Consider the following 72,089-nt stretch of genomic DNA (forward strand, 5'->3'; position numbering starts at 1 on the left):
TTTTCTGAAATCATCTTGTTCATTATTCCTCATGTCATAATATTATTTAATCACTATAATATATCACAATTTGTTAAGCCATTACCTAATTGACAGACATCTCTAATTTTCAATTCTTTGACACCATAAAAAGAGCAGTTATAAATATTTTTGCAGAAACAAGACCTTTCCCATTTTAAAAAATCTCTTTGGGACCTAATGGTGGTATGGTGGTACAAGTAGATAAAAGGTTATGCATTGTTTTATAGCACTTTGAAAAATAATTGCAAATTGCTCCCCAAAATGGTTAGATCAGTTCACAACTCCATCAACAATGTATTAGTGTCACAATTTTGCCACATCCTCTTCCTTTATCATTTTACTTTTCAGACATATTGGCCAATCTGATAGGTATGGGGTGGTACCTCAGAGTTGTTTTAATTTGCTTTTATTGAATCAAGAATGATGGAAAATATTTTATATGAATTTTTATTGTTCTTATCTCTTTATTTGAAACTGCATATTGTGAACCTTAAAAATTCTCAGACTCTACTTCATAAGATTTGGTTAAGACCATTCCCCACTTTAAACAATGAAGGGACTTAGATCAGGAATGTGAGACCTCTACTCCACCCCTACTTACGCCTGCTTTAGGGGAAGAAACTCCTTGCTGAACAATGAAAAATACTTAAACCCATACTTATAGTAAGGCAAAAGTTCTTAAGCTCTGCCTATTTTTAGATCTAATACAAAGGGGTGCTAAGTACCTAAAAAGGTCAGGCAACTTGTAAATTTACAAGGAGCAAAGAGTTGGGAACTTATTCAGAGGTTTTTTTTTTCAGGTGTGAACTTAATCAAAAGTTTAAAGTCTACTCAGGAGTGAATTAAGAATGGTCTGTCTTTTGGAAAAACATCTACTGTGATTGGTAGATGTGAGAACTTAGGGGAAGTGACATAGGAGAAAATTCCCTTTAAAATGAGGCCTCAGGAGAGATAGAGAGATTCAGCTGGTGGAGTCTCAGAGGAACTCTCTCTGGAGATGGCAGCTGGCCAAAGCTGAACTGGTGTCTCTCTCTGAACACTAGAATCCTTGCTTGGAAAATCTTGTGGTGAGTGGATAAAAGACTGACTGATCTCTCTCTTAGGGCTTGAGCCTGGGCTGGCCAGGGCTGTCCTGGGCCAGCCTATCTTTTTCTCATTATTTCCTTTTTCTCTGTCTCTCCTTTTCTTTAATTCCTCATTTATACTGATTAAAATCTCTATAAAACCCAGTCGAGTTGGGTATATTTCATATTTGGGAATTTTTCCCTGGTGACCATCTTATATTTGATTTAAAAACAAGACACTGTCTTGAAAACATATTTTCTGTGGTCACAATTTAAGCCAACCACTCTTTTATCTGCCACAGTTTATGTCTTCCACTATTTTAACTACTACAATATTCATATTCTATGACCAATTATCAATTGGTGAATGACTTTGATTTTTATAAATTTGAGTTAGGTTTTTTTTTAATATTTGAGAAATTAGATCTCTATCAGAGATGTTTGTTTTAAAATTTTCTTCCCAGTTTGTTGTTCCCTTCTAATCATGGTTGCATTGACTTTGTACAAATTCCTTTAAATTTAATATAATCAAAATTATTCATTTTAAATCTTATAAGATTCTCTGTCTCTTGGCTGGTCATAAATTCTTACCTTCTTCATAGATTTGACAAGTAAATTATTTCATATTCCTCTAATTTACTGATTACATCACTCTTTACATGTAAAGCATATACCCATTTTGACCATATCTTGGTGTTGGGTTTGAGATACTAATCTAGCCCTAATTTTTGCCATGCTTTTTTGCAAATTTCCCACTATTTTTGTCAAATAGTGACAAAAAGCTTATCTCCAAAGCTGGGATCATTGGTTTATCAAGCAAATTACTGAGGTCATCTACCTCTTGTCTATTCCATTGATACAACCCTCTATTTCTTAGCCATTACCAGATTGTTTGGAAGATTACTGCTTTATAGAATAGTTTAAGATCTGGTATCACTAAGCCACTAACATTCACTTTTTTCCATTAGATACCTTTATATTCTTGATCTTTTGTTCTTCTAGATGAATTTTGTTATTTTTTTCAGGGTCTATAAAATAGATGTTTGATAGTATGATTGATATAGAACTGAATAAGTAAATTAATTTAGGTGGGATTGTCATTTTATTATATTAACTCATGCTAATCATGAGCAATTAATATTCTTCCGATTTTGTTTAGATCTAACTTTATTTGTAGGAAAAGTGTTTTGTAATTGTGTTCATATAATTCTTGCATTTGTCTTGGCAATTAGATTTCCAATTATTTTATATTATCTAAAGTGATTTTAAATGGAGTTTCTCTAACTCTTGCTGCTAGGTTTTCTTGGAAATAAATAGAAATGCTGATGATTTATGTGTGTTTATTTTGAATCCTACAACTTTGCTAAAATTATTAATTATTTCAACTAGGTTTTAGTTGTTTTTATAAATTCTCTAAGTATACCATAGTATCATGTACAAAGAGTGATAGAGTTTAGATTTATCATTGTCTAATTTCTTCAATTTTTTTTCTATAATGAAGTTAGCATTTCTAGTCATTTCCTGGGTTTTTTGAAGGGGCATGTATGGAAGGAAGACTCAAGGTTTAGATGAATGTAGTGGAATAAGCAAAAATGGTAGTGGAAAAAGCCAGGAGGAGTTAATGTAGAATGACTAGCATATGTGGAGGAGGAGTGGGTGGAAGGATTGTCTCAGAAAAGGGAGGAAGGATTGGTGGAGAGGTAGTACTAGAAGCCTACTCTCATTATACTTGGGAGAAAGGGAAAAAATGTACATAATTAGAAAAGTAAAATATTTCTTAATATACTGAGAAATAAGATAGAAGGGGAATGGGATAAGGGATAGACTGGGTGTGTATTAAGATAAAAGAGCATAAGGGGATAAGAAATGGGAGGAAAGAGAGGAATAAACATCAAGAGGTTTGGAAGTAAGGTGAGGGCATAAGGGCATCAAGAATTAAGAGAGCATGGTAGCAAAAGATAAGAAAGGGATTTTGGAAAAGTAGGTATAATAAGGAGAGGGAGATGGAATAAAGGAGTAGCCCTTGGAAAAGAAGGCCAATTTGAAACTAAGAGGGCATGGGGAGAAGTTGAGGGAGGATTTTTGTGAAGGTCTCTGAATTGGAGAAATATCACTTAAAGGAAATTGGAATTTAAGGAGGATATGGTAGAAAGAAAGGGGGAGACAAACAGGGAAGAGGAGCAAAAAAAGATGGAAATTCACAGTTAGTAAGTATGGCATTGAGTATAATGAAATGAATTAACCATTGGGAAGAAGATATATAACAGAAAAGATGAAAAATCATGACCTAATAATATGTGGTTTACAAGAAATACATCAAAAAAGAGAGATACACATAGAATAAAGATGAAGGGATGGACCAAAATATACTATGCCTTAGCTGATTCTTAGAAGACAGAGGTAGCTGTCATGATATCTCTCAGAGTTAATGCTAAAATGGAAAAAAATGGAAGGGAAGTACATAGTAACTATATTATGTTGGGGAAGTACTTTGAATAATGAAATATAATCTGTAATGAACCTATATGTATCAAGTGTTTATATCCAGATATTTAAAGGGAAAAGTAAATGAAATACAGAAGGAACTAGATAGTATAATAATAATAGTGGAGGACTTTAATTTCTCCCTCTCAGAACTAGGAAAATATAACCAAAAAAAGAGAAAGCAGTTAAAGATATGAGTAGAATCTTAGCTAAATTAAATATGATAGATATCTGGAGAGCCTACACACATTTGCAGAAGCTTAGTAGTAGTTTGAAGCCTAAGCATACACATAATGCAAATGTACATTCTAGTGAGATAATAATTATTTGGAAAGCATAAATATTCTACAAAAGTCTTACTTTAACACTCATCAAAGAATGGTGGTAAGTCTGCATTCTTTTTATTACCAATTAAGTTTATTTTTTAATTTTTCCTTATTTTGTTCAAGTACAAATACACACATAAGTTTTCCAAGATTGCATGACACATGTTGTCTCCTTCCTCTCTTACTTCCCCACTCCTGGAGTTAACAAGCAAATCCCCTGGGTTATACATGGATTATCACTCAAAACCTGTTTCCATATTATTCATTTTTGTAAGAGATTAATCTTATAAAACAAAAAACCAGATCATATAACCAATAAACAAGGGATAGATGTTATGTTTCCTTGGACCTTTCTACTCCAACAGTTTTTTCTCTATATGTGAATAGCATTCTTTTTCATGAGTTCCTCAGAATTGTCCTGAATCATTTGATTTCTATAAGTAGAAAAGTCTATTATATTTTATCATCCCCCTATGTTTCAGTTACTGTGTATAATATTCTCCTGGTTCTACTTAGTTCATTACACATCAGTTAATGGAGGTCTTTCTAGTTCTTATAGAAATCAAGTAGTTCATCATTCCTTCAAGCATAATAGTATTTCATCTCTATCAAATTGACCAGTCTCCTAGATGTAAGGTGGTACCTCAGCGTTGTTTTGATTTGCTCTTCTCTAATTGGGAGTGATTTAGAACATTTTTTTTTCATATGATCATTGATAGCTTTGATTTTTTCATCTAAAAACTACCTATTCATATTCCTTGACCATTTATCTTATGGAGATTGATTTGGTTTCTTATAAATTTAAATTCTTTATATATTTGAGAAATTAGATTTTACCAGAGAAATTTGTGGTAAAAATTTTCCCCCAGTTAGTTGTTTCCCTTCTGATCTTGGTAGTATTGGTTTGGTTTGTACAAACATTTTTAAATTTTAATATATATTCTTCATCTCACCTATTTTGAACTTATTTTGGTATATGGTATGCAATATTGATCTAAACCTAGATTTTGCCATATTGTTTTATAATTTTCCAAGCAAATTTTGTCAAATAGTGAGTTCTTAGTCCAAAGATTGGATCTTTGGTGTTATCAGCCACTGAATTGCTGAATCATTTACCCCTGGTGTATTCCATTGATACACCTTTCTATCTCAGTACCAGGTTGTTTTGAGGATCACTGCTTTATAGTACAGTTTAAGATCTGCTACTACTAGGCCACTATTCATCACATTTTTTTTTCATTAGTTACCTTGATGTTCTTGATCTTTTCTTCTTCTAGATGAATATTATTATTATTTTTTCTAGTTCTATAAAATAGTGTTTTGGTAGTTTGATTGGTATGGCACTGAATCAATAAATTAATTTAAGAGGATTATCATTATTTTTTATTATTTTAGCTCATCCTATCCATGAGCAATTAATGTTTTTCCAATTGTTTAAATGTAACTTTATTTCTGTCTAAAGGGTTCTGTGATTGTATTCATATAGTTCCTGTGTTTGTCTTAGCAGATAGGTTCCCAAATATTTTATATTGTTCAAAATGATTTTAAATGGAGTTTCTCTTTCTAAATCTTAGGTCTGATTTTTGTTTGAATATATAAAGAAATATTGATGATTTATGTGAGTTTATTTTTTACCCTGCAACTTTGCCAAAGTTGTTAATTATTTCCAAAACCCATCTGGAAAAATAATTAAGTCTTATGGAACCATAATCAAGATAAAATAAGATATGGCAAATTCTAAATTAAAAGAACAGAGGACTTAGAATATGGTATTCTTGAGGGCAAAGGGGAGAGAATTATAATCAAGAATCCCTTATTCAGAAAAACTCAATATCGTTCTTTGGGGGAAACAAGGATATTTGATGAAATAGAGGGATTTCAAGCATTCATGATGAAAAAAACTAGGGCTGATGAGAAAATTTGACTTCCAAATACAAATCTCAAGAGAAGTTATAAAGGTGGGCTTGAAATCAGGTCTTCCAATCTAAGTCTACCACAACCCACAATGCTATCTAGATCTCTTCAAGTAATAATGCCATTTATAAAGTTATTGATTCTCAAAGTGCTTTATATATAACTTATTTGTTTCTCAAAACAACTTTGTGAGGTACACAAAGATTTTAAATTTCCTGTTTTTCAGAGGAGGGAACAGACACAAGGACATGTTAAATGACTTGGACTGGGTCACACAGCAGCTAAGTTTCTAAGGTAATGTTGAACTCAAAATAGTTCTGTCATGAAATATACATTTTCTTCCATTAAATTGCTGATCTGCTTAGGTGATACAATAGAAAGAAATCCATTCATCTGCTAAAGGTGGAGTCAGATCAGCTCTGAAGTAATTTCAATTCTAGAGTCTAAGGGCTTAGAAATTAAAGTGACAGAATATGTATCAGAACAACATTTTAACAGAGATAAATAAGAGAGACATTGCTTAGGGGTAGGCAGAGCATGGGATAATAGATGACTTTGCTCTGGGAGAAGGGCACAGTAAAGATCATGAATGTTACAAAAAAAAAAAGGAACCTTACTATCTTGTTCAACTCTTATTATATAGATAAAAATACACAAACCAGACAAGTAAATTGACTTCTGTAAGGTAACATACACATGTTGTCATTATCTATGAAATGATTTATTATTTTGAGGCTAGATCTAGAGATTTTTTCCCTGTTTTTTGTTTAATGGGGAATAAAAACAGAATAAAGAAATTGTATTATCTCTGATTAAAAAGACCATAATATATTAAATGGAACCATTTTAAAAGGAAGGTCCTGGACATGATGACTATCAATTATTCCTCCACGATCTGTTGTTTTCACTCAATTCTTTAAAAATAAATGAACTTTTGGCAGAGTTGTGCAAAGATTACCCATCAACGAGACACAAAAATCTTTTAGCAGTTGAATGGAACTGTTCCACTGACTGCTCATCAGATAGCTTCTGCATGGTTGTTCTCTGGGACAACTGAGTAGCACTCAGGACAGAAGTGACAGTCACCTGCTGAGTTTGCTGGCATATGAGAGAGAATGTCAGAGACTGAGAAAACCTCCTCTTGACTACAATGTGTTACGAAAGGTATTTGCTTAGCTGAGTAACATTTCTCACACTGATGGAAATGTCTTTCCCTTTACCCCAGTGGGCATCAGTAGATGAAAACACCTTTGAAATTCTTTGGTTGATTTCCTCTTTTCTGCTAATGAAAAGACAAAATGTATCTGTCCTACCTTGCAAAAATTAATCAGCCTTTCTAGAAACAAGAGGTTATATTTCGCAAGTGGTTGGTTTAGCACTGCATTATGCCAATGGATTTTTCAAATGACAATAATTTTGTGAACCTTCTTTTAGGGTCAAGAAAAATTTTCACATGTAGTAAATATTTAATTATAATTACTAAGACCATAGGAGGTTGAGGGTGATTGGAAGCAGTTTATGTTTTAATCTCTGGCTTTTGGTTATTATTGTATTCATTTTCATATATCATATTCATTTCTGAACATATTCCTTTGTAGCCCCATCTGTATTTTCTTGCTTAACCTCATTGTTATTTTTAGGTATGTGATGTTGTATGTTAATACCTTTGCCACATTGTTTCTCCTCAGTCTTGCTTAATCATTTGCTTTAGTTGCATCATCTCCTCCCTCATGGCTAACAGCATCACAGTCATTTCAATGTCTTTTGCTTTTTTTCCATAAATTAGATGCACAGTTTTTTTTTAGGGCATAGTATAATTGGATCAAGAAGAATAATGTTCCAGCATATGTGGGAATGAATGAAATCAATCAATATATACTTATATTCACCCATTGCAAACTTTCATATATCCTAAGCAGAAAATAAATATAATCTGGAATTGTGACAAAAAATAAGTTGTAAAACATATAAAAATATATTCAATCCAGGCTAGATAACCCATGGCAAGTAATAATTTCTTTGCCATCTTGTATCTTGAAAAGCCTTTTGCAACAGAAAAAATGTTTTTAAGTCTAGCCCTTTAAGAGTTGCCTCTTCCCTTCAGGAGGAGTGGTTTCTTTTGGGTGTGGTATTACTAGGCAGATTAATTGCACTCAACACTGCTCTCAAAATGGTTACCCTCCACAGTAAAGTAGGCTTTTGAAATGCATGCAGGCCAGATTTTTCTGAAATTTCTCTGACAACTCCAATTGCCTTCTTTTTCCCAAATTCTTGACAAAATAGTTTGGAAAACCTAGATGGCTCTGCCAAAAACTGTAATATTTATTGAGGAAGATGAGAGGAGTGAAAGAACAGGGGATAATGGGAAGTTTGTTGCATGGTATGGAGGAGTCGAGGGGAGAGAGGGAATATTGCTTGGTGAGGCAAAGGAGAGAGATGCCCCCTGCTGAGAGAAAGCAGCAGGGGTCCCATAAGGACTGTTTGTTGATGAATGACTGAACTGATGTTCAGCACCCTCTATGCACAAAAAAAGATAATCCACTTATCTAACTGCAAATTCAAATAATAGAAAGTTTAATAACCAGTTGGGATTGGAGGTATATCAGGAAAGAGGGGCAAGGGAGGTCTCTAAATAAGGTTGGAGTCTTTCTCAGCTTTTAGAGCTGAGGCCAGGTCCCACAGGCAGGCAGAGGGTTTCTCCCACTCCTGTCTTCTGTGCCAGTTTTGTCAATTTCAGAATCTTAGCAGTAGACAGAAAGCAAACAAGAACAGTCTAACCTTCAGAGCTGTTTGGGCCTGTGACTTTGGGCTTAAGCAAGTAGAGGAACTCCACTCCAGACTGGGCTGAATAAGCTCTTCCCTTCTCCAACACCAGGAAGGACAAAAAGCCTGGAAGGAAGTGCTAGTCACAAGACCCAACTGCCACTCCCAGTTGCCCTTCCCCCACCAACTTTTAGTCTTATTTCCTTTCCACATTAGGTTACCTATGTAGTTACTTAATACCTTTTTTGATTAGTTCACCTTTTGTAGTTACTTAACACCTTTTTGTGGTTAAAATGAAATGGGTAGTTGTACTTCAAATACTGAGTTAACAACCTTTTTGTAGATTAAAATCTAAGAATAGATTGTAGATTACAATTCAATCTTCCCAATAAAGGAAGAGCTAAGTACCTTCATTGTTACAATCAGAGAATTACAATTTAATCTTCATTATATATATATATATATATATATATATATATAGAGAGAGAGAGAGAGAGAGAGAGAGAGAGAGAGCTATCATTTTACTTAAGAAATTCCAAACTTTTTTTTTGACATGGATCATTGTGCCACTCTAGTAAAACCTAAAGAAGATAAAGGAAAATATTTTATTGAACTAGTTTTCAAAAGTTAATAGATACCAGATTTTGAATCCCTGCTAGAAATGTCATATAGACCCTATGATCAATAGATGATCAATTTATTTTTTGAGCTTTAAATTCTAAAGTTCAGGCATTTAGACAGAGAGGAAAAAGAAAATTTGGGTTACAAAGTTCTGGGTTAAAAGTATAATAATAAAAATATTAATACATGGGTTGGAACTGCTTCAACAAAGCAAAACAGATGTCATGTATTTCTGCTGATTTTCAAATTTAATATGATATTAAAATATCTGTTTCATCTATTGGTGACAAAGTAGTATTTTATTACTGATTCTATATTCAAAACTGAAGGGAATGTTAAATTTCTGGTAGAGGATCATATTTTTTTTTTTTTTGCATCCAAGTTCATACATTCCCCAATTATAAACCATCGACCCCAGGCTAAGAAACTCTGGACTAGATGGTCTCTTCCAATTCTTTACCTATGATATTATGATCTTACTTAGCATAAGTGAAGCAATATGCTCAAATTGCAAGAGAACTGCCTGTTTTCATAAGTCAGTCTTAAAAGTTATACAGAAAAATTGTACTTACTGAGAGACTATAAATTGTATCTTCACAAAAGATTCTGAACATAAGAAGTCATTATAAGTAAGGCTGGGGCTCTTATCCTTGGTAATAAAGTTAACTATGTATTACTTTCTAAATCTGCATATTGACTAAAGCTATATGTACTAGCTCTGCTTTGTTAATGATGAAATGTTTTACGTATATATGTATATGTTTATACATATATCTAATATAATTATCTTCCATCTTTTAATTGTTTATCATTTTATTTTTAGTCACATCCTCAAACATTGTAGTGTTCAATTCTTTGCTATGTATTTTATCAAAATTTCTTTAAATTGGTCTTTCTTTCCAAGGTGTCTCTCTTTTTAAAGATGTATTGATTATAATTTTCCCCTATCTTCCTCCTTTATATTTGACAATATAGTTTATATTCTAATCCATTGTTGCCCCTTGGTTTTCAAATATCTCTATTTGGAAACTAAGGCAAGTGTCTGCATATTAAAATACCTTTTAAAGTCTTATGTGTTCTGATATTACTATCAGTTTCCTTTCATTGAGCCTCTGTATGCAATTATTGTCATTGATAAGTATTGGATTCATTCTCCTTACTCATAATCATTTTTAATGATTAATAACTTGTTTAGAAAGGTCAGGTTGGAGTAGTTTTACAGAGTTAGGTGATAAAATGAAAGGAATTTGGACTTTTAGTCTCATGATCTGGGTTCAAATTCTCTCTCAGAATCTTACTGGCTCTGTGATCCTGGGGAAAAAAAAAAAAACACTTAAGCTTTATGTTCCTTTACTGTTCTGTCAAAATGGAATAATAATAATACCTAGGACTGCTTCTTGGTACAGTGGATATAGTGGCAGCCCTAGAATCAAGGAGACTCACCTTCCTGAGATCGAATCTGACTTCAGATATTTACTAACTTGGTGACCCTGGGCAAGTCATTTAATTCTGTTTCCCTCAGTTTCCTCTTCAATAAAGTGAACTGGAAAAGGAAATTTCAAACCATTCTAGCATCTTTGATAACAAGTTCACAAACAGGTCACAAAGAGTCAAATATACCAAAAACACACAGATATACTTAATAACAACAGTCAATAACATCTACCTCACAACATTGTTTTGAGGATAAAGGGATTAAGAAAATATTTGTAAAAGTGCTTTGAGAATAGTTAAGCACTATATAACAGGTAACTGTAGTAATTATTATTGTTTAATCACATTTAATGTATGTTTTCATTTAATTTTTTTTCTTCTATTGTTTCCTCTAAGATTTAGATTTTTCTCTAAGACTTGGTGATCTTTAAGCAGATAGTTACTTTAAGAATGACTCACATTAATACCATTTCCTGTCTATTTAAATATAACTATCATTTTTGTTACTCAATTAGTTATAACTTTGTTATTTTATATATATGTATTTATATATTTTATTTTAGTTTGTTTATATTTCACATTTTTATTTAAGAAAAAATAAATAATAAAAAATATTTTATTTAAAGCATTAGATTTTATTTATTATTATTAATAAATAATGTTATTTATATAATTTATATAATAGAAATTATTATTTATATTTACATATTTATATGGATATTATTATTGTGTTAATTAATCGCCAGATATTTATCAAGTTCCTTTTGTGTACCAAACATTATGTTAAACATTAAGGATCCAAATACAAGAATGAAAGTTACTGCCCTCATAGACCTTAGAATGTATTGGAGTAAAACAGTGGAGTAATGAAACACATGTATTTTCTTAAGTACAAAATATACCAATCAAATAACCAGGTATTCCAATAGGAAGTCAATAGTGGCTGCTTGGCTTATGTAATTCCTCATAGTAAAAATGGTACTTCAGATGAGTTCCAAAAGAAGGTAGAGATTATAAACTATTTTCCATGTCCAGTTCCTTCTAATTATTTTCTCAAAGAAAATATCCCTAAACCATAAGTTTGATTCTTCAACAATGAAATATCCAAAACTTTGGCCTCTCTCATTTTTTTCTTCTGATCGATCTATTCAGACTTTTTGCTGTCCTTTCACATTTCTAACAGCACTGAAGTAACACAAACTTAAAATAATCTATTGTATTAATTGGAAGTTATTATCAAATTCTCCATAGAATATCTCTACCATTTGTGATAGATTTTGACTATACTTGACTTGTTGTCCTTAGGGAAAAAAAAAGGGTTTCACTTTCAAATGAAACATATAAGAATAAATGCAGAATCTTGGTCAATCATATCATGCTTTTTTACAGATGAAACATACTTTAAGATTATAAGAAATATTAAGTATGTTTCATCAGTTTGAATAAAGTACTCACTAATAAAAAGGGCACTTAGGACATTATAATATGGCCTCTTCTTTTAGCTGAATGACATAAAATGTGGAAGGCAGTCTTACATTTACGGTATTTTTAAAAACTGAAAAAAGGATTTTGGAATGAGAAAAAAAAAACTTACAGTGATAAAGGTATTAGCTCCAAGTCTTTTGACAATGAAAACATAACATATTGAAGATAATTTATCTTTGAAAGAATTGTTTTCAGTCAAGTCCAACTCTTCATAACTTTTCTTAGCCTCAAAGATTACTGCAGGCAATGACTGCAACCATAATATTAGAAGATGCTTGCTCTCTGGAAGAAAAGTATAGCAAATCTGGACAGCATCATCTTGCTAACAAAATTTTAAACAGTCATCTCCAGAAGCAATGATTTTTCCCATAGCAATGTATGTATAAGACTATAAGGAAAGTTAAGCATTGAGTAAGGGACATATTGGAATTGTGGTGCTGCAGAAGACTTTTGAGAGTTCTTTGGAGGCCAAGGAGATCAAATCAGTCAATACTTTAAAAATTAAATTTGACATTCACTAGAAAGTCAAAGACTGAGGCTGAAGTTTAAATACTTTGAGAAGACAGGAACATTGGGAAAAACCCTGATGCTGGGAAAGAATGAAAGATAAAAGCAAACTGGATGGCAGAGGATGAGATGGGAAAATAGTGTCATGGAAACACTGAATATGAACTTTGTCAGACTTCAAAAGGCAGGGGAGTATAAGAGGACCTGGCCTGCTGTGGACCATGGGGACAGGAATAATTATATACAATTGAACAATTGAACATTATCTCTACTAATACATCATACTCCATCCATAGAAAATTATTTCCTATAATAATCCAAAATGCAGTTAAAGTAAAAAAAATATCCAATCCACAAATTTATAGCAATGCTAACTAAACTCTCTCTCTAGATCTTTGAAATTTCTGTCATGTCATTCTCTTTCAAGAGCTAACCATCATTTAAAGTTTTTAGTGTGTACACATAAATTCCCTAAATTCACCTGTTTAAATGCTGAGGATGACTTTCAGGCTCATCTAGCAACCAACAGCCCTGACTTCAGTAGAAACTTGGCTTCTTTTCTTAAGAAGAAAGCTGAAGCAAGAGTATAACCTCTTTTTCACCCAGGGAGGACATACTCTCAGGGGTGTAATTTATTTCATGCCCCTGCCACGGAAGTGCTTTCTGGGGCTGAATTCAGTAGCACCATCAGACCATGTGTAGTCATATTCATCAAGTCTGTTTTACAACATGAACTTGAACTAAAGTGTTCCAAGGCTTTAAAACAACAAAAGGCCCATGTTTTCTCACTAATGAAAGCTACCTATCCCCCTTCCAATCTACATAATACCCATAATTACATGCAAATTATGTGATTTTCAACTGTTTGGATAATCTGTTCCTATAATTAAGAGCAGTACAACAATGTTTTAAACAGCCATGGAATTGTCACCATGAATCATATGCATCCTGTAGAGCACCATTATCACAAACAGAACTCCCAGGACAAAACAATATTGCACTAATCTTTTGGGGGGTTACACTCAACAGATCATGCATAAATAATTCAAAGAACCATGGGAAGGACCTTGATGACTGTTTTTCTTAAAATTACAAAGAAAAATGTTAACCCAGGGCTTTTTATTATCAAGTGTCTTAAGTCTCTGGAGAGGCAGCATTTAATATAGTTGTCAGGGATTGGCATTAGTCTAGTGAGAGCTCTCAACTTAAAACTACCACAATTAAGTTGCTTAATGAGAGTCATGTTAGCACCAAGTATTTCTGGTTTTGTCAAGAAAGGATCTCTATATTCCCATTTAATGGAAGTTAAGAAAAAAATTTAAAAGGGGATGAAGGGGGACAAATTAATCCAATTACAGTACAATGTGGTTTTTTTTCCCCATTTTTTCCAGGGGAAAAAGACCATTTCTTCATGATCAACATTCCACACATTTCCCTAATTAATGCAATTTGATCAAATGAAACAAATTCATGATGTCATTAACTGAGTTGTGCTTAATGAAGTTGGGCTATATGAAACATTAACTGCAGTGCAAAATCCATTCTGGTGGCCTGGGAAATGCACATTTATCATCTCAGTACATTTACTCTGGAAGTACCAATCATGGAGCCTTATCACTATAATCATCATGTCTTGATAAATCAACATAAATTAACATTTTGATCAATGTTTTCATTAAACCCAGTCTGCAGAAAAAAAAATGGTCTTTTTGCCTGGCAGCATCAAACACTTAAGCATAGTCTCCCTGAAGTCAAAATGAGAAGAGTCTGTCCAATATACAACTGTCAGCTTCCAATTTGCATGTATATTTGTCTTATCAAGTCCTTACAAGGCTACAGAATACCTTGTCATGCAGAGGAGAATTGCCAAGAATTTTGATTTTTTTCATAAGAAATTGTATAGACCAATGAACTGGTTTAAGTTTTTTGCAAAGTAATACACCAGGAAAGGCTAGAATCTGTTGTATATATAAGTTCCTTCACTTTAAGGATAAAAATATTCAGAGGTAGGATCTTAGAGCTAAAGTTGTCTTACCTCCTTATTTTGCAAAGGAAAACAATAGAAATGACTTGCCAAAAGTTACAGGTGCTCTTGCATTAGTGAAAGACTAGATACTTCTCCAAACACTATCATATACAGTACATTGATTATCCTCATAGTTTTTGTTTTTTTTAATGTAGCTATATGCTTTAAGTTTTACAAAACACCTTTAAACACCTCTTCATGAGTCAGGCTATGCAAGACAATGAAAGAATAATGAAAAGGAACTGAAGTCTGGAAATCTAGGTTCAAATCTAAGTCTGTCACTTACAGTCTTTCTGGGCTTTTAGTTGTTTCATTTCATTAAATGAGTGGCTTGTACTAGATTACTTCCAAGGTCCTTATATAGCAACTAGAGGTCATAGTGGAAGAGTCAGGCCTAAAGTCAGGAAGATTCATTTGCATGAGGTCAAATCTGGCCTCAGACACTTAACAGCTATGTGACCCTGACTTTGGGCAAGTCACTTAAGCGTGTTTATCTCACTTCCTCATCTGTAAAATGAGCTCAAGAAGGAAATGGCAACCCACTCCTGTATCTTTGCCAGGAAAAAAATTAACTGGGGTCATGAAAACTTGGTCATTACAGAAGATGATTGAACAGTAGCAAAAGTTCTATTTCAGCTCAAAACAGTATAATATGAAATTTGATTTTATAGTTGAGAAGTTGAGGCTCAAAGAGATGAGCTTACTGATTGATAATAACATGTTTACAACATGCTACAACTGGAATTCAAAACTATATCTTGACTTCAAGATTAATAATTTGTCACCATTCCAAGTACTAAGAATTTTTTTTACTACTAAACATATTAGCATTTAATAGCATTCAATTATTAACATAGCAATTTCTTATAAATCCAACAGACATTAGTTGTTATCCTTTGCAATTCATTTATCCTTTCTCTTTACATTCTATTTATTCTTTCTATTAAAATAATTTTAAAATAGATTTATATTCATGTTGTGCCTTAATTTTTTCAAAGTACTCTAGATTTGATTACCAGAAGTTTCTTTATTTTATATGAGAGAAATTTGTTCAAAGAGAGGTCGTGCAATATTGTCTTTATTCTTTCTCCTGACATTGAATTTTTGTTGTCCTGAGATAGCTGAAGTGCCACAGGTATCATGATCCTTATATCACATTTGATAACAACTCAGTAAACTGTCATCCCAATTTTGCATGATAGTCTGGGTCATATGTTTTCTTCGTTGCCTTAATATTTTTCCTGTATATGTTATTATTAGGCAATTTCATTTTAGTGGGCACACTTCTAATTTAGTTTAATTAGCACAATGCCATCAAGAAACAAAAAAAATCCAAGTGACTATTTCATCTATTGTGTCCCTATCTTCCACATGTACTCTGCACATAATATTCATCAGTGTTAGTGTCTTCTCTTCTAGTGTCTTCTCTTCTAAGGATACTAAACATACATGTCCTTAGGTATGCCTCTTATGTACCTATATGTGTGATGCTATTTAACTCTTTAAATATAAATTTCTTTTACACACATAATAATTTTTCTCTCTCTAATAGATAGCATCACCATAACTACCAAACAATTGGTGTTTAATAAATAATTATTGATTAATTGAATAAATGACTTTGGAAAGTATCCTCTGTTTTAAAATACTGAATATTCAAAATGCAGAGTCAACAAAATGTTGGACAAAATCTATCTGTCAGAACCTAAATCAAGGGTAAAATTAGATTTGGAGCTGGATTGGACCTCAAAACTGAATTTTAAAAGTACTCCACCCTACTCAGACCATCTCAGAAGATCTGATTTAGATATTTCCTGATTAGTAACAATGGAGATACTTGGTCTAACAGAATCAAGTCTTGAGAACTCTACATTTCTCTACCCTACTTAGTTTAACAACATCAGGAATGTCAGCACCATACACAAGGATTAAATATCTGAGAAAATGGCCTTCCACAGACACGTGCAGAAACAGTGGACAGACCCCTGGGCTGTCCTATGTCAAGCTAAGCTATCATTGATGCAGATGAGATGCAGGAAAGTGACATAAAACCGTCTATATAAATCACTTCACTTCCTCTCTTCACCTTCTTTTCCCAGAGAGGCGTCTCTGGCTGTCAGCGTGCTAAGCTTTCCGACATTTTGGCATGGTGGCACCTATTTGTCTGGGTTTTGGCTGTGAGTTTGCCCTTGAGCTAATTCAGGTTCAGGCATCTTGGCTGAGCCAACTTGGAGTTCAGGCTGGTTCCTTTTTCTTTTTCTCTCCAAAACCTTACCTTCTAGAGTCTCTAATCTTCCCACCCGGCACAAGCCAGGCAGGAGAAATTCTACACCCTTTCCTTCTCCCTTCTTAAATTTCTTTCCACTATATTAATTAAATCACCATAAATTTCCAGATTGACATGGATATTTTTTTGTTATTTGGGATATCCATGGAGGCCAATAATTAATATAGTTTAGGTCACAATGCTAAAATTATGCTTTACAAAACCTAACTCATCTGAGAGCCAGGGAGATCAAATGATTTGCCCATGGTAACACATTTGGTGTCAAATTTGTCTGATTGCATCAAATAAATAGAGGACATTTAAATGAAGAAAATTTTAGATCATTTTTCATGATAAGAATCAATAAGTTATTATCATGTACCAATCTGCATTAAGATTTGGGAATAAGATTTATGAGTAAAGAATAACAAATAACTATCTGCTGTCCTTTACACCTTTCATTTGGCTGTGTCACTGGGAGAATGTAGCCCATTGTAGATAATAATTTTGTGATTGTACACACTAAGGCATTAAAGTGTGTAAAGAGACTAAGAGTGCACCTGTCAAAAATGTGTAAAATTCAATCAGTAAAAAGAGAATAAAGGAAGATTATCAGCAATACTACCTCAAACAACAATTAAAAACAGTAGATGATAACAAAAGCTGACAACAGTTTGGTTTAAGATCAAATAAAGCCTCATTAAAATATGATTAAGTGAACAGAACAGGTGAAATTCAGTGGCCTGAAAAATTCAAGAAAGAGATCACTTCTAGCTAGAGGAAATTCATTAAGTTTTCAAACAAGATGGGACATGTAAGCATAGCTTGGAAGTATAACAGGGGACTTGAACAAGGGGCCCAACCACTCTGCGGGATAGACTTGGTCCTGCTTCTGAAAATGTATGTTTCCTTGTGATAGAGGGGTCTTGACCCGATACAGAATATTTTATGATTATTTACTGTGTGGTTGAAAAGCCCTTTAATTAACTGGCAATTGTGAACTGAGATGACGTACACAAATTCCAAAACAGAAAGCAAGCTTTCTCTCTCTAGTGATAATCAAGGGAAGAAATAATATTAAGTGCCTATGTGGAGAGATGTACATCATGACCTTATTTCATTACCTGACAATCCATGTGGTATATGAATGCATGACTTTCTTTTCTTTTTTCTGTCTTTTTTGGGTTTATTTATTCTAAACTTAGGGGATATATTATTGGACAATGAATGACCTTTTAACAAAAGGGTCAGAAAAACCACCAATTGTTAAATAACTATGCTCAAAAAGTTGTAGACACTGAAGAGAAACCTAAAAAAAATGAGGCCGAATAGTGAAGTAAACTGCTAGATAAAACATTTTCTCCTGAAAACAAGGGAGACACTTGTCTATTGAATATGCTGTACCCTCATCCAGTGCCATATTTCCCAATAAAATTTGACTTCTGCAAAACTTACCTATTACTGTTGAGGGTACCAATATTCTCTCAGGTTTTCAGGCTCTCAAGCTGTCTGTGATTTTTATTCCTCATTCTCATATCTAATATATTGGCCATATCTAATATATTGCCAAAGCCTGAGAATTTCACAGGAAAACTGATTTCCAAGGAGGTAAAATAGCTTGTTTCAAGTCCCAAAGGTCCCAACTAACAAAATTCAGATAAAACCTCAATCAATTTTACTTCAAATTAAGTATACTATAGCATGTAAAAGTTCATCTCACTTTATTGTGCTAAATGGCTACTCAGTTGTAGCAGCATGACCAGTGGGAGATTAAAGGAGGAGGGGAAAAGGAATCCCCAAAGCTGGATCTGACAGAGTAAATGTTCTCAATCTTACTCTAATCATCATACTTCCTATCTTCTCCCTTATCCTTCTGCTCTTCTCAAGAAATTCTCAGGATAACCTACCTTTATTTGATAGAGGAAGATCATTGAGAAAACGCTTACTTCCACCCTTTTAATTTTTGGGTATGACTAAACATCTCCATTTCAACCTATACACAACTTTGTCATTCACTTCATTGTCTGACAGGAAAAAAGGAAGGTTCAATAACAAAATGTCAGCTACTTGATCCACACACCACTGGTATAAGTTGTGCTGGGACTGCATAGGACTATTTTTACCAGGCTTCAAGTATATTATTGGTTAAATGGACATTTTGTCTAGAAAGTAAAAACATTTATTTATTTTTTTTAATCATTATGGCCATGGGACTGCTTTGCATCTGATAGCTGCTCCATCATCCCCAGCCTTGGTGTTTATTTTTATGCCCATTTTCTTGGCACACAGATACATTACCCAACACACATGTCCAAAGAGAGAGTAAAAACATTTATTAAAGTATCACTTAAACTGAAAAACATGTGGAATATTAAATCAGTTGGAAATTGTTAATTCTGGCTGAAATTTCTAAAGTTTTGAAAGGCTGACCACAAGGATGATTTCCCTTGGGTGATTTTTTCTCCAGAATGATTCAAGAGGACTATTTAAGTCTTAGAGGGTACACACACACACACACACACACACACACGCACACACACACACACACAGGCAGAGAGAACTCCTATTCAGAGTATCACTGATTTTTGAAGTATTGCAATGTTGTGCCACTTTGGATATGTTTTGATTGCTTTGGGTTTTAGTTTTGGATCAAAGGATGCCATACCCAAGACTGGCTTTGGACACAAAGATGAGATAATAGATTTAAAGTTGGTCAGGACCTTAGAGGTCATTTAATCCAACCCTCTCATTTTACTAATATGGAAACCAAAGACTAAAGAGGTTTTGAAGCTTGCCCAAGGTCTCATAATTATTATATGTTAAACAGGCATTTGAACTCAGGCCATCTGACTCAAAATCGTTTCACTCTATAATGTATTCTGATGAATTAATTGCCTTTCTTACTCTGAGAAAGGATTATTTACTTTAAAATTATAAAAACCATTTGATTCCAAAGAAGCAGCTTGCATGTTGTCAGCAGAGATGACATTCAGTTCTATGTTCCATACTTTGGTGAAGAATTTGAAAAAAAAAAATCTAGGAGCTAAGGATTTTTGGTTGTTAGGGAGCTATTTTAAATACTCAAAATGTGTCAAATTAAAAATATGACCTTCCTTATCTTCTATTATTACTAAATATATACTAGTCATATCATGTAAGTTTTATTTTAAAAGTTAAGAATAATAGATAATGGTTAAAATTCACATAATAAGTGATGTTTGATCCAATGTTTTGTTTTAAGTTCGAGGGCATATTTATGTCAGGAAAAGTGATATCACCATGTGAAAAGAATAGGAGGTGATAAAAATCAACAAGAGAGATAGCATAATGTAGTCAAAATAATTATCTACTTGGATTCACAGAATCATAGAATTTAGTCCAACCCATAACATATAGCAATCTCTACTATAATATACATAGCAAGTGGTTATCCAATTTCCACTTGAAGACTTCTAGGAAGAGGGAATCCATTATTTCGAGGTAGGCAATATCACATTGAGACATTTGAAATTGTTTGTAAGACTTTTGTTTGTTTAAACTTTTTTATATAAATTATGAATTTACCTCTTTGAAACTTCCAATTACTTTCCTGGTTCTGCCTTCTGAGGCCAAACAGAATAAGTCTATGCTTCCTTCACATTGTAGTTTCATATTATATTCTTTATTGTATATAATTATATATATAATATAATTATTATATTCTTTATTCTATATAATATTCATATTATATTCTTTAAGACAGTGGTTCTAAACCTCTCAATTTGTAGCAATGAGAATACATGATGCATATCAGGTATTTACATTCTGAATCATAACTGTAACAAAATTACAGTTTTGAAGTAGCCACCAAAATAATTTTTTGGTTTGGGGTCACCGCAACATGAGGAACTGTATTGCGGGGTCACGGCATTAGAAAGGTTGAGAACCACTGCTTTAAGGCCTTGAAGACACCTATGACATCATCATTGAATCTTCTATTCCACAGACTAATTGTCCCCCAATTCTTCCAACTGTTACTCCCCTGACATTCATTCAAATTTTTTTATATCTTAGTGGCCTTCCACTATATTCACTCTAGACTATCATTGTCCTCATTAAATCATGATTTCCTACAAGATTTCAAATGAGATTTGATGATGGCAGAATACTGTGAAACTATGACCTCCACATTGCTATAAGATAGCTCCTTTAGAATGGATCATATTGTTTTTTACAGTCATGCTACTAACCCATATTGGGTTTGCAGTTCATTAAATTTATCCCCTAGTAATTTATCTGATAGTATTATAATAAAATGTCTCTCTTTTCATCTCCTCCATAAGAACTGAATGTGACACTTCATCAAAATCTTTGATTCAATTTAACTAAAGTACTTTCACAATTCCTTTATCTACTAGTTTAATAATCCTGTCAAATAATGGAAATGAAGATAGCCTGCGATAATGTATTATTTTTTAATTTTTAAAAGCTGTAAAAATTACATATGAAATAATTTTTGATAATTATATGATTTTTTTGCAATTCATATTCTCTCCTTCTTTCCCTTCCACATCCCTAAGGGTGGTAAATTGTGTGAGGTAAGTTATATCAGTGCTGTCATGCCAAGCATATTTCCATATTCCACTTGCCATGAAAAAAGACACACATCAAATTTACAATACAAAGCTCATGAAGGAAATAAAGTGAAAATATCATACTCTGATCAGTAATTAGACTCTACATGCTCTTTGGTGGTAAATATCATTCTTGAGGAATTCTTGATGAAATCAAACTAAGAGTGCAAAATCAATGTATTGAAATCTTCAAGAGACATCTTTGGTTAAAACTTATCTCTGATACTAGCTGGGAGACTATGTAAAATTCATTTAAGCTCTCTGAGTTACCATTTTCTCACTTTTAAACTAGGGATGATTAACATCTGTAATCTATACTGTACATGGATGCTGAGGGTACACATAAAACAATGTTGATAATACTGATAGTAAAGGCTTTTTACCCATTTTAAAGATGAAAAAATACAAGTGAAGGTGATATTCTATTTATAAATTATAAGGTTCCATATAAAGATTATATCTTTTTTAACCATTCTCTGCCTAAGTTTCTTCATATGGAAAATATGGGAATTAATCTGGAAGATCTCCACTGATTATATGTCAACAATCTTACAATGACTATCCATCTTATTGTCCAAAATAAGGTGCCAACAAAAGGTAAGAGTTTTTCAGTTATATATATCATTCCCTGAAATGTCCCTTGCCATTGTTATTATCAATACTAACTTATTTGGGGTTGTATAACCAATTTACAATATTCTACATCAGAAATAAAGGAATAAAATAACAAAATCTTTATTATTGCTGAGGTTAAAAGGGGCCAAATATTTCTTTGATAATTTCATTGTTATACATTAAAGTATACATTAAATTTGGTATTTTGTCATTTTTCATAATGGAATAATTTAGAAATGAAGAAAAAACAGAACTCCAAGAGCTCAATTGACATCGGTTTCTTTAAGAATTATGTTGTCATTGATTCTATGCAAGTTTTTTTTTTATTTTTTATACTTTGATAGATCAAAGCCCAAATACTTTGTCCATTCTTGATTTATTTGGAAAATTAACCACATTTTATTCTAGTATTACCTCATGAAATTTTTATAATCATAAAAATATGTTGAAATTTTAGGATTCATTTTATAGTTTGTAACTTACTTGATGCTAACATTTCAATTAGCATTTTCACTGATTCCCTAGGATTTTCTAAGTAAACCAGCTTGTCATTAACACAGGAATAGATTTATTTCTACTATGAAATTTATGCCTTCAATATCTTTCTCTTGACTTACTGATTTTGCTAGGGTTTTTTTGAAAAATAATAAATAATAGCAGAGAGAATAGAAATTCTTTACTAACTCCTTTATTTATTGGCAAAACTAATATATTACAATGCGTGTGATAATTGCTTAAGATTTTGAATAAACACACTAAATTCTCTCTAAACCCATATTTTTACATAGTCATTTATAAATTTATATTGTGCTTAATCATATTTTGAGATAATAAATCATCAGCCAGTCAATCACATTTATTAATTACTTACTATATGGCAGACACTGTTTTTAAGTGCTGAGGATATAAAGTCAAATATCAGTCTGTGGCCTCAAGGAACTCAAAATTTAATGAGGGAAATAACATGAAAATAAGTAAGTACAAACAAAATACATACAGGACAAATTAAAGAAAATCAACAGAATAAAGGCATTTGTATTAAAGAGATTGGAAAAGGCTTTTTGTAGATGTATTTTTCACTTGGAAAATGAAGAAAGCCAAGGAACCCATTGGATAGAAATGAAAAGAGAATTCTAGGTATGTGTTATAGCCAATAAAAATGCCTTGAGATGGGGGACTGTATCTTTTGTGTGAGGAATAGCAGAGGCAAATTTTCTGAAAAAAACAAAACAGAATATGGGGGTGCATAAAAAAGGATGTATGTGTTTTGTGTGTGCATGTGTGCACATGTGTATGTGTGTGTGTGTGTGTTTGTGTGTGTGAAAGATGGAGGGTGTAAATCTTAAAATTTCTTAGACTTATAAATGTTGGAAATTTCACCATTGGGAAATTTCATACTTGAAAAATTTCCTATTGATAGTGGGAACTCTATTGGAATGTGAACCCCATTGGCATGGGAGGTTCCTCCTCCTCCCTTCTTAAGATTACTTTAGGACAGAAACCTTTTGTTGAACAATGGAAAGGGATTTGACCTATGCTTATGCATGGAACAGGAATTTCTTTGAGTCATGATTGATTTTAGAATTTATACAATAGAGATACTTGGAATGACAGAACCAGGTCTTGGAAAATACAATTTCCACCCCACTCAGTCCTAACAGGATTTAGGAAGGGCTGCAGCAAAGGATCAAGATTTAATTATTTGAGAATAAGACCTTCAACAGACATGTGCAAAGCCACAGACCTCTGGGCGGTCCTAGGTTAAGCTAGAGCCACCATTGGCACAGGGAAGACATGGACAGTGATTGGTAGATGTAAGAACTGAGGGGAGGGAACTTGGATGGTTTCCTTAAAGATAGAGGGGTCTGAGGACTGAGGGGTGGTTGGTTGGAGAGGTTTTTGCTCTGAGAGGTGGTGCTTTGAGAGTTGACTCTGAAGGAAGCTGGAGGTGGAGGCCCCTGAGACTGTTTCTCTGTTTCGGTCACGTGAGTGATAGGGACTGATCTCTTTTCTTTGCCTCAGCTATCTAAGGGCTTGGGCCTTTTGGCCCAGCCTAAACAGAAGGGGTATTTAAGCCCTATTCCCTTCTCTCCCCCTTTCTCTCTCTCTCTCTCTCTCTCTCTCTCTCTCTCTCTCTCTCTCTCTCTCTCTCTCTCTCTCTCTCTCTCTCTCTCTCTCTCTCTCTCTCTCTCTCTCTCCCTCTCTCTAATTCCTTTCTTCCTCCTGTTTGTAATTAAATTCTATAAAAGGTTGACTGCTGACTTGGGTTTTCATTTAGGAATTACATAGCTGAATTCCTTGGCGACCTTAAATTAATATATATCAGTCTTTTAAAGTGATTTCCTTGTCACAAGGGGAGGAGAGACAGAGACAGAAAACCATTGGGTTTTATTGAGTGGGAAAGGGGGTAATATGCTTGAATCTATTCACTAGAAAGATGCCTTTTACATATTAATGAAAGATGGACTAAAAGAGGGAGAGATGTTAGGGAGACTGACAAAGAAGCTGTTGTAATAGTCCCAGCATGAAGAAGTAGGAACCTGTACCAGAGTGGTATCAGTGTCCAAGAAGAGAAGGGGCTATATATATATATATATATACATAGGAGAGATATCATGAAGATAACATTTAAAAGCCTTTGATAACAGACTGGATGCAAAGTGTGAGAGAGTGTAAACAGTTGAACATGATCTTTGAGCTGCCTTGATGGATGCATGGTTTGTGATATGAACAAAACTTTTAACGAAATGGGAAGGTTTGGAGACAAATGGCTAATGAGTCCAGTTTTAAGCATGTTGAGATCAAGCTGTCTTTTGGACATCTAGTTTGAGATGTCCACTAGGCAGTTGGAGACATGAGATTGGATGTGATGATAGAGGTTATGAATGGATTAGTCCATTTGAGAATGTAGAGGTATCAAATGAGTCCATGGGAGGTATGGAGGTCACCAAGGAAAATAACACTAATAGAGAAGAGAGCTTGAAATAGAACCCAGTTAAATTCCTTTGGTTATAATGTGTTAAGTACATGAAAATACAATAAAAGAGATTTAAAAGGAGTAGTGAGATAGGTAGAAGAACTAGAAGATTATGGAGTTATGAAAACCTAGAAAAAGTAGAGATTCAAGGGGAATATGGTCATCAACAGTTTGAAGGGATGGAAAAAAAGTCAAGAAGATTTGGAATTGAGGGAGAAAAGGCAATATATTGGTAACTAAGAGACCACTGATAGTTTTAGAAGCAACAATTTTGGCTGAATTGTGAGATCAGAACTTAAACTTTAAAAAAGAGAATTAGAAGAAAGGAATCAGGGGGCATCTGGGTAGCTCAGTGGATTGAGAGCCAGGCCTAGAGATGGGAGGTCCTAGGTTCAAACATGTCCTCAGACACTTCCCAGCTGTGTGACCCTGGGCAAGTCACTTGATCCCTATTGCCTATCCCTTGCCACTTGTCTGCCTTGGAGCCAATTCACAGTATTGACTCCAAGACAGAAGGTAAGGGAAGAAGAAGAAGAAGAAGAAGAAGAAGAAGAAGAAGAAGAAGAAGAAGAAGAAGAAGAAGAAGAAGAAGAAGAAGAAGAAGAAGAAGAAGAAGAAGAAGAAGAAGAACAACAACAACAACAACAACAACAACAACAACAACAACAACAACAACAACAACAACAACGACGACGACGACAACAACAACGACAACAACAACAACAACAACAACAACAACAACAACAAGAAAAGAACAAGAAAAGAAGAACAAGAACAAGAAAAGAAGAAGAAGAAGGAGAAGGAGAAGAAGAAGAAAGAAAGAAAGAAGAAAGGAATCAAGGAGAGTTATTTTAGGTGGTTATTTTGAGAAATTTAGCTCTGAAAAAGAAATTTGGAATGATAATGATTAGGGATGAATTACTCAAGTATGGGAATTTTTATGATGGGGAGAGAAATGAAAGTAGCAAAGCATCTAATACACAGGAAGAGATTGAAAATAAGTGAGAAATTAAGGTTGTTAAAGGAGGAAATATGTTGTTGACAGGATGTAATGTGATCTCTTGTTCTTATAGATAGTTTTTTTCTTGAAAGGTGAAGATTATTCTTGTCATGTGAGAAATATGTTAGGAGTAGAGAAGGTAGCATAATGAATTTGGTAGATATGTTTGTGGGGATGGAGGAGGGGAAAAGAGGTAACAACAAATAGTCATTTTTTTTCAGCGAAATATGCAGCAAAGTTCAGAGTTAAGAGTGGAATGGGAAGGGGAGATATGAGAAGTTAGAAGGATGACAAAGTTTCAAAAACTGTAATAAGGATGATGATTGATTGAATATGGAGTGGTAAGTGGATTGTCTTTCTGCAGCGAGTATCCATTTGAAATTACATGACATATATTGATAGTGAATCCAGTCATCACAGCTTTATCATTTTTCTTGGCTGTCTCAGTTGCACATGATAAGGATGATAAGATAGCAGGCAGGAAGAATAACAGGGCTAAGGCTTGATAATGCAATATCAGAAATAGGAGGGAGTACGGAAGCTAAAAGAAACCTAAAAGCTTTTGACAATTTAGAGCTATGGTCAGCTTATAGGAAGGAGTAAAATGTAACCAGTGAATTCTCGTGACCTAGAGAAAAATTAAGGGTTCAAGTTACTGGATATAATGATTTGGGTAAATAATAGGGTTTGAGATTTCAAGGCAGAGTGAGAAGTGACATGATAATCGATGTTGGTCAGATAAGGCAAGTTCAAAATGAATTAATGTGGAGGTTGTGCAATTGTTGGTAATAGAAAGTACATGATTGTCTTTGTTTTGTTAAGATTAAATTTTCTAGAGATTATTTTAATTCACAGTCATTTATTCAATAATTTAAAAATCAGGTAAGAAAAAGAAAAATCCTTTAGCCACATGTGGGTGGCAGTTCCCCTACCAAGCCTCTTCCCAGCCAGGTCCTTGACCCACAAACACCTTCTAGCTTGCAGTTCTCAACCAAAAGCCCTCTCTTTTTCTCTCAAATCAAATTTATGATTTTAGTGATATTCCTTTCTGATTAAAGAACTCTCACCTCATTCTGGGCAAGAGGCAGGTCTTCCAGATTCTAGGGAGTCAGGAGGGACAGAGGACAAAGGTCTCCTCAATGGCAGGATTCATGAGACAGCTGGTGTGGCCTCCATAGCATACCTGTTTGCTCCTCTCTTCCCATTATCTTTTCTCTATCCACTACTTGATTTGATGGGGGGTGCGGGAAGTTGCAACTTAATCCAATCAGGGAGTGACTTCAAACTTAATACCAAATTCACCTTTTGAAAAAATCCAAAGTTAATATTTTGGTCTTAGGATGCCAAAGAGAAGGATATGGGCTAGTGTTAAATTTTCAGTTTGTAGCTGAGGTAGGGTAGAGCAGTAGGTCCTGGAAAATGTTTATGTAGAGGAATTGGAAGCTGTTAGGGAATTTGAATAAGTCCCCTAATGTGAGTGTAGAAGTTAGAGAGGAAACAAAGACTGAAGTCTGGAATTAAACTCCTTGAGAGAAGGGGAGTGTAGTGAAGATTGGTAGACAAAAGCTTTAGTATTTGAATGATTAATAGATATGGATTGAGTGAACCTTAAAGGAACAGGAGTTAATGATTAATGGTGTTAGAAGGAGATCTTGATAGAGGCAAGTGGGGGAAAAGAATATTCCAATTCTTACAGCTTGACCAGTGAGTTAGGAGGGGACTGTACAACAAGTACCTGAAAGGGTGACCATAGAAGAACACCTTCAAAAGAGAGCTAGCCTCAATGAGAGTTAGAAGATTGAAGGATTATGAAAGGACAAGATTTAAGATAAAAACAAATTTGTGAACTTCAAAGCAAGTCTTCCAGAGACTTAAGTTGAAGGACTGGGTAGCTTAAGAGTGTGACATTGGGTTGTAAGATTTTCAATAACTTGACTGGTAGAAGAATAAGGGCACAGGCATTGAGGAAGGACTTCAAAATCACTTGGATAAGGAGTATATCATCTTGTAGGTATTTACTAATCACTTATAAATGAGTTCAGGGAAGTTAATAACATCTCTAAGCATTTGAACTCAGGGTCAGTGTGTCTCAAAGGGGTAGGCAGCTCAGGTGGGAGGATCAATTCAAGAGAGTTGATGAAATGATATTTCTCTTCTATTCCTACAGGCAGGCAAAGCTAAGAGACAAGTAGGATGAAAAAGATGAAATTAAATTTATTTAATGCCCTGTATATAGGAAATTGCCACCATAGAATACTAACATACTCTGTTCTATCTAAGAACAAATCAGCATTCTAGAGGACCAGAAATTTCTCTGTCTCTGTCTCTGTCTCTGTCTCTGTCTCTGTCTCTGTCTCTGTCTCTGTCTCTCTCTGTCTCTCTCTCTCTCTCTCTCTCTCTCTGTCTCTCTCTCTCTCTCTGTCTCTCTCTCTCTCTTGGCAGGAAAAAGGCCATTCTAGAGAACAGGCATTTCTCTGATTGCCTATTAGTGGGAAAAGAATATAAAATGATACCAGGAGATGCCAGTCCAAGAGATGAAATATAATGGAAAAGAATTTCTCCAATCATTTGCAAAAAAAGAAGTGACTGAGATTTAAGATACATGACATTGATTGTTTTCCTAATGCTCAAATTAAATTCACCTTGGTTCTAAGGAATTCTTTCTTGTATGAAATATTTTGTCTATTTGACAGAACTTTATTTTAAACTTTAAAATTGATATACACCAGTGATATTAGTCCATACATTTATGTATGTATATATATATATATATGTATATATATGCATTTATTTATTTAATTTTTGCCCTGTCCTTCCCTGGTTTAAATATTAGTATCTTACAGGTTTTCATTATTAAAACTAATTGTTCTTTAAAAATTTGAAATTAAAAGAATTCTCCTGGGTTTCTATCAAGACCAGGGCTTCCCCTCTTCCCCAAATACATTCTTTGCTTGGTCTTTCCAGTAAGTTCTATTTTTTTTTCCCTGAAATTAGATTATATAACAAATTGCAGATCTTTCTTTGGTCAAGAGTCAACAAATATTTATTAAGTACCTATTTTGTGTCAGTTACTGTGTATATTACTGGAGATACACAAAAAGAAGTCTATGCCGCCCCCCCCCAAAAAGATTGCAATGTAAGGGAAAAATAAACACACAAAAGAAAGGTGAAAATGTGTAGGAAGATGTTTCCAGGATAGGAAGCATGGTTAAAAAGTTGAAGAAATTCAAAATAAATACAGCCAAAGAAGTTAAGGTAGTCTAAAATTACTGTAATTAGGTGAGAAATGAGATCTTCTATTAGTTTGGATATGTTTTTAAAGGTATTTTCTTATTATTTTTGTGCTCTCCATTTTGTTAGCTTATAACTAATTAGTAGGTTCTGATCAGTGCTTTTTAAAAAAGTATTTCTGATTTTGTTGTGATTTTACCTTGACTATTTGCTGTTTTGTTAAATGGAAGAGCCAAGATGTGTCTCTTATATTTAGAGGAATATGGAAATATGAAATATGGAAATCAAGGCCAACCTTTTGCATAGAAGTACATAACGACCTATAAGTAACACATTTTGTAAACTCTTCATGGAATTAAATCACTTGTGTTATCATAATATCAAGTCATATCCTGATCCTGTATAAGTTCCTTTTCTTGGGAGAAAGTACAAGGGAGAAAAATTAATAAGTACATATTATTTATTAGGCACTATGCAAGTTCCTTTACAAATATTATTTTATTTGGAAGTAATTTATTCCCTTCAAAAGTTGCTTTCATTTCAGTACTGATCCCTGCTTCTGATGTGAACACTACCATCTTTTTCTCCCTAACTTAAGAACCCATCCTTTGTTTTTATAGTTATAAATCAACGTGTCTACCTCCTATTTAGTCTGATCCTCTGAAATTTATCTCATCTCCTGATATAGTTGATATTCTGGACGATTTCTAACACAGGACATTCTGGCAGTTTTGGGTAAAGATTGTCATATAATGAGACACTCATAAAATACATATTTAATGAAATATTAAGTCAAATCCATAGCCCCCCCACCCCCATTGCTGTAGCTGTGATTTTTGTAGCCATTCCAGGCTCTTTGCATGTCCCAAAAGTCTCTGGATTTCCTCCTCTCACACAAACCTAAGTCTTTCTTACTCTTAAGTCAGTGATTTTATTCAATTTATCAGACTGCTTGCCCTGACTGAGAGAATGTAAGTCCATAATAGCTTGTACTTTCAATTTTTATCTTTGAATCCCATTTAGTTTGGTGCATATATTAGAGTAGCTCTCTTTGGTGTAGTAAAGAACTGGACTAACTAAGAAGTCATATATGATTAGGATGATATACTACTGCACTATAAGAAGTAACAAGAAGGCTCATTAAAAATAAAACATGGAGATACCTACATAAAATTACAAATAGTTAATTGAGCAGAATCAAGAGAACATTATATAAAGCAACAGAAATATGGTTTGAAGAATGATTTGTGTGTGTCTACCTGCAAAGAAATACCTGATGAATAGAATCAAGAAAGATATATATATATATATATATTTTATATATGCATATATCATTTTTGTCAAATGAAGCCTTCTCCTCTTTGGGGAGGGGAGGAAGGGAGGAAGATATTAGGATTTTAATGTAACAAACAAACAAATTTAAATATGAATAAATTCTTCATGATTTATTTTTTCTTTACCACATTCTGACTTATGTTGTTATCTATATGTGTATGGACCTTTGTCTACCTTAGCAGACAAGTTTCCTGAGGAAAATGACCATATCTTATTACTCTTTTCATCATGAATAGAACTTAGGGCAGGTCCTCATACTTAATAGTTCCTCAATACATATTTGTTGAATTAAATTGAATTGAAATTGGGAGAAGGGAATAAAAAAATGCTGAAAACCAGATGGAAATGCTCAAGAGGAAATCTCAAATTAGAATTTCCAACATTCTTTTCCATATGGATTATGTGTCTCAACTGATATGCCACAATCTAACTTTTAAAAAATCTACTAAATCCAATAAAGTTATATGCAAGAAATGTGAAACAACTTCTTTAGTACATGTGTGATTATTTGAATGGCTTTGTTTTTCCAGTCTCTCTTTCCTTAACTTTCTTAAAAGAGGAAGGGAATAGTCATGGGACATAAAGTGTTAATAAAAAGAAGCTTCCCAAGAATGTTGCAAAATTGGTTGTTTTCCTCTTCACACATGATAGAACTGCCATTAACAGTGTGACAGGAGCTCTGTTTTGTCTTAGGAAACACAGCGTACTTGTGAACCGACCACTTTCATATTGATAATTACATCAAGTTGGACTGATATCTTTCTGAGCATGTGAGCCAGAGGGTTCAGTCTCAGATTCCTATTTCTCAGGACTAAGAAATTGAATGTATGCCAGAACATGCATATGAATACTATTCTGCCTCTTCTTTTTGCAATGTAAAAATCATGGTAAAACTTGACTCTGAGCTTTTAACTTTTCAAAAGACTTTCAGATGTATGCTGTCATTTAAGTCACACATTATAGTACTTGTAATGCTACCAATATTTTACAAACAGAAGAAACAAACACAGAGAGCCTAAAAGTCTTTCCCAAAGCTTCAAAGCAAATTGAATTTCTATCTAGGCTTATAACATGAATATTCTGAATAATAGCCCAGGAACAGTTCCAAAAGATTCTCTATAATCAACAAAATAGGTAAATTCTCAGAATGAATGAAACTGGAAAGTCTTATCACTGAAATTACCTTATATTTTGCAGAGAATAATATAAGTTAATATGTTGCCAGTGTCTCGGTCATTTATGGTTTAGCATCAACAAAGAACATGGTACCTATAGAGGTGCTTCCAGAAAAATAATGGTTCATTCTCTCTTTCATCTGGTTCTCCTAGTCCACTCAGCATTTTTAAGGACACATTATTTAACTTCATACATGTCACATCTTAGAATCTTAAAGTTAAATGTGACATCTGAGGTGATCTGCTCTGACCCATTCTTGAAACAGGAATATATTCTCCAATATCCTTAATATGGGACCTGCCAGAAGAAGAAAGTCACTATTTCTCTGAAGAGGTCCATTTCACTTTTGGATATATTGAGCTGGAATCTTTTTCTCTGACATAGCTGCCCTCTGGGACCATGTAGGAGAAATGCAGACTTTCAAAATTTTGAATTGTGTAATCATGTTTCTCATGAGTCTTCTCTTCTCCAGGATAATCACATGTAAACCTTAAAATTTCTTAGACTTATGAATGTTGGAAAATTCCCCAATGGGAAATTTCATACTTGAAATTATTTCCTACTGATAGTAAGAACTCTATTGGAATATGAAACTCCTTTGCATGGGAGGATCCTTCTCCTCCCTACTTAAGAATACTTTAGGACAGAAACCTTTTGCTAAACAGTGGAAAGGGCTTTGACCTATGCTTAAGCATAGAACAGGAAGTTCTTTGAGTCATGATTGATTTTAGAATTGATACAATAGAGATACTTGGAATGACAGAACCAGGTCTTGGAAACTACAATCTCCACCCTACTCAGAGTAACAGGATTTAGGAAGGACTGCAGCAAAGATCAAGATTTAATTATTTGAGAATATGACCTTCTACAGACATGTGCAAAGGGAACAGACCTCTTGGCGGTCCTGGGTTAAGCTAGAGCCACCATTGGCACAGGGGAGACATGGACAGTGATTGGTAGATGTGAGAACTGAGGGCAGGGGACTTAGATGGTTTGCTTAAAGATAGTGGGAGTTTGATGCTCTGGAGGAGGTCTGAGAAGAGAGAGGTCCTGGAGGGAGAGCTCCTGGAGAGGTCTTGAAGGAGGTTGTGGAAGGAGAACTCAGGAGGAGTCAGGAGGAGAATTGTCTGAAAACATTTCTTGAAAGGAGGCTCTCTTGAAGGTGGAGCCTGAGGTTGGCATGAGAAGCCTTACCTAGAGAGATCTTGGGTGAGTGATATAACCAACTGACTGATTTATCTCTTAGGACTGAGGTCTAGGCCTTATTGGCTTGAGGCCCTTCATTCTTATTCCTTTCTTACTTTCCCTCTTTTACTATTGATTAATCAGTTTATTATAAATTAAATTTCTCTATAAAACCCAGTTGGCTTGGGCATATTCATAAATTGGGAATATATTCCCTGGTGACCATTTTATATTTATATAAAACCAAGACACAGTAGAAAACATATTTCAGAGGTCATAATTCTTATATATTTCCCTTGCTCCAAAACATTTTAATTATCACAGTTTATGGCTCCCACTCTCTTATCTACAACTATTTAACCCTCAAAACTAATTTAAATCTAACACACACACAAACTTACTTCAATGAAGCCTCTTATGACATATATTCTACACATTGTTTATAGTTCTCTGAACAATGCTCCAATGTTTTTCCTAAAGTTCCAAGAAATGAACTTTCAATTTCAGATTTAGCATAATGAGTGCAAGATACGACAGAATCATCAACTCTTTTATTCTAGATATTATATTGGCACAAGATCAAATCACTTATTTTTGGAAAATTTTATTTAATTAGTTAATTTAGAATATTTTTCCATGGCTACAAGATTTATGTTCTTTCCCTCCTCACCTTCCAGCCCCCTCCCATAATCAATGCGCAATTCCACTAGGTTTTACATGTGTCATTGAGCAAGACCTACTTCCATGTTATTGATATTTGCACTAGGGTGATAATTTAGAGTCTACATCCCCTTTGTGACAGAGACTGGCACTAAAGAAAAGTGCCAGGCTGAAGAGTGTGTGGAACTGATCACTCAATGGGGTAGGGGCCCCAGAAGATTGGATTCTGGAGGAGGAGAAGATTCTGGCTGGTAGAAGAGTTGGTCTCTCAGTCAGTAGAAGCCAAAGAGAGAAGGTTGAATAAGACTTTCTCCTGATGGTTACCCACTTTTCCCCCTTGTGGCTGGAAATCCTTTCCCCCAACATTTCCCAATTGAAAAAGACTATTGAATTTGAATCTCTGTCAGACTTTACCTCAGTTCCTGTTGCCCTGGGTCTAATCTGTGGCCAAAGGACCAAACCCAGGGTCAGCCAACCTGACTTTCTATCAGGGGGCTCAGGCTTAAAAAGCCTGAGTTCCCCCAAAACTCGAGGAGGGGGGAAAAAGGGTTTTATATAGAGACAGTAGAGACAGGACCCCCTTTTTCCATTTTACTTTCCCATTCTTTTCCCTGTCAGTTATTACTTATTATCCTGAGTGAATTAATTTGGCATTAAATAGTTATCTTTCCCCTAAGCTGTGAATCAACTATGAGTGAACAGATTAAGGGGAGACCCTTTGGTCTCGAGTAGTAGAGGGGGGACAAGAGGGATAAGAGCAAATCTGGGAGAGCAGCCATAGCAAAGGATGGAAGCCAGAAGAGGGAAAATCTTCAAACACCCTCTCCTCTCTCTGATCCAGCCCAAATATAAACTGTCTTCCCTGAATCCTGCTTTGAGAAAGGAGGTCTCCTCTTTTTCTCTCTATTCTGAAAAACTGTACCCCTTGACTTCAACTAACTCCTCTACCATCTAGAATCTCTTCCTCCTCCAGAATCCAATCTCCTGGGGCCCCTCCCCCATTGAGGTGATCAGTTCCACACACTGTTCAGCCTGGCATTTTCCCTTAGTGCCAGCCTCTGTTACACCAATCATATCCCCAGTGACCCATGTGATTAAGCAATTGTTTTTCTTCTGTGTTTCTACTCCCACAGTTCTTCCTCTGTATGTGGATAGCGTTCTTTCTCATAAGTCCCTCAGAATTGTCCTGGATCATTGCATTGCTACTACTAGAGAAGTCCATTACATTCAGTTGTACTATGGTGTATCAGTCTCTGTGTATAAAGTTCTCCTGGTTTTGCTCCTTTCACTCTTCATGAATTCCTGGAGGTCATTCCAGATCACATGGAATTTCTCCAGTTCATTATGTAAAATTTATTGGGAGAGATGGAGGATATGAAGAACAGGGGATATGGAAGGTTTGTAGCAGGGAATGGAGGAGTTGAGGAGAGAGAGGGAATATTGCTCAGTGAGGCAAAGGAGAGAGAGCACAATAGTATTCCATCACCAACAGATACCACAATTTGTTCAGCCATTCCCCAATTGGAGGGCATACCCTTATTTTCTAGTTTTTTGTCACCACAAAGAATGTGGCTATGAATATTCTTGTACAAGAATATTATTTCCTTTTTTCCTTATTATCTCTTTGGGGTACAAACCAAGCAGTGCTATGGCTGGATGGAAGGGTAGACAGTCTTTTAGCACCCTTTGGGCATAGTTCCAAATGCCCTCCAGAATGGTTGGATCAATTCACAACTCCACCAGCAATGCATTAATGTCCCAATTTTGCCACGCCCCCTCCAGCATTCATTACTTTCCTTTGCTATCATGATAGCCAATCTGCTAGGTGTGAGGTACAAATTACTCTTTTTCATTAGTCATGGATAATGATGGGATAATTTAGAGGAATAAGTACTAGATGTAGGAGTCCCCAAACATGCATTTGATTCCCAATTGTACTATTTAATACCTGTGGCAACTCTGGCAGGTCACTTAACTTCTTTGGACTTCTTTTAATTCTTCTTTAAAATAACAGAATGGAAATAGATAACTCTGGACCTGTGGGACATAAAAACAATCTTAATCATCCCCTCCCTGAAATACACAAAAACATTTATTTCTTGCCTCATCACTCACACCTTCAGGCTAATACAAGTACCATGCAGGCTTTCATTGAGTGTTCCTATCAATGTGTTTATATGAATCACTTCCCCACCCCAAGTGGCAGAAAATTAGGATCAACCAGCTTTTTCCATATTATGTGCTGCTGCTGAACACCACTTTTCATAGCCTAGATTTTTTTCTCATAGTCTGATGAGTTATTTAACTTTCCAAAAGCAGTAATAAACCAAATAAGACACCCAAGAAAATTCAGGAATTTATGTCCAGTTCTGAAATGACATGTATTTGATGAGTAATGGGGGTGGTTCACCCACGAGTAGACATTCTGGGCATGTAAGATGCCTGTTTGTGCCAAGGATTAATGACTCATACTCTGAAAATATGACTTTTTTTTTTATCCACAGAGAACACAATTCCTCAAATGGATTGGAGATTAAGGGATAACTAGGTAGAGGCTGACATATAATGGATTATAATCAAGTAGAGCTTTGAATCAGCCTAAGGTAGGTCCAGACTATCTATAACCTCATTAATAGAGGTATCATTACACATGATAGAGTAGACTGAAATAATAGTTGTCTCCAAAAGGATTTCACAAATGTACCTTTATACAAGGGAAATCACCACTGACTCCTTTTCTAAACAGCTAATTCAGGTGATTTGCAAAGTCAGTTCCTTTAGTGTGAATGTGTCCTTGTTAGATTGCAGCTTTTTTAAAACCATCTGTATAAATTCTCAAATGATAAGTTGAGATTTATAAGACTGAATACAATAATTCAAGTTTTTTCTTTAAGGGTACAAATTGGATGCCTGAAGTCTGTACTACTTCAAACTTGGCTTAGAGATTCTGACTCACATGAAGATCCACTTCCTGAGAGGGAGCCAGGAGAATGGAAACTACTGCAATTATTGAGGAGAAAGAATCATGATTTGCTTGGAAAATTATTAAGCAGTTAGAAAAAAGGGAGAATGAAGTGATCTCAATCCAGCAGTAGATTATGATTCAATTAACACTGATAATTTTTTAAAGCAAGATGCCCAGAGAAAATGAAAGTTCCCTTAAAATATTTCAAATTTTCTTCACCAACAATATAATGGGAATAATAATTGTAATACATGTTATATATTATTGTTCATCAAATGCAGAAAAAAGACTAAATGCTTCAAATAGCCACATTCATATCTACCATACTCATTGACTTTCAAAATATAATATTTATAGATGTTGTTATGAGTATGTGTGGATTTAACATGTCTATGTTTGAAGAAATAATCTCAAAAAACATAAAGATTGAACCTGGAAAAAAAACTTGTGTCCATATGTGTGTGTGTGTGTGTTCAGGGGAGAAACAATTGATTTCTTAATGGACCATCTAAGAATTTTGACAGTTGTATTTTATTTCCAAGAAAATTATAACATCCAAGAAGAAAAGGGCCAAATAACTTAACACAATGCAACTGTTTCTTCGACATGAAAAATTTTTTCCATAAAATGAACTATATTAACAGGTTTATATATGTTAATTAATATGTAGATCCAGTCCTGACAGGGACTTGTTCTATCTATCAGTCTTTCTTTTATGGTAAGATCTCATACATCAACACTGATATAAAGACAAATTAAAAGAGGCAGAGTCAAGATAGTGGCTTAGAAGCAGCAAAAGTTCAGACCTCTGAAAACCCTTCCTTACCAATCACAAACTGAATGCTCCTGGAAACTGAAATTCAAACTTAAGAACAGGACAGAGACGGGGAACCCTCCTTCTGGACTCAAATCAAAAGGTATGCCCCCCCACAAAACCAGAATCTGAGAACGCTCGGGTCTAAGGGGAAGGCAGAGGGAAGGACCCCCCTTACCCCCAACCCAGAGGGCTGAGCCCCCAGTGGCAGTGGGAACTCTGGGCGGGAAAAGGTGCTGGTTTGGAGGGTCTACCTTGTGAGCAGTGGGGTGCCGGGCTCAGAGCTTCCAGCGTGGAGAGTGGGGAAGAAGCCAGGGAGAGACCATGTCTGTGGCTGGGTCCTTCAATCTGGCTGCAGTCTCACAGGTGCCTCAGGGCACATCCAGACCAATCCAGTTGAACCTAATACCATCAGGACTCCTCAGAGCTCATGGAGGCTGGGACCCCTCCACCCCCTAGAGTGCAAGGCCTCCATCAAGGACAGGAGCCTCAGGGTGGGCAAAGGTACTGGGGAACCTTGTGGACAGTGGAGAAGCAGCTGGAGAAAACTGGAGAGAGCCTGGGCAGCACAGCCTTCCAGGAGTCTTCCACCTCAGAGCACATACAGCCCAACAAAGTTGAACTTAATCCAATCAAAAGCCTCCAGAGGACAGGAAAGCTAACATTCCTCTCCTAGAGACTGTACCAAGAGATCTGACAAAGTTCCAAGAGGGGAGACTGACAGCCCCAAAACCAAAAAAAAAAAATGAGAGGAGCAAGAGCACAACAAATATGGGGAGCAAAGAAGGGGTAAACTCGAGCAAAGAATAGAAAAAGAAGAAAGAAATTACAATAGACAGCTTCTGCACAGGTAATGAGCAAAGAGCAAACAAATCAGAGGGGGAGGGACCAGCAAAGGAAAAATCAGAAATACCAGCGAATTGGAAATAGGCTTTGGAAGAACTCAAAATGCAATTCAAAATGCAATTAAGAGAGGCTGAAGATAATTGGGAAAAGAACTTAAAAACTAAGATAAGATATCTGGAAACAGAGGCACTTGAACTAAAACAAGAAAATAGTGTCTTGAAAGTCAAAATCAACCAGCTGGAAATGAGGCAAAGGAGATGAAAGATGAGGCAAAGCAGATAAAAGATGAGGTGAAGAAGATGAAAGATGAGAAAAAAGGAGATGAAAGACGAGGTAAAGAGGATGAAAGATGACCTCCAAAGAAAATCCGACCAAAAGGAAAAGGATGACCAAAAAGCTAAGGATGAAATCCAGTCTTTAAGAACCAGAATACAACAACTAGAATCAAGTGACCTCACAAGGCAGCAGGACACTATTAAACAAAACCAAAAGAATGAAAAAATTGAGGAAAATATGAAGCTTTCATTAAAAAAACAGAGGATTTAGAAAATTGTTCAAGGAGAGACAATTTCAGAATTATTGATCTACCAGAAGACCATGACAAAAGAAAAAGCCTGGACATTATATTACAGGAAATTATTCATGAAAACTGCACCTATATCCTAGAACAAGAGAGAAAAGTGGAGATTGAAAGAATCCACAGATCACCTCCTATACTTAATCCCCAACTGACAACACCCAGGAATGTTATAGCCAAATTCAAGAACTAGCAGATCAAAGAAAAAATATTACAAGCTGCCAAGAAGAAGTCATTCAGATACTAAGGAACCACAGTGAGGATAACTCAGGATCTGGCTGTATCCACACTGAAAAAAAGAAAGGCATGGAATATGATATTCTGGAAAGCAAGGGACCTAGATCTACAACCAAGAATCAACTACCCAGCAAAATTGACTATATTCTTAAAAGGGAAAGTATGGTCATTCAACAAAATAGAAGAATTTCAAGAACTCGTAAAGGCCAGACATGAACAGAAAATTTGATGTCCAAGCACAGAACTCAAGAGAATCTTCAAAAGGTAATTAAAAAGAGGGAAAAAAGAAAAACAAAACAAAACAAAAAAACAAATTTTTTAAGAGACTCAATAAATTAAAATGATATGTATCCCTATAAAAAAAGAGGTCATTGGTAACTCTTAAAAACTGTTGTTATTACCTGGGCAGCAAAAAGAAGTACACTTAGAGGGAACAGTGACAAATTGTATAGGATGAAAGAACAAGACATAAATAGGTATATAGATATATGCATGCACAAATACATACACATGAGTATGCATATATACATACATATATATAACTAGAACTTAAAAATAGGTTAACATTAAAAGAAATGGGAAGAGAAACAAATGGGGGTAAATTTATGTGTCACAAAGAAGCTCATGGTGGTAGGGGGAAGAAAATCAATACACTGAAAGGGTAAAGAGGTCAGAGACAGGAAATACTCAACTTTTAAGTGCTTTGAAATTGACTCAAAGAAGGAAAAACAATCCAATCCATTGGGGGCAGAGAAAAGATTTGTGCCCTACACGGAAGTCGAAGGGTAACAAATGGTCTGGTGGGGAGGGAAGCAGTATAAGCGAGGGAGGGGTCAGGGAGTTAATTTTAGAAAGACTACAGGGAAAATAAGGGGGGAATTAGAAGGGAGAGGGTAGAAAGGGAAGTAAAATAAGGGTGGTACAAGGGGGACTGTTTAAAAGCAAACATTGGTGTAGAAGGAAATAGTGAAAGAAGAAAAGTCAGGAAAAGGAGCAGAAATCAAAATGCTGGGAAATACACAGCTAGTAATCATAACTCTGAATGTGAAAGGAATAAACTCACCCATAAAACGAAAGCAAATAGCAGAGTGGATTAGAATCCAAAACCCTACCATATGCTGTCTACAAGAAATACATATAAGAAAGGTAGATACACATAGGGTGAAAGTAAGAGGATGGAATCAAATCTATTGGGCATCAACTGACAAAAAGAAGTCAGGAGTCGCAATCGTGATATCCGACAAATCCAAAGTAAAAATAAATCTAGTTAAAAGAGATAGGGAAGTTAATTACATCCTGATAAAAGGCAGTATAGGCAGTGAGGAAATATCTGTACTCAACCTGTATGCACCAAATGGCATAGCATCCAAATTTCTAAAGGAGAAACTAGAGGAACTCAAGGACGAAATAGATAGAAAAATTATACTAGTGGGAGACATGAACCTTCCTCTATCCAAACTAGATAAATCAAATCAAAAAATGAATAAGAAATAGTTAAGAGAAGTGAATGAAATCTAAAAAAAATTAGAGTTAGTAGACATGTGGAGAAAAATAAATAGGGACAAAAGAATATACCTTCATTTCTGCAGCCCATGGTACATTCACAAAAATTTACCATGTATTAGGGCATAAAAACACTGCCAAAAGGTGCAAAAGAGCAGAAATAATAAATGCAACTTTCTTAGATCATAATTCAATGAAAATAATAATTAGTAAGGGAACATGGAGAGGTAAATTCAAAATTAATTGGAAATTAAACAATATGATTCTCCAAAACCAGTTAGTTAAAGAACAAATCATAGAAACAATTACTAACTTCATTGAAGAAAATGACCATGATGAGAAATCCTTCCAAAACTTGTGGGATGCAGCCAAAGCACTACTCAGGGGTATATTTATATCCTTGAGTTCATATATTAACAAATGAAGAAGGGCAGAGGTCAATGAATTGGGCATGCACATTAAAAAATTAGAAAGCGAACAAATTAAAAATCCTCAGATGAAGACTAAATTAAAGATCCTAAAACTCAAAGGAGAAATTAATAAAATTAAAAATCAAAGAACTATTGATTTAATAAATAAGATCAGAAGGTGGTACTTTGAAAAAACAAATAAAATTGACAAAGTACTAGTCAGTCTAATTAAAAAAAGAAAAGAAAAACACCAAATTGACAGTATCCAAGATGAAAAGGGAGACTTCACCTCTAATGAAGAGGAAGTCAAGGCAATCATTAAAAATTACTATGCCCAAGTATATGGCAAAAAACATGGTAATCTAAGTGATATGTATGAATACCTACAAAAATATAAATTGCCTAGACTAAAAGAAGAAGAAATAAAGCCATCAAAGAACTCCCTAAGAAAAAATCCCCAGGTCCAGATGGATTCACAAATGAATTCTATCAAACATTCAAAGAACAACTAATCCCAATATTAAACAAACTATTTGACAGAATAAGCCAAGAAGGAATTCTACCAAATTCATTTTATGACACAAACATGGTACTGATCCCAAAGGCAGGCAGGTCAAAAACAGCAAAAGAAAGTTATAGACCAAACTCCCTAATGAATATAGATGCAAAAATCTTAAATAGGCTATTAGCAAAGAGATTCCAGCAAGTCATCACAAGGGTCATCCACTATGACCAGGTAGGATTCATACCAGCAATGCAAGGATGGTTCAATATTAGGAAAACCATCCACATAATTGACCATAATAACAAGCAAACTGACAAAAATCACATGATTATCTCAATAGATGCAGAAAAAGCCTTTGATAAAATACAACACCCATTCCTATTGAAAACACTAGAAAGTTAGGAATAGAAATGCCTTTCCTAAAAATAATAAACAGTATATCTCTAAAACCATCAGCAACCATCATCTGCAATGGGGATAAACTAGAAGCCTTCCCAATAAGATCAGGAGTAAAACAAGGATGCCCATTATCACCTCTATTATTTAACATTGTACTAGAAACACTAGCAGTAGCAATTAGAGAAGAAAAAGAAGTTGAAGGTATTAAAATTGGCAATGATGAGACCAAGCTATCACTCTTTGCGGATGATATGATGGTTTACTTAAGGAATCCTAGAGAATCAACCAAAAAGCTAATTGAAATAATCAGCAACTTTAGCAAAGTTGCAGGATATAAAATAAACCCGCATAAGTCATCAGCATTTCTATATATCTCTAACCCATTTCAGCAGCAAGAATTAGAAAGAGAAATTCCATTTAAAATCCCCCTAGACAAAATAAAATACTTAGGAATCTATCTCCTGAGACAAACACAGGATCTATATGAACACAAATATAAAACACTTTCCACACAGTTAAAACCAGATCTGAACAATTGGAAAAACATTTATTACTCATGGGTGGAATGACCTAACATAATAAAAATGACAATCCTACGCAAATCAATTACTTATTTAGTGACATACCCATTGAACTACCAAAAAAGTTCTTTACTGAATTAGAAAAAAAAAAAACATAACTAAGTTCATTTGGAAAAACAAAAGACCAAGGATATCCAGGGAAATCATGAAAAAAATGCAAAGGAAGGAGGACTTACAGTCCCAGATCTCAAACTATACTATAAAGCAGTGTTTATTAAAACCATTTGGTACTGGCTAAGAGACAGAAACTAGGATCAGTGGAATAGACTTGGCATAAATGATCTCAGCAAGACAGTTTATGACAAACCCAAAGACCCCAGCTTTTGGGACAAAAATTCATTATTTGATAAAACCTGCTGGGAAAATTGGAAAACAGTGTGGGAGAGAATAGATTTGGATCAACACCTCACACCCTTCACCAAGATAAATTCAGAATGGGTGAATGACTTGAACATAAAGAAGGAAACTATAAGTAAATTAGGTGAACACAGAATAGTATAAATGTCAGACCTTTGGGAAGGGAAAGATTTTAAAACCAAGCAAGACTTAGAAAGAGTCACAAAATGTAAAATCAATAATTTTGACTACATCAAAATAAAAAGCTTTTGTACAAACAAAACCAATGTAACTAAAATCAGAATGGAAACAACAAATTGGAAAACAATCTTCATAAAAACCTCTGACAAAGGTTTAATTACTCAAATTTACAAAGAACTAAATCAATTGTACAAAAAATCAAGCCATTCTCCAATTGATAAATGGACAAGGGACATGAACAGGCAGTGTTCAGTCAAAGAAATCAAAACTATTAATAAACACATGAAAAAGTGCTCTACATCTCTTATAATCAGAGAGATGCAAATCAAAACAACTCTGAGGTATCACCTCACACCTAGCAGATTGGCTAACATAACAGCAAAGGAAAGTAATGAATGCTGGAGGGGATGTGGCAAAGTGGGGACACTAATTCACTGCTGGTGGAGTTGTGAACTGATCCAACCATTCTGGAGGGCAATTTGGAACTATGCCCAAAGGGCGATAAAAGACTGTCTGCCCTTTGATCCAGCCATAGTACTGCTGGGTTTGTACCCCAAAGAGATAATAAGGAAAAAGACTTGTACAAGAATATTCATAGCTGCACTCTTTGTGGTGGCCAAAAATTGGAAAATGAGGGGATGCCCTTTAATTGGGGAATGACTGAACAAATTGTGGTATATGTTGGTGATGGAATACTATTGTGCTAAAAGGAATAATAAAGTAGAGGAATTCCATGGAGACTGGAACAACCTCCAGGAAGTGATGCAGAGTGAAAGGAGTAGAACCAGGAGATCATTGTATACGGAGATTGATACATTGTGGTACAATCGAACGTAATGGAATTCAACATTAGTGTCAATACAATGTCCCTGAACAATCTGCAGGGATCTAAAAAACACTATCCACAAACAGAGGATAAACTGTGGGAGTAAAAACACCGATGAAAAGCAACTGCTTGACTACAGGGGTGGAGGGGATATGACTGAGGAGAGACTCTAAATGAACACTCTAATGCAAATACCAACAACATGGAAATGGGTTCGAATCAAGGACACATGTGATTCCCAGTGAAATCGTGTGTCGGCTGTGGGAGAGGTGGGGGTGGGAGAAAAGAAAATTATCTTTGTTTCCAATGAATAATGTTTGGAAATGACCAAATAAAATAATTTTTAAAAAAATAAAGACAAATTAAAAACACTTGTACAAACACATACACATATACGTATGTAATCCTCCCCTAAATTCTGTTTTAATACCCTATTTTTGCATGAGGATGTTACAGTGTTCTCAAAAGCTATGCCACTAGAACCAATAGAATATAAATAGGTCCTACCCAATTTGAACTATATATCAACAATCCAATTTAGCTAAATATAAAGATTCATTAATGATTGATAAAAATATTTTCATGAGCTTCACTTTTGCCCAAGTTATCTAGTCTCATAGTTGTGTTATTTCATGTTCAGTCAAGCCTGACTCTGACTGACAATATGGTCCATGGGTTTTTCTTGCCAAATATACCAGAGTGATTTGCAATTTCCTTTTCCAATGGAATAAGGTAAAGAAAGGCTAAGTGAAGGTCATACAGCTAATAAATGACTGGTCCTGGATTCCAGGTCTTCCTGATTCCAGGTCCAGTAATCTATTTACTTTGTCTCCTAGCGTCCTCAAATAGAAGTTAAGTGACTTGAACAAAGTCATACAGCCAGTAAGGGACTAAGGTCTAATTTTAAGTCAAGTATTCCTGTTTAAAGGACCATTGTTCTTATCCACTGAGCCGTCTTGCTACCTTATCCCCATAGAAGCACCCTACAATACAAAATTCTAATTAGGCATAAAAACCTAGAGTCATTACAACAAAATCCTCTTCATGTTCCGCTGATTCTCATTCTTACTTAAAATATAAAGAGAATTCCTAAAATTCTTTTGTCTCATTTTCACCTCAAGAATGTAGAAGGTTCCAATACAATGAGGGATTATAGTAATTCCAGATGAAAAGTGAATTTGTGTTCACTAGAAGGTCAGTATCTTGTAAGACCTTTATTGGGCTGATATATGATGATAATAACTTGTCTCCTAAGGCTCTCCAGTCAACATCATGGTTTATTCTCTTTCTATTCCTCCAGCCTATGAAGCATACTGATGAGACTATTTTTATAAAGCAGACACAACATAGCAATTTTCCTTCTTTCTATGGGTACAAGAAGTCTTTAGGAATTTAAGGATTTCCAAAAAATCTAACTTCTTTAATTCAAGAGAATTTTGTTCAGGAAATTGTAACAACTGCCTCTCTCCTATCTTTACGTCTAGACTTCTGTAACTTTCATCACTTGCCCATGTGGTTACTCTCTTCCCAGCTGCTACCCTCAAGTAAGAATTTGCTTCACTGCTTCTAAATGACTGGAGTCAGAAACTTCAATTTCAGGAAGTTTTTTCTTTGGCCATTCAGCTGGGAGACTACTTAAATGTTAATCCCAAGGTAGCTATTATTCTCTATGTTAGGTATAAGGTAATGTTGTGTGCACAGATAGATCAAGTGGGCAAAAAAATATGAAAAAAGAGGAAATGAGAAAAATAAACATAAATATAAATTCACACATATTGTTTCAGATTTAGATCAGAAATTGGATTTTATATGTATAAAATAGAAAGTTGAATACCAAAAAATTTGGTTATAATAAAAACATTTGAAACTTAAAGATTCACAAAAGGTTAAAATGAGGATCAATAGTGGAAGTCATTATCACCTTTAATTTTGTTTTAAAAATTAAGAAAATAATCATGATATCAGAAAAAATAAAATATATGTGATCAGAAATAAGCAAGAAAAAACTTTTTTTCTTTGCATGATTATATGCTATATATAATATAAAATTAAAATGGTTGCAGCAAATGATATAACATCTATGAATTTATAACAAAACCTAACAAAATTGCAGAGAAAATAGACAGTAAAATAATAGTTTTAGAAATGAACGAATGCTCTTTCATATCTAAACATATATAAAAAAGCAAAGTAGAGTACAAATACTGAAATGAATTTTAGATATATTAGATAATATATTAATAATAATATTATCTAATAGGGTTATTATAGATAGAGTTTTTCTGAATGGTAATTTTAAAAAGTACTTATATTTTTCTTCCACACATGTTATCTATACAAAAGTAATACCACATAATATAGAATAAAAAATCATGAACAAGTTTAGAAAGGTAGATATATTAAACTTATCCTTATTTATTACAATATAATCAAAATTATAGCCTATGATATTCAGAGGTTGTTATTCAAACTAAAATAGAGAATAAGTATTTGAATTAAATAATGAGTCAAAGAACACATAATTACAAAAGTAGTTATTTTTGTTCATGAAAATGGCATCAATAAATGATATGGCAAAATATAAAAGTATCAAACCAATCCTTAAAGGAAATTTATTATTTATGAACATATTTGTCAAGAAAAGGAAATTCAAATTAATTAATTAGAGATGCAACTTAAATTCAATTTAAAAACTCAGAACTTTAAAAATCCATCTAAAATAGTATGTTAGAAAAAATGAAGAAAATTTCTGTTTATTTTTTATTTTATTTTATTTTTTTAGTGTGGAGAGAGACCTCAAGCCTTTATTACTTCACCATATTGTGGTCTGTGAGTACACATCCCTGCTGCTGCTTCTGTTGCCATTGGATCTCTTCTTCCTGTTTTTAAAAGGAGACTGGAGATGACAGTGACTTTAAAATTTTTTTTTAATTTTAATTTTTAATTTTATACATTGTTCATTGGTTACAAAAATAATTTTATTTATTTTTTTTAATATAAAATAAATATTAAAAAAATAAATATTTTTTATTTCTCTCCCTCCCTCTCCCTCCCTCCCTTAGCCCATGCACAGTTTGACTGGGTATCCCCTGTTTTCTTGATCAGAACCTCTTTCTATGTTGTTGGTATTTGCAAAAGGGTGTTCATTTGGAGTCTATTTCCCCATTCATATCTCCTTCGACCCATGTCATTAAGCTATAGTTTTTCTTTCTTTTTTTTTTTAATATATTTTATTTGATCATTTCCAAGCATTATTCGTTAAAGACATATATCATTTTCTTTTCCTCCCCCCACCCCCCATAGCCGACGCGCAAGTCCACTGGGCATTAGATGTTTTCTTGATTTGAACCCATTGCTTTGTTGTTAGTATTTGCATTAGAGTGTTCATTTAAAGTCTATCCTCTGTCATGTCCCCTCAACCTCTGTATTCAGGCAGTTGCTTTTTCTCGGTGTTTCCACTCCCATAGTTTATCCTTTGCTTATGAATGGTGTTTTTTTTTTCTCCTGGATCCCTGAAAGTTGTTCAGGGACATTACACCGCCCCTAATGTAGAAGTCCATTACGTTCGATTATACCACAGTGTATTAGTCTCTGTGTACAATGTTCTCCTGGTTCTGCTCCTCTCGCTCTGCATCACTTCCTGGAGGTTGTTCCAGTCTCCATGGAACTTCTCCACTTTATTATTCCTTTGAGAACAATAGTATTCCATCACCAACATATACCACAGTTTGTTCAGCCATTCCCCAATTGATGGGCATCCCCTCGTTTTCCAGTTTTGGGCCACCACAAAGAGCGCAGCTATGAATATTTTTGTACAAGTCTTTGTGTCCATTATCTCTTTGGGGTACAGACCCAGCAGTGCTATGGCTGGGTCAAAGGGTAGATATTCTTTTGTCGCCCTTTGGGCATAGTTCCAAATTGCCCTCCAGAATGGTTGGATCAGTTCACAGCTCCACCAGCAATGAATTAATGTCCCTACTTTGCCACATCCCCTCCAGAATTCATTACTTTCCTTTGCTGTTATGTTAGCCAATCTGCTAGGTGTGAGGTGATACCTCAGAGTTGTTTTGATTTGCATCTCTCTGATTATAAGAGATGTAGAACACTTCTTCATGTGCTTGTTAATAGTTTTGATTTCTTTATCTGAGAACTGCCTATCCATTTCCCTTGCCCATTTATCAATTGGAGAATGGCTTGATTTTTTGTACAATTGATTTAGCTCATTATAAATATGAGTAATTAAACCTTTGTCAGAGGTTTCTATGAAGATTTTTTCGCAATTTGTTGTTTTCCTTCTGATTTTAGTTATATTGGTTTTGTTTGTACAAAAGCTTTTTAGTTTGATGTAGTCAAAATTATTTATTTTACATTTTGTGATTCTTTCTATATCTTGCTTGGTTTTAAAGCCTTTCCCCTCCCAAAGGTCTGACATGTATACTATTCTGTGTTTACCCAATTTACTTATGGTTTCCTTCTTTATGTTTAAGTCACTCACCCATTTTGAATTTATCTTGGTGTAGGGTGTGAGGTGTTGATCTATTCCTAGTCTCTCCCACACTGTCTTCCAATTTTCCCAGCAGTTTTTATCGAATAGTGGATTTTTGTCCCAAAAGCTGGGATCTTTGGGTTTATCGTATACTGTCTTGCTGAGGTCGTTTTCCCCCAGTCTATTCCACTGATCTTCCTTTCTGTTTCTTAGCCAGTACCAAATTGTTTTGATGACTGCTGCTTTGTAATATAGTTTGAGGTCTGGGACTGCAAGGCCCCCATCATATGTGTTTTTTTTCATTATTTCCCTGGATATCCTTGATCTTTGTTCTTCCAAATGAACTTTGTTATGGTTTTTTCTAAATCAGTGAAGAAGTATTTTGGTAGTTCAATGGGTATGGCACTAAATAGATAAATAAGTTTGGGTAGGATGGTCATTTTTATTATATTGGCTCGTCCTATCCATGAGCAGTTAATGTTTTTCCAATTGTTCAAGTCTAGTTTTAGTTGTGTGGCGAGTGTTTTGTAGTTGTGTTCATATAGTTCCTGTGTTTGTCTTGCGAGATAGATTCCTAGGTATTTTATTTTGTCTAAGGTGATTTTGAATGGGATTTCTCTTTCTAGTTCTTGCTGCTGAGCTGTGTTGGAGATATATAGAAAAGCTGATGATTTATGTGGGTTTATTTTGTATCCTGCAACTTTGCTAAAGTTGTTGATTATTTCAATTAGCTTTTTGGTTGAATCTCTAGGATTCTTTAAGTAGACCATCATGTCATCCGCAAAGAGTGATAACTTGGTCTCCTCCTTGCCTATTCTGATGCCTTTAATTTCTTTATCTTCTCTAATTGCTACTGCTAGTGTTTCTAGTACAATGTCAAATAGTAGAGGTGATAATGGGCATCCTTGTTTCACTCCTGATCTTATTGGGAATGCATCTAGTTTATCCCCATTGCAGATGATATTAGCTGATGGTTTTAGATATATACTGTTTTTTTATTTTTAGGAATGACCCTTCTATTCCTATGCTTTCTAGTGTTTTTAATAGGAATGGGTGTTGTATTTTATCAAAGGCTTTTTCTGCATCTATTGAGATAATCATGTGGTTCTTGCTAGTTTGCTTGTTGATGTGGTCAATTATGTGGATGGTTTTCCTAATGTTGAACCAGCCCTGCATCCCTGGTATGAATCCTACTTGATCATGGTGAATGATCCTTCTGATCACTTGCTGGAGTCTTTTTGCTAGTATCCTATTTAAAATTTTTGCATCTATATTCATTAGGGAGATTGGTCTATAGTTTTCTTTCTCTGTTTTTGACCTGCCTGGTTTTGGAATCAGTACCATGTTTGTGTCGTAAAAGGAGTTTGGTAGAACTCCCTCTTTGCTTATTATGTCAAATAGTTTGTATAGTATTGGGGTTAACTGTTCTCTGAATGTTTGATAGAATTCACAGGTGAATCCATCAGGCCCTGGGGATTTTTTCTTAGGAAGTTCTTTGATGGCTTGATGGATTTCAATTTCTGATATGGGATTATTTAAGAATTCTATTTCCTCTTCTGTTAGTCTAGGCAGTTTGTATTTTTGTATATATTCATCCATTTCTCCTAAATTGGTGTATTTATTGCCATATAATTGGGCAAAGTAATTTCTAATGATTGCCTTAATTTCCTCCTCATTGGAGGTGCTGTCCCCCTTTTCATCTTTAATGCTGTGAATTTGCTTTTCTTCCTTCCTTTTTTTAATTAGATTGACCAGTACTTTGTCTATTTTGTTTGTTTTTTCAAAGTACCAGCTTCTTGTCTTATTTATTAAATCAATAGTTCTATCACTTTCGATTTTATTAATTTCTCCCTTAATTTTTAGGATTTCTAATTTGGTTTTCTGCTGGGGGTTTTTAATTTGATCGCTTTCGAGTTTTTTCAATTGCATTTCCAATTGATTGATCTCTGCTCTCCCTTGTTTGTTAATATGAGCTTTCAGGGATATGAATTTGCCTCTGATTACCGCTTTGGCTGCATCCCAAAAGGTTTGAAAGGATGTTTCGCCATTGTCATTTTCCTTGATGAAATTATTAATTGTTTCTATGATTTCTTCTTTAGCTAAACGGTTTTGGAGTATCATATTGTTTAATTTCCAATTGGTTTTAGATTTGGTTTTCCATGTACCATTACTAATCATTATTTTTATTGCCTTGTGATCTGAGAAGGCTGCATTCATTATTTCTGCTTTTTTGCATTTGTGTGCTATGTTTCTGTGACCTAATGTATGGTCAATTTTTGTGAATGTGCCATGTGGTGCTGAGAAGAAGGTGTATTCCTTTTTATCCCTATTTATTTTTCTCCATATGTCTATTAATTCTAATTTTTCTAAGATTTCATTCACTTCTTTTACCTCTTTCTTATTTATTTTTTGATTTGATTTATCTAAATTTGATAATGGTTGGTTTACGTCTCCCACTAGTATGGTTTTATTGTCTATTTCTTCCTTCAATTCTCCTAGTTTCTCCATTAGAAATTTGGGTGCTATATTATTTGGTGCATACATGTTGATTAATGATATTTCCTCATTGTCTAGAGTCCCTTTTAACAAAATATAATTACCTTCCCTATCCCTTTTGATCAGGTCTATTTTTGCATTGGCTTTATCAGATATCATGATTACCACTCCTGCCTTCTTTCTATCAGTTGAGGCCCAGAAGGTCTTACTCCATCCTTTAATTCTGACCTTGTGGTGTCAACCCGCCTCATGTGTGTTTCTTGAAGACAACATATGGTAGGGTTTTGGATTCTAATCCATTCAGCTATTTGTCTACGTTTTATGGGTGAGTTCATCCCATTCACGTTCAAAGTTATGATTGTCATTTGTGGACTCCCTGGCATTTTGATTGCCTTCCCTAATTCTAACCTTTTCTTCTTCGGCTCTACCTTTTAGTCCAGTGATTTACTTTGAATCAGTCCCCCTTGTCCCCTCCCTTGATGTTTCCCTTTTTAGTCCCTCCCTTTTTGTTCCCTCCCCCTCCCCCCTCTCTTTCCCTCCCTTTTTGTTCTCCCTCTCCCCCTCCCCCCCTTGGTTTTCCCTTCTCCTTACCCTTGTTGGGTAAGATAGAATTCAAGATCCCAATGGATCTGGATGTTTTTCCCTCTCAGAGTTGATTTCCCTGAGATTGAGGTTTAAGTAACCCCCCCCCCTCTCTTCCTCTCCTTCTTATAGGAGTTTTCTTCCCCTCCCCTTCCCCTGTGAATCTTTGTGTGAGAACCATTATTCTATTTGGTCTTTCTTTACCCCCTATTTATACATTACATTTTCCCCACATATTAGTATACATAGGTTGATATAAATGTAGTCCTTATAGAAGAGAGTTTGAGTAAAAGAAGATAACATTTTTCCCCTTTCCTTAATATTTACCTTTTCAGGTATTCCTTGCTCTTTGATTTTCGGTATCAAACTTTCCACAGAGCTCTGGTCTTTTCTTTGCAAAAAGTTGGAAGTCTTCTATTTTGTTGAATGCCCATACTTTCCCTTGGAAGTATATAGTCAGTTTTGCTGGGTAGCTGATTCTTGGTTGGAGACCCAGCTCTCTTGCCTTTCTGAAGATCATGTTCCATGCCTTACGATCATTCAGCGTAGAACTTGCAAGGTCTTGTGTGACCCTGATTGGCATTCCTTTATATCTAAATTGTCTTTTTCTGGCTTCCTGTAGGATTTTTTCTTTTGTTTGATAGCTTTGGGATTTGGCAATTACATTCCTGGGAGTTGTCTTTTGGGGGTTTAGTGTAGAAGGTGTTCTGTGAGCTCTGTCAGTGGCTGTATTGCCCCCTTGTTCTAGAATCTCTGGGCAATTTTCTTTGATTATATCTTGTATCACCATGTCCAGTTTGGTGTTTATTTCTGGCTTTTCTGGGAGTCCAATTATTCTTAAATTTTCTCTTCTCCCCCTGTTTTCCAGATCTATCACCTTGTCGGTGAGATATTTTATGTTCTCTTCTAATTTCTTGGTGTTTTGGCTTTGCTTTATTAGTTCTTGCTTTAAAGCCTGGTTTTCTTTTACAGTTTGGTCAAACTGGTTTTGTAGATGCGTGAATTTCTTTTGCATCTTTTCCCACTTTTCCTCCCAGAGGGCTTCCATCTTTTTGGTCCTTTCTGATTCAAATTCTTCATGGGTTTGTGGAGAGTTTCTATTTCCTTTGGAAGATTTTGGAGAATTTTCTTGTATATCTTCTTCTATCTGCTCTGTATTTTGTATTTTGGCTCCATAGAATGTGTCCAGAGTCGCCCCTTTCTTCTTATTTTTCTTGGTATTTTGGGGCTTCTGTGCTTCTGTGGAGTTTGTCATCTCTGAACGTGGAGGATTGGCTTTTCTTGTCTTTGTCTGGTGATCAGAGGCTTTGGTCCTGGGCAGATGTTGGTTCTATGAGCGTTCCCTGGGTTAAACTGAATATGCCTCACTGGAACTGGAATGGAAGGGTCGGACCACGAGGCCACACTCTCCCCCTGGCTCGATTTCCGGAAGTTGCCTTCAGAATCCCTGGCCGTGAGGCTGTTTCCTTGGCCTGCGGGGGGATGGGCTGCCGCTTCCCCAAGCTCTGAGAGCACAGACTTTCACTGAGACTTGGATAGCAGGATCCAGCCCGTGAGGCTGTCTTGCCCGCCCTGAGGGTTGCTGTTGTTTTGACCAGCTCTCTGCAGCGGAGGCCCCAGGCAGTAACTTTCACCCGGACCCAGCGGCTCTTTGCAGTGGAGGCCCCAGGCAGTAACTTTCACCCGGACCAACCGGCTCTTTGACCAACCGGCTCTTTGCAGCGGAAGCCCCAGGCAGTAACTTTCACCCGGACTGGGACTTGGGTAGAAGACCCTGAGGGTTGTTGTTCCTCAGACCCTGCTCTCTGAGCCCTGCGCGGCTGCCGCTTCCGGGAGCCTTGGACTCTGCGCTCCTACCCCTGAGGTCCGAGGGATCTCGGGTTCTGGCTTTTAAGGGGAGCCGTACCTTTTGAACCGGGTCCAGGTCCAGGAGGAGGGTTCCCAGGGTCTGTGCTGTTGATCGTTTTGAATTTCGGTGCCTTAGGAGCTTCTAGTTTGAGATCGGTCGGGAAGGGTTTTCCGGAGATCTGAACTTCAGCTTTCTCTAAGCCGCCATCTTAACCGGAAGTCCTATAGTTTTTCTTTAGTGTTTTTACTCCCACAGTTTTTTATCTGGATGTGGATAGTATTTTTTCTCCTGTACCCCTCTAGGTTGTTCAGGGTCATTGTGTTGCCACCAGTGGAGGAGTCCATTACCTTTGATTGTACCATAGGGTATCAGTCTCTGTGTACAATGTTCCCCTGGTTCTGCTCCTCTCACTCTGCATCATGAGGAAATTTTTTTAAAATTTAAAACCTAGTAATAAAATAAAGAGTTTAAAAAATAAATCAGATTATAATGATAAAAACAAATTCACAAGATAGGGAAAAATTAAATAAATTGAGTACTTTTGTCCTTTTATATGGTAACAATACTGATCAGTTGAATGAAATGAATTAGTATATACAGCTTAACAAAAATAGAGAATTTGAATAATCTAATTTATGAATTAATACTCCCAAAATTAAAACCAGATTCAGTTGATTTTATGTAATTGTTGGGTGGATGTTAAATAGCTCCATTAAATGAAATTTTCTTTAATATTATATAAAATGCAGAAATAGATAACAAAAGGAACCAACTCGACATTGTTGCTATTTAACATTATATATAGTCTTTATCTAAAATTAAAATATAGTCTCAAACTAGGAAATGTTAGAAGATTTTTCAATAAAATCAAGGGTAAATTAATCATGTCTATTAGCAGCACTATCACTTGATATAGTTCTAAAAGTGTAAGCTATAATATTAGAAAAAAATTAAAAATTCATATAAAAAGGAAAAATATTGGTTTGGAATAACCAAAAGAACCCTAGAAATTTCAATGAAAAAGTAATTAAAATTAAAACACCAATAAATATGGCATACATTTTTATAAAATAATTTTCAAAAATATTTATCAGAAAGAGCTAAAAAAATAATACCACTAAGAATTATAAAATATAGAATATCAGTGAGTTCCCTTAGTAAGAAACACAAATAAATTACTTCAATATAACTTCATGTGTCTCATTACCAAAATAAAGGAAGAACTAAATAAATGAAAAGATAAATTTTCTTCATGGCTGGGCTATGATGATAATATCACTAAAAGGCAATAGTTCCTAAGTAAATATACATATCTGATGTCATATCAATCAAACTATAGTTTCAAAAAAATTAAAAAGTCTGAGGAGGAAATGTCAATAATTTCCAGTGAAATAATGATAAAAGTGGGAAGAAGGAGAATGTGTAGTACTATATTTCAAACTATAATCAAAGTCATCATCAAAATTATTTTTTATTTTGAAAAACTAGAAAAATTTACTGATATAGTAGGTACGAAAAACACTTAATCAATTTAACAAAGTATTATAATTTCATATAAACTCATGAAAAAAATTACTTGCCTATAAACTCAACATGTAATTAAATACTGCTAAGAAAACTGTAGACTGCTCTTATATCACAATATTTGAAGACCAAGATAACATCACTATGCCAGGTTATTGCTGTACAGTATATCTGACTATGGTTGATTGATGAGACCAAGGAAAGCTCAAAATGTTCTACCACAGATCAGGCAAAGTAACAATGAATATTTGGAGACATCTATACATATGAGAAATAGTAATCTGGGAGTTGTAAAATGGTGTAAGTGATATATTTTGACTTGCATATAAATTAGACTTAGGTGAGAAAGAGTTGTGAGGTTGTTGGCCTCACTCTCTTTTTCAGTATCTTCAAAGTCCTGTAGCAGGACAAAAGTTAAGATGCCTGGCAATGGCTCAAGATGCAATCTATGACCTTTATGTCTTCTATGTTTAATCAAACAGTGCCACACAGTACTTGCTTCTGTTATCTTCATGACCTATTGGAACAAATTATTCACATTCACTTATTTCACCAGAGGAGTCTTCACATGCTTGGAATAGTCACAACCCAACTCCCAATTGGGATTTGAGGCCTGTCAGTTACCCCCCAATTTTTTAGTCCATCTGCTGAGATGGTTTTACCAAGGTATGACTGCTATACATGCTGTAACTTCTTAGAAAGCAGCCCTAAGTAAATAGCTCTTTAGCTTTCACATGAGAAGTACTTATCTTCTGTAAATATCCTATATACCCCATATGAAATGATATGTTTCTAACAAATAAATAACCTAATTAAATAAGATCATTTGTTAGAAAAATTAGGGAAAGCAAAGAGACATCTTTTGAAGTTATTGATAGAAAAGAGGTCTTAATAAAGAATAAAAAGAAAGTCTTAAAAAAAGAATAAACATCTCACTTAAGATTAATTGAACAATTTAATTATGTCAAAACTATATAAAGAAAAAATATATGAAAGAATTAGAAAGGAAAGAGTAATAGAGGAGAAAAAATTACAACAAAATTATATGATAAATGATTTGTGTCCAAAAATATATAGAGAACTGATAAAAAGCATGTTATTGCCCCATAAATAAATGGGAAGAGGGCCTGAATAATATTTGTAACTATCCTGTATTCAATGCTTTAGTGTTTACAAACTTTTATAAATATTATGTCATTCTAGCCTTAGCAATTATAGGAGGTAGATGTTATATTTATTTTGTAGATAAGGAAACTGAAGCAGAGAATTAGTTATTTCCTCAGGGCAAGAGAGCAAGTAAGTTTCTGAAGAAGGATTAGAATTCATACTTTTCTGATCTTATGTTTAGCCCTCTATCCAATTGTGCCATCTAGATGCCTCTTATTTTAAAGAGTAGTGTTTGAAAGAAGAAATTAAAACTATCAATAACTATGTGAAAAATACTGCTGAAAACTACAAATAATAAGTAAATTAAAATTAAGCAATTCTGTTTTTTTATTTCATAACCATCAGATTGCCAACAATTTCATAAATGTACATTTCAATTGATAGTATTTTCTAGGAAAGAAAGGTATATCATTTATGAAATTAAAAATTGGTCTAGTCATTAAGGAAGGAATTTTTGATCTATAATAAAAATATCATTAAGCACTGAATACCCTTTGACCAAACATTGCAAGATATATACCACAAAGTTTTAAAAGGAGAGCAAAAAATATATGTATGAAATGTGTATCTATCAAATGGAACATGGCTAAGCAAATTATGGTATGTCAATGTAATAGAATATAATGCATTACAAACGATTTTAAAAGGGTTCATACCATTTTTTGAATGAATTCATACAAAGGAGAGGCAGCAAAATGAGCAAAATAATTTCCACAGTAATGACAGTAGTTCAAAAGAAAATAAATTTGAACAGAAAAATTTTTTTCAATGCAACTACTATTACAACTCCAGAAGAAAAATAATGTATCATCTCCTTTTGCAGAGAAAAATGGACTAAAGATGAAGAATTAAAATACGTTCTCAATCAAATGACAAAAATAATAATTCCAAGAACTAGAAGATTAATTTAGAGTTACAAAAGATCAAAAATATCAAGAGATTAAGATATAAAATAAGGAAAGAGGAGTAGAAGTGTTATATCCCATATTATAATACAAAGCTATAATCATTGAAAGTTAACACTGGTTAAATAAATAGAAAGTTTAATCAGTGGAACAGATTACAGTGGAACATACATATATATATGTATATATATATATACATATATATATGCATACTAAAACAGTACCCTAATCTTTGACAAACTCAAAACTTTCACTCATTGGATCAAGAATTCACTATTTGACAGAAACACCTGGGGATAGATAGTGAAAGGCATCTGGCAACAACTAGTTATAGACCAACATCTCACCAAAATAACAACATAATCTTGAAATGGATCCACAATTTAGAAATATAAACTGATGGCATATTTAAGCAATTTAAAATAACATGAAAAAAATCCCCATCAGATCTATAGCTAGATGTGTATATAATATTGATATATTTGATAAAAATAATATAATGAGATTAATTATTTAAAGTTTTTGTAAGGAGAGTGTTATATCATAGATGTGATATGGATTTAGAGTTGGAGATCTAGAATAGAACAGAAAAAATAAACATTAGATTGACTAGAATAATATAGCTGACATTTGAAGGAACATCATAAAGCATATTACACAAGTTTCTGAGTTTACACATGAAGAAACTGAGGTACAAAATACTTAAATGACATGTAATAAAGCCATAAAAGTTGGTAAGTAGCAGTGGCATTCCTTCACTTTTTAAATTTTTTCTCCTAGAAGTTTCTGACTGCCTTTACTCCTGATTTCTTCCTTATGTTGTAGTCACTTTCTCTGGTAACTCTTCTAGGAGTTATACAGAAACAGCCTTATTTTCTCTTAATCCCCTTTCTTTTTCAGGATAAATCCTAACATCTAGATTCTTAACACTCCCATAGTGTTTCTATGAGAGATAAGTATTTGTTATACATGCAGATTCTTACATGGCAGCATATGTGCACACCAAATACTAAAATGCATATATACTAAAAGTTGACTTCTGGTTGAGGATGTAAGTAACAAACACTTGGCACCTACCAAAGACCATCCAAATAGCCACAAAAGAAGAAAAACACCTAAAAATAAATCCTGGGATAGGTAAACCAAAGTAGAAGGAGGAAAACAGTGCTCCAGGCTGGAACAACATGGACAAACAGCAAGGAATACTCACTGAACAAACTCCTAAGAACCAAGTGGAAGGAGAAAGAGCATGCTCAGCTCTGTCCAGCTTTGGCAGGGGAAGAACAGAAACCAACACAATACAGAATAGGCAGCTGTGGGAGGAAAGTTTTCTACATACTCCAGCTGGTTTAGAGGTGAGATGTGATCCAGCATGGGCAGCAGCGTGAGGAATTTAGCCCAACAAGATCCAACTTTGGCAGGATTAGTCAGAACCTCACTTACCCCAGCTGAATTAAATAGCTGCAGACTCCAACAAAGCAGGCCAATCAAGACACCTCTGCAGAGTGCTCAATCTGGGATTGAGACAGTGAAATTGACCACAGGCATAAGGCAGTATTCCCTCATTCACAAAAATGAAGGTTAGCTACAGTATAGACATAATTAAGGGAAAAAAATAACTCCAAAATGAGAAAAAGACGGGGGGGGGTGGATTTCCAAAGATAGAAGAACATTTTAACCAAAAAGATAGCAATGAAAAAAAGAAAATATGTGAAGTCTCAAGTAAAATGTGAAAGGATATCAAGATCAAAATGAACTTCTTGAAAAACTCCAAAGAAAGAATAGAAAAAATAAATAAGAAACTTAGAGAAAAATTGGAAAGAATTCCAAAAATATCAATAGCTTAAAACAAAATATTATTGAAGAAATGCTCTCCAAAACAGAAATACAATAACTCTAATAGGAAAATAACACCTTAAGAAGGGAAGTACAAAACCTCAAAGAACAAATAACTAACTAAAATTAGAATTGGACAAATGGAACCCAATGACTCCATAGCACACTCAGAAACAATAAAAACAAATTCAAGAGCATTAAAAATAGAATTAAATCTAAAATATCTTACTGGAAAAACAATTATTCTGGAAAATAAGTTCATGAGAGATAATATAAAAATCATTGGATTGTCTGAAAGCCATGACAAAAAAAAAAAAAGAACATTGACATAAGAAACTATAAGGGAAAAATCCCCTGCTGTTCTTGAACAGAAAAATCACCTGCTGTTCTTGAACAAGAAGGGAACATAAAAATTGAAAGAACCCACTTTCACCTCCTGAAAGAAATCTCAAACTTAAAAATCCCAGAAATATTATAGCCAAATTCCAGTATCCCCATGTCAAGGAGGAAATATTACACATAGCCAAAAAAATCAATTATTGTGGAATCAAAGTCAGGATTGCACAAGACTAGAAAATTCTATATTAAAGGATTAGGAAGCATGATATAAGATATTCCCCAATGCAAATGATCTAGGTCTACAACCAAAAATCACCTACCAGAACATACTACTCCAAAAGAGAAATGGATATTTAGTGAAATTCTTGATTTTTTCTATGATTCATAATTTGAACAATCCATTCTTTATTATAGGGTTATTTATTTTACAATTAATTATTAGGTTTTTTATCAGCTCTTTGTTCAGTGCAATTTTTATAGAATTATTTTCTGAAAAGGATGAATTTAATTGTTTTGCTTTTCTGCATTGTATTGTGAGGCTTTATATCCTATAATGTGATCGGTTTTTGTGAAGGTGTCATGTACTCTTGACAACACGGTATATTATTTTTGATTCCTATTCAGTTTCCTCCAGACATATAATCAGTCTAACTTTTATAAAATTTTATTTGATAGAGAACTTAATAAAATTGAAAGTAAAAAAAAAATCATTGGACTAATAAATAAAACAATGAGTTGATTTATCAAATAACCCCAAAAGATAAATTATTGTTTAATTTTATTTGAAAATGAAAGAAAACCACATTATCAGTATTAAAAATTAGAAGGATAATATTTCCCAAAGGAGATCAGGGAGATGGAAAAGAACCTATGTGTTAAAAAAAAAATATTTATATTAGATCTCTTTGTGTTGGCAAAGAATTGGAAATTTAAGCAATGCCCATCAATCAAGAAATAGTTAAACAAATTGGGGTATGTGATAGCAATTTAGTACTATTGCACCATTAAAACATGATAAGCAGGCTAATTTAAAAAAAATCTTAACTACACTGCATAATTGACCGCAAAATGAGAAGAACCAAGAGAACATTAAACACAACAACAGAATTAATACTAGAAGTATGAATAGAAAAATATCTACAGTGAATTAACTTGTAAAAAGTAAGAAACTGTCGGGTAAACATGGCTGCAATCTAGAAGCCACACCCTTCCTCTCCCCGGCACCGAAAAAAAACAGACTACATCAAAGGAGCATAAAAATCACCTTTGGAGGAACAGAAGGACTCCCCAGTACTCCCCAGTACCCCACAGAGGCAAAGGTACATGGGGTTTGAACATTTCCACACTATAAAAAGAAGGAGGAAAAGCTTGCACAAAAACATGAACTAAGCCGCCCTTCCCCCCCTTCCTCCCCCACCAAACCAGAGTGAGCTACCAGAGCGCTCACTGGGACAGCGAGTGAGTGGGGAACATCTCTGTCTGGGGGGGGCACTCCAGGGTCCATGGGATCTGGGGACTGCCAGGAAAAAACATCTCAAGGAGGTTTCACAGAAGAATCCTGTGTACTCGAGGCAGTTGAGCTGAGCATCTGGGCGGAGCTAAACATCATGGGTGGACCACGCGTTGATTATCTGGGCAGAGCTGAACACCTGGGTAGTTCAGCTGTGATCAGGAGCCTAGCGCTCTAAGAAACCTCAGAGGCTGGGAAGAACTAGTCTGAGGCAACCTATATTCACAGAAAACCCGCCCATATAACACAGACCACAGACCAAAAAGGAAAGGGGAATAAAACCACCAAAGGGATGGCTCACATGGCCCAAAATCAAGCCTCCAGGAAGAAAGGGAAAAAGGTGACTATTGAAAACTTTTATGGTGGAAATACCCAAGGAAAAGAAGAGAATGAGGAGGAAATAAAAAAAAAAATCAGAACATGCCTCCCAAAATGGAAACTATCAACAAGCTGTGGAAGATCTCAAACTGGAACTTATCCAAAAGATGGAAACCTGGAAAGAAAAATGGGAGAAAGAGATCAGCAGTCTGACAGATAAGACTACTCAAATGGAAAAAGAGCTCGAAGCATCTAATAGAAGGGCAGACAAAGCTGAAAAGCAAAACCAGTCCCTAACGACCAGAATTAAGCAACTCGAAGAAAGTGAGATCATAAAACAGCAAGAATCAATAAAGCAAACCCAAAAATTAATGAATTAGAAGAAAACATAAAAGATCTCACTGAAAAGGTCACAGATTTGGAAAACAGAGGAAGAAGAGACAACCTCCGAATTATCGGTCTCCCAGAAAAACCAGAGATAAACAATAAACTCAATATTATTCTACAGGAGATTATAAAAGAAAATTACCCACACTTTCTGGAGCAAGGGGGCAAAATAGAAATAGAAAGGGTTCATAGAACACCCTCTATACTAAATCCCCAAAAGACAACCCCTAGGAATATAATTGCCAAATTCAAGAGCTTCCAAGAAAAGGAGAAAATCCTACAAGAAGCCAAGAAGAGGAGCTTCAGATATAAGGGGGCTCCCATAAGGATCACACAGGACTTACAGGCTAACACACTAAGAGACCTCAAAGCATGGAACACAATATTTAGAAAGGCAAGAGAGCTGGGTCTCCAACCAAGAATCAACTACCCAGCAAAACTGACTATATACTTCCAGGGGAAAGTATGGGCATTCAACAAAATAGAAGATTTCCAAGCATTTGCTAAGAAAAGACAAGAACTTAGTGGAAAAATTGATATCCAAGCACAGAAAGCAAGAGAAACGTGAAAAGGTAAATATGAAGGGGAAAAGGAGATAAATCTTATCTTTTTCTTTAAGTCAAACTCTCTTCTATAAGGACTATATTTACATCTAATTATATATATTAATATGTGGGGAAAATGTTTTGTGTAACTCTCAAAAATTGTATGCATTATAAGAGTAGTTAGAAGAAACATGCATAGGGAAAGATTGGGGCATTAAGAAGATTTGGGGAAAGTGGGGGCAAAGAAAGGAAAAGGGAGGGGGAGAACCGTTGATAACACTAAGAATTACTTCAAGAAATAGGGGGGGGGCTTAATAGAATAATCTTTCCCATATAAAGATACACATGGGAAGGGGAGGGGAAGAACTGTCATATGAGAAGGAGAGGAAGAGAGCGTGAAGTGGAATTACTTAAACCTTACTCTCAGTGAAATCAAATCTGAGAGAGAAGAACATCAAGATCCAGTGGGATCCTGAATTCTATCTTATCCATTAGGGCAAGAAAGAAAGGAAAATTAAGGATGGGGCGGGGGAGGGAGTACAAAAAGGGAGGGAAGGAGAGGGGGGAGGGGAAGGGAGCATAAAAAGGGAGGGGCTAGAAAGGGAAGCATCTCAAGGGAGGGGACTAGGGGGACTGTCCTAAAGTAAATCACTGGTTCAAAAGGAGATAGCTAAAGAAGAAAGGTCAGAACTATGGTAAGATATCAAAATGCCAGCGAATCCACAAATGACAATCATAGCTTTGAACGTGAATGGGATGAACTCACCCATAAAACATAGACAAATAGCAGATTGGATTAGAATCCAAAACCCTACCATTTGTTGTCTTCAAGAAACTCATATGAGGTGGGTTGACACTCACAAGGTTAGAATTAAAGGTTGTAGTAAGACCTTTTGGGCCTCAACTGATAGAAAGAAGGCAGGAGTTGTAATCATGATATCTGACAAAGCCAAAGCAAAAATAGACCTGATCAAAAGGGATAGAGAAGGTAAATATATTCTGTTAAAAGGGAATATAGACAATGAGGAAATATCACTAATCAACATGTATGCACCAAATGGTATAGCATCCAAATTTTTAATAGAGAAACTAGGAGAATTGAAGTAGGAAATAGACAGTAAAACCATATTAGTGGGAGACCTGAACCAACCACTATCAAATTTAGATAAATCATACCAAAAAATAAACAAGAAAGAGGTAAAAGAGGTGAATGAAATCTTAGAAAAATTAGAGTTAATAGACATATGGAGAAAAATAAATAGGGACAAAAAGGAATACACCTTCTTTTCAGCACCACATGGCACATTCACAAAAATAGATCATATACTAGGTCATAGAAACATGGCACTCAAATGCAGAAAAACAGAAATAATAAATGCAGCCTTTTCAGATCACAAGGCAATAAAAATATTGGTCGGAAAGGGTACATGGAGAGCCAAATCAAAAATTAATTGGAAATTAAATAATATGATACTCCAAAATTGGATAGTTAGAGAAATCATAGAAACAATTAATAATTTCATTGAAGAAAATGACAATGGCGAGACATCCTTTCAAACCTAATGGGATGCAGCCTAGGCAGTACTTAGATGAAAATTCATATCCCTGAGTGCATATATTAACAAATTAGGGAGGACAGAGATCAAGGAATTGGAAATGCAAATAAAAAACTCGAAAAAGATCAAATTAAAAACCCCCAGGAGAAAACCAAACTAGAAATCCTAAAAATTAAGGGAGAAATTAATAAAAATCGAAAGTGCCAGAACAATTGAGCTAATAAACAAACTAGAAGCTGGTACTTAGAAAAAAAAAAACAGACAAAATAGACAAAGTACTGGTCAATCTAATTAAAAAAAGGAAAGAAGAAAGGCAAATTAACAACATCAAGGATGAAAAAGGGGGATCTCACCTCCAATGAAGAGGAAATTAAGGCAATCATTAAAAACTACCTTGCCCAACTATATGGCAATAAATATACCAATCTAGGTGATATGGATGAATATTTACAAAAATATAAATTGCCTAGAATAACAGAAGAAGAAATAGATTTCTTAAATAATCCCATATCAGAAAAAGAAATCCAACAGGACCTCAAAGAACTTCCTAAGAAAAAATCCCCAGGGCCTGAGGGATTCACCAGTGAATTCTATCAAACATTCAAAGAACAGCTATCTCAAATACTATACAAACTATTTGACATAATAAACAAAGAGGGAGTTCTACCAAACTCCTTTTATGACACAAACATGGTACTAATTCCAAAGCCAGGCAGGCCAAAAACAGAGAAAGAAAATTATAGACCAATCTCCCTAATGAATATAGATGCAAAAATCTTAAATAGGATACTAGCAAAAAGACTCCAGCAGGTGATCAGAAGGGTCATCCACCATGATCAAGTAGGATTTATACAAGGGATGCAGGGCTGGTTCAATATTAGGAAAACTATGCACATAATTGACCACATCAACAAAGAAACCAACAAGAACCTCATGATTATCTCAATCGATGCAGAAAAAGCCTTTGATAAAATACAACACCCATTCCTAATAAAAACACTAGAAAGCATAGGAATAGAAGGGCTTTCCTAAAAATAATAAACAGTATATATCTAAAACCATCAGCTAATATCATCTGCAATGGGGATAAACTAGATGCATTCCCAGTAAGATCAGGAGTGAAACAAGGATGCCCATTATCACCTCTATTATTTGACACTGTACTATAAACACTAGCAGTAGCAATTAGAGAAGAAAAAGAAATTGAAGGCATTAAAATAGGAAAGGAGGAGACCAAATTATCGCTCTTTGCAGATGACATGATGGTCTACTTAAAGAATCCTAGAGATTCAACCAAAAAGCTAATTGAAATAATTAACAACCTTAGCAAAGTTGCAGGATACAAAATAAACCCACATAAGTCATCAGCATTGCTATATAATTCCAACACAGCTCAGCAGCAAGAACTAGAAAGAGAAATCCCATTCAAAATTACCTTAGACAAAATAAAATACTTAGGAATCTATCTCCCGAGACAAACACAGGAACTATATGAACACAACTACAAAACACTTTCCACACAACTAAAACTAGACTTGAACAATTGGAAGAACATTAACTGCTCATGGGTAGGATGAGCCAATATAATAAAAATTACTATCCTACCCAAACTCATCTATCTATTCAGTGCCATACCCATGGAACTTCCAATAAAATTTTTTACTGATTTAGAAAAAAACATAAAAAAGTTCATTTGGAAGAACAAAAGATCAAGGATATCCAGGGAAATAATGAAAAAAATACAAAGGAGGGGGGCCTCGCAGTCCCAGATCTCAGACTATATTATAAAGCAGCAGTCATCAAAACAATTTGGTACTGGCTAAGAGACAGAAAGGAGGATCAGTGGAATAGACTGGGGGCAAGCAATCTCAGCAAGACAGTATATGACAAACCTAAAGATCCCAACTTTTGGGACAAAAATCCACTATTTCATAAAAACTGCTGGGAAAATTGGAGGACATTGTGGGAAAGATTAGGTTTAAATCAACACCTCACACCCTACACCAAGATAAATTCAAAATGGGTGAATGACTTGAACATGAAGAAGGAAACTATAAGTAAATTAGGCTAACACAGAAAAGCATACATGTCAGACCTTTGGGAAGGGAAAGATTTCAAAACCAAGCAAGACTTAGAAAGAGTTACAGAATGCAAAATAAATAATCTGGAATACATCAAATTAAAAAGTTTTTGTACCAACAAAACCAATGTAACCAAAATCAGAAGGGTAGCAACAAATTGGGAAACAATCTTCCTAAAAACCTCTGACAAAGGTTTAATTACTCAAATTTACAAAGAACTAAATCAATTGTACAAAAAATCAAGCCATTCTCCAATTGATAAATGGGCAAGGGACATGAACAGGCAGTTCTCAGCCAAAGAAATCAAAACTATTAATAAGCACATGTAAAAAGTGCTCTACATCTCTTATAATCAGAGAGATGCAAATCAAAACAACTCTGAGGTATCACCTCACACCTAGCAGATTGGTTAACATGACAGCTATGGAAAGTAATGAATGCTGGAGGGGATGTGGCAAAGTGGGGACACTAATTCATTGCTGGTGGAGTTGTGAATTGATCCAGCCAATCTGGAGGGCAATTTGGAACTATGCCCAAAGGGTGATAAAAGACTGTCTGCCCTTTGACCCAGCCATAGCACTGCTGTATTTTTACCCCAAAGAGATAATAAGGAAAAAGACTTGTACAAGAATATTCATAGCTGCACTTTTTGTGGTGGCCAAAAATTGGAAAACGAGGGGATGCCCTTCAATTGGGGAATGGCTGAGCAAATTGTGGTATATGTTGGTGATGGAATACTATTGTGCTAAAAGGAATAATAAAGTAGAGGAAGTCCATGGAGACTGGAACAACCTCCCAGAAGTGATGCAGAGCGAAAGGAGCAGAACCAGGAAAACATTGTACACAGAGACTGATACATTGTGGTACAATCGAAGGTGATGGACTTCTCCATTAGTGGCAATGCAATGTCCCTGGATAATCTGCAGGGATCTAAAAAATACTATCCACAAGCAGAGGATAAACTGTGGGAGTAAAAACACCGATGAAAAGCAACTGCTTGACTACAGGGGTTGAGGGGATATGACTGATGAGAGACTCTAAATGAATACTCTAATGCAAATACCAACAACAGGGAAATGGGTTCGAGTCAAGAAAACATGTGATAACCAGTGGAATCGCGTGTCGGCTATGGGAGAGGGAAAAGTGGTGGGAGGGGCGGTGGGGAGGAAAAGAAAATGATCTTTGTTTCCAGTGAATAATGTCTGGAAATGACCAAATAAAATAGTGTTTAAAATAAAAAAAAATAAGTAAGAATCTGAGAATCTGACAGAGAAATCAAATGGTCAGGTCTGCAGGTTTCCTCCTCACTCAAAACCTCAGATCCTATTTTGTAAAACATCCCAACTTCTCTGCCTGTAGACAATATAAAATATTTGAGAATTGATCTGCCAAGACAAACCCAAGAACCAAAAGATCACAACTACAACCCTTTTGACATGAATAAAGTCAGATGTAACAACTAGAAAAACACTAATTTTTCATGGGTAGACTGAACCAACATAATAAAAAAAAGACAATTCTCATAAATTAACTTACTTATTCAGTACCATACAAATTAAACTACCAAAAAACATTTCAAAGAGCTAGATGAAGTAATAACAAAATGAAAAACAAAAGACCAAGACTATCAAGGAAATTAATGAAATGAATTTGAAGGTGGTGTAACTTACCATATTTCAAAGTATATTATAAAGTGGCAACTATCAAAACAATCTGGTACTGTCTAAAAAATAGAGTGGAGGGCCAATAGAATATATTAGGCATTCAAAACATAATGCTAAATGGCCATAGTTACCTGGTATTTGACAAACTGAAAAATCTAAGCATCTGGAAGAACTCCCTAGGTGAAAAAAACTACTGGGAAAACAGAAAACAGTATGGGAGAATTTAGACATACACCAACACCTCACATCATGCACCAAAGTAAATTTAAAATGTACTATAAACAAATTAGGGGAGCACAAAATAATTTACCTATCAGACCAATGGGTAATGATAGAAAATGTGTCAAAACAAGACATAGGAAACATTGAGGTGTGAAATAGATAACTCTGACTACATTATTTTTTTTAAAAATTTACAACAAACAAAATCAATGTAAAAAATTAAAAGACAACACACTAGGGAAAAATCTTCAAAGCAAGTGTCTGATAAAGGCTTCATTTCTCAAATAATTGGAAAATGGAGTCAAATTTATAATACCAAACATTCCCCAATTGGAAAATGGTCAGAGTATATGAACAGTCAATTCTCATATGAAGAAATGAAAACTATCTTTATATTAAATTGCTCCAAATCGGTATTAATTAGTGAAATGAAAATCAAAACAACTCTTATACACCACCTCATACACACCATACTGGCTAATGTAATACAAAACAAAAATGATAAATACTGGTGGTGATATGGAAAAATTGGGACATTAATGCACTTGGTGGAGCTGTGAACTGATAAAACCATTCTAGAGAATGATCTGGAACAATGCCCAAAGGGTCATAAAACTGTGCATACTCATTGACCCAGCAATATCATTTTAATTCTGTATCACAAAGAGATTAAAGAAAGGAGAAAATGAACTACTTGTACAAAAATATTTATAGCAGCTTTTTTGGAACTGGCAAAGAACTGGAAACTGAAGGGATGTCCATAAATTGGGGAATTGCTAAAGTTGTGGTATATTCTAGTTATATGGAATAGTATTGTGCCATAAAAAGGGACAAACAATGTTAATACAAAAAAAGAAAAAAATAATCCTGGAATGACTTATGTGAAGGGATGCAAAATAAAGTAAGCAAAACCAGAAGAACTTTGGGCATAGTCACAATAATAATGTATTATGATTAATTATGGTTGAGAATTATCACCAACAGGGTAAAGATCCAGGACAACTCATGGAGAAATAATCTATCCATTTTCATAGGAGGAACAGATGGAATCAGAGTGCAGTTTGAAATAAACCACTCTTCATTTCAGTTCCTCCATGAATTTTCCTTTAGGTTAAGCAGTATATGTCTTCTTTCAAAACATGAACAATGTGAAAATATGTGTTATATAACATATATACAACTTATTTTACCTATCTTCTTGGGAATTTTAAAGGGGTAGGAAAGGAGAGAGCAAACTTGGATTGCAAAATGCCAGAAAATGAATATTAAAATTGTATTCCAATACAATCTGAAAAAAAATGAAGCGAAGGAACAATTTGTGCAACATTGGACAGTTCTTGATTGCAGTCCCAGATCTTGCACAAATTAGCTACATGATTTAAGGCAAGTAATGTGACCTCTTTGACCACTCCATTTGCTCATCTATATCAAAGAGATAATAACTTTTGCCCTTTGTACCTCACAAGATTGTTGTGGGGCTAAAATCTGATAATAGATGCAAAGTGTTTTGAATAGCTAAAAGCCCTCTACTAATATGAGGTATTAATATCATTAATCCTGGGTATTCTCTGCTTTTGTCAAGTATCCTGCACATTCTGCACCTAGCTTTCTAGAGTTGGGAACAAAATGTTTCAGTTTTTTTTTCTTTTTTTTCATTTATTTCTATCCTAGTGGCTTAAATATGTATAAAACTAATGAGCAGCAATACATCATCTAAGGAGCCTGTCATGATATCTGAAACATGTAGCAATTCTCACTCTATACAGAACATAATGGCCCAATTTTAAACTGACCCACATAAAAGAATTTTTAAAGGACATCATATAAAGAGCTTTCTGTGTGTTAATGGAGGGAAGATGATAATGGTGGTGATGATGATGATAATGATGATGATGATGATGATGATGATGATGTGGCTAGCTCACATTTTTTTCATCACTAGGGAAAAAATTCCTAACTATTTTTTTGCATTGATCATGTACATTTTTGGCAGTCTGGTAAAGTCTAAGAATCGGCTCCACAGAAAAAAAAAGTTATTAAATACATAAGACAAATTAAAGAAAAAATTAGGAAGAAAACCACTTAACAATGAATATATTTATAAAATATAAAATAAATTATCTGAACTACAGATAAAAAACAACTTTTTAAAGATTTTAAAGGCACTATCAACATTATCCCATCTATTTTTCTCATAATGTGGTAATTTAGGAGTATTATTTTTCATTGAGGAAGAAATGAAAGATTAGTGATGTTAAGTGACTTGGCCAGGAACTCACAACTAGCAAATTACTTGGGGTAGGATTCCTTACTCCAGGTTCAGTATTCAATGTTATTTTATTCAATTGTGTCTGCTAAAATAAAATACATAAGTAAAGTGTCTTCATGGTCACAAAGATAAATTTAGGTATTATAAATGAGAACTTCAGCATTATATTTTAGAAGTCTAAGGTGAAGTCAAGGCAGGAAAAAAGCATGGAAACATAAAATATGCATTACCTCAATTATCATTTTTATTTCCATTAGATCTTTGTGGTAAATAAGTTTAACAATAACTCAGGGATAATCATCAAAACTATCATTTCAAATTGATATGTTTGACTTGAACAAATAATTAGCAACAGAAACAGCAATCATGTGGCATGATTAATGAAGCATTTACATATTCTTTATGCTAAAAGAAAGTAGCAGTTGTGAACATGATTTATAAAATCCTCACATTGTCTCTTCTATGTCTGAGGGATGAAAGAAATTATTACTGTTTTTCCATATTAAAGGTAATTTCCTTTTACTGAACTCTCTTCTTCTATACCCCCTAAGACAATGCTACATCTAAATTAAAATTACAATCAGTAGTTTAGTCTCAAGAGATGCCTGTTTTATCTCCCAAAGAACACAATATAGGAAAACAAATTTCTGACATATCTCAATAATGAAACAAAGAAATACTGATAATATTTTCCCTGGTGGAAAACTGACTGCTTCTAATGATCCAATTATAAATAAAAAAATGGAAGTCTCGGGAAAAATACCTAAATATTCCTACATACACATGCCCATAAATGGTATTTTAATTAATAAATATGAATATAAATAATATAAATAAAATGTGACATACATTTTCATAAAGCATTGCTTTAGAGTAACCAAAGATGTGTTAGAGAGCACTGCAAAAATAGTGTTTATATATATTTATATACATATATATATATATATGTATATGTATTTGGAAGTCTGGAACTGTCAATCACAATTTATATATGAATTTCCTTAAATAAAATATCATTTCTAAAATGGATCAATAATTCTCTCATTAGCTACCTTATATTCTGAGTTCAAGCTTTCTATCTTCTTCCCAGGAATATCCACACTCCATGCCTACTGAATTTGATTTTTGATTGGTGAGCATCCCAGTCTTCTTTGGACCATGCCATCATAGGCATAGTTTCCTCATCCTTTTAAGACTTTCCCTTTAAAGGAAGTTGGTGGGGAGTGAAATACTATGAGACAAATACTAAAAAAATAATGGCGTATCCTAGAAGTCTGTCTGGAAGACAGAAATACCCATGCCTTTGATCAATTCATAAACTACAAATGCATCACTTCTACTTTAATGAAGATATAATCAGATAATTTATATTAAATGCTGTTTAAATTTAGTGTTATATCATGGATTATAGGAATATTAGTGTAGGATTTTGAAGAGATTAATCTACTCTTTTTCTACCAATCAAGTTCACCCCTTCTTTAAGATTTGGCAAACTTACATCTTCATTCACAAAGTTTTCCAATTAGTTTAAGGGACAAAAATAATAAATTTGGAATATTAGTTATTAGGTTCAAAACCTAGTTCTATTGCTTATTTCCCACCTTTTAAACCCTTACCTTTTGCCATAGAATGGATACCCCAAGTATTAGTTCTAAGACAGGAGTGGGGTAAGGGCTAATCAGTTGTGGTCAAGTGATTTGTCCAGGGTTATATACTTAGAAAATGTTTGAGATGTTATAATTAAAAATTAATCTTAAAGATTTCATACTAAATTTATAATGATTTATTAGTAAAGAGAAGGAAAAATATAACCAGATCTTTCTAACTACTGTGAAGGAAAATTCTTTACTCTATTGTCTATTCTGAGTTAACACTAACTTAAGTACCTCTACTTAGTACCTCAGACTAAGTACAGACTTAGTACTAGACTGAAGACAGGATTAACTCCTTCTTGTCTATTTTTAATTGAATCAACAAAAGATTAAACACCCTACTTAGTACTAGGTCAGAAGCTAGGAAGGTACTTTGAGAGTTCACACCCTTGAAAATTCAATCAACCGGATATCTGTGAATCTTTTTGATGAGGACTTAACCTTCAGAAGGTGAGAAGTCAATCCTACAGACACTGTCCCCTGGGCAATGCTAGACAATTTAGAAACTGTGATTGACTCTTGAGAAGATGGGAAGGAACAAGAAGTCACCATAAAAAGCAAGCCCCAAAGTCCTTTAGGGCAGATTGTCTTTGAGAAGATAGTTTGAAGAGATTGCCTTCTGGAGGTAGTCTTTGGAGATAGAGCTTTGCTGGAGACTATGATTTGGATGGCTTGGAGCTTTGCTTCTACTTGGACTCTGAGTCTTGGATTACTTTGTTGAGTGAGTAAAAGGCTGACCCCTTTTCCTATCTTCCATCCTGGAGGAGGCCTCTGGTTACTCACAGCTACCCTTCCTGG

The 72,089-nt window shown here is 34.6% G+C and overlaps 1 long non-coding RNA gene across 2 annotated transcripts; it reads left to right on the top strand.

Annotated features, from left to right (window-relative positions):
* The first annotated feature begins 5,387 nt into the window (after positions 1–5,387).
* LOC103102003 (uncharacterized) lies at positions 5,388–37,100 on the top strand. Of its 2 annotated transcripts, none has more exons than XR_008915525.1 (3): positions 5,388–6,103; positions 36,208–36,306; positions 36,598–37,100. It is a non-coding gene; the product is annotated as an uncharacterized LOC103102003 (long non-coding RNA). The 2 variants fall into 2 exon arrangements; XR_008915524.1 differs by lacking the exon at positions 5,388–6,103 and adding an exon at positions 22,047–22,121.
* Positions 37,101–72,089: the final 34,989 nt, after the last annotated feature.

Source organism: Monodelphis domestica, chromosome 1, assembly GCF_027887165.1.
Source record: "Monodelphis domestica isolate mMonDom1 chromosome 1, mMonDom1.pri, whole genome shotgun sequence".
Lineage (NCBI taxonomy): Eukaryota > Metazoa > Chordata > Mammalia > Didelphimorphia > Didelphidae > Monodelphis > Monodelphis domestica.